Source organism: Antechinus flavipes, chromosome 2 (genome assembly GCF_016432865.1).
Source record: "Antechinus flavipes isolate AdamAnt ecotype Samford, QLD, Australia chromosome 2, AdamAnt_v2, whole genome shotgun sequence".
Lineage (NCBI taxonomy): Eukaryota > Metazoa > Chordata > Mammalia > Dasyuromorphia > Dasyuridae > Antechinus > Antechinus flavipes.
The window spans coordinates 485467973-485532949 of record NC_067399.1 but is presented as its reverse complement, the minus strand read 5'-3'; the positions used below and the strand labels follow the sequence as shown (position 1 = coordinate 485532949).

Genomic DNA, 64977 nt, shown 5'->3' with positions numbered 1-64977 from the left:
GGAGATTCAGATCAATTGTCTTCTGGCTCCCTTTTGATATGGGACTCCTGCCCTTGTTATTCTACTATAGGAGTAAAGTAGATAATGGACTAAAAATGAAAACTGTCCTTGTTATTCTGCTCCTGGGCTCAGAGCCACACAATTATTCTTGTGAAACATATTCTTTGTTCAATATACAGTGACCATGATCACTCCTTAGTACCCTCAATCTGTGACCCTGGGCAGTGGGTAACAAGGCTGCCAGATGACCTTTGTTTCTGAATTCAGAAATAGTTCCAACATCTCTTCTCTAGTGGTTTCTATCCTAATATTCTCAGCTCTCTTTTCTTGAGTGTTGGAATGCTCCCTGCCACCATTGCTTCCAAATACATTCCTGGGCAGTCCCCTCTTCCAATGTACAAAGATCTGTCTTTTTAAGCTTCCCTTGGCTTAAAAAATGACGAACTATGACTTGTTGAAAGCTTTCCCAATAAGGGATTTCCAATTTTCTGATACTGAGTCCCCTTACTGAGGTGCTCTACAATTTAGTGGCATGGGCCATCTTGCTGTTTCTTGCCTTTTCCCAAATTTCCTTCTATAACTGGAATTCTCTTCTCACTTCATCTTTGCCTTTTGGCTTCCTTGAAGTCTCAGCTAAAATCCCCTTTTCTGCATGAAGCTAGCACCTTCCATTATCTTCAATTTGTCCTTTTATAAAGGAAACTGTTTGTACACAAATTGTTGGCACATTTATCTCCCATTTGATTGTGAACTCCTAGAAGGTAGGATCTGTTTCCCCCTTTTTTTTGTATCCACAGAACTTAGTATATTTCCTGACTCAAAGTAAGTCCTTAATATATGTTGTCTTGAAAAGTAACCTTTTCTCTGACAGTGGCACTGCTAAAGTACAGATCTGATCATGTTGCTCCCCCAACTCAAAAACCAAAAAAACAAAACAAATAATGCCAGTGGCTCCTTATTGACTCCTAGATAAAATACAAAATCCTTTATTTGGCATTCAAAGATCTTTGTAAATTATCCCTGTTGCCCCCTTCTAGTCTTTTTAATATCTTGCTCCCCCTTGTGATGCAGTAATGCTGATCTCCTATATGCTCCGTAAAAAAGACATTTATTTTTGGCCATCCCCCAAATCTGTTATAATCTCTCTACTTAACTCTACCTACTAACTACTTTGGCTTTTGTTATAGCTCAGTTATTTAGTCATATCTATTTTTTCATGATAGCATGGACCATATTATACCAGGCCCTTCTTTTTCCATCTCCTGAAATCTGTCCAATCTCTTACTTGCTGATTCCATGATACTATCTATCTATCTCATTCTTTGCCATCCCCTTCTCCTTTTATCTTCAGTCTTTCCCAACATCAGGATCTTTTTCAATGATTGCTGTCTTTTCATTATATTACCAGAGTATTTAAGTTTCAGCTTCAATATTTGTCCTTCCAAAGAACAGCATTAATTTCTTTAAGTATTGACCAATTTGATCTCTGCTGTCCAAGGGAATCTTGCAAGTCCTCTCCAGCACCACAATTTGAAGGTATGGATTCTCTGGCACTCAGTTGTTTTTTTTAATAGTCCAACTTTCACAGCCTTGGAAAAACCAAAAAACCATAGTTTTGATTATATAGATCTTTGTCAGCAAAATGATGAATCTGCTTTTTAGTATGCTCTCCAGATTTTTCATATCTTCACTATCAAGTGTCTTTTAATTTCATGGATGCAGTAATCATCTGCAATGATTTTTGCATCCAAGAGTATGAAATCTGATACTGCTTCCATTTCTTCTCTAATGGGATCAGTTGCTAAGATCTTACTTTTTTTGATGTTAATCTTTAAGCCAGCTTTTACACTTTCCTCTTTCATACTCCTTAAGAAAGTTCTTAATTCCTCTTAACTTTCTACCCTCAAGGTGGTATGATGTATGTATCTAAGATTGTTGATATTTCTCTAGCAACCTTAATTCTAGCTTTTGATTTATCTAGTCTGGCATTTGACATGAAGTACTCTGCATAAAAGTTAAATAATTTAGGGATAAAAATATAGAGTTTTGTCATAGTCCTTTCTCAGTCTTAAACTAATCAATTGTTATATGTTCTGTTTTAACTGTTGCTTCTTGGCCCACATACAGGCCAAGTCAGGAGACACATAAAACATTTCATTGAGGACTTGCCACATTTGCCTGTGATTCACATAGTCAAAGGTCTATAGTCAATGAAACAGAATTTGTTGTTTTTCTGGAATTCCCTTGCTTTCAACCATACTCCAATAAATGTTGGAAATTTGGTTTCTTCTTCCTTACTCTTTGAAAACTAGGCTGCTTTCCTTGTAATTCTCAGTTCACTTATTGTTAAAGCCTAGCTTGAGAATCATAAGCATAACCTTTCTGGAATGTGAAATGAGCACAACTATTCAATAGTTTGAATATTTCTTTTTAGGACTGGGATATAAATGATCTTTTCCAATCTGGTGGCTACTGTTGTGTTTTGCAAATTTTCTGCCATATGAAGTACAGCACTTTAACTGCTGGAATTCTGTCATCTATACTAGTCTTAGCAAGGTTTTTAAGGCCCACTTGATTTAATTCTCTAAGATGTATGGTCCTAGATCAGTAACCATATTATTGATGATATTAATGTCTTTCTTGTATAGTTCTTCCGTATATTCTTGCCACCTCCTCTTAATCTTTTCTGCTTCTATTAAATCCCTACCATTTAAAATCCCAACTAAATCACATCTTTTATAGGAAGCCTTTCCCATTCCCGCTTTTTTTTTTTCTCTCTTTTTAAAAAATTTTTATTTAATAATTACTTTATATTGACAGAATCCATGCCAGGGTAATTTTTTTTACAACATTATCCCTTGCACTCGCTTCTGTTCCGATTTTTCCCCTCTCTCCCTCCACCCCCTCCCCTAGATGGCAAGCAGTCCTATATATGTTAGATATGTTGCAGTATATCCTAGATACAATATATGTTTGCAGAACCGAACAGTTCTCTTGTTGCGTAGGGAGAATTGGATTCAGAAGGTAAAAATAACCCGGGAAGAAAAACAAAAATGCAAATAGTTCACATTCGTTTCCCAGTGTTCTTTCTTTGGGTGTAACTGCTTCTGTCCGTCATTTATCAATTGAAACTCAGTTAGGTCTCTTTGTCAAAGAAATCCACTTCCATCAAAATATGTCCTCATACAATATCGTTGTCGAAGTGTATAATGATCTCCTGGTTCTGCTCATCTCACTTAGCATCAGTTCATGTAAGTCTCGCCAGTCCTCTCTGTATTCATCCTGCTGGTCATTTCTTACAGAACAATAATATTCCATAACATTCATATACCACAATTTACCCAGCCATTCTCCAACTGATGGGCATCCATTCATTTTCTAGTTTCTAGCCACTACAAACAGGGCTGCTACAAACATTTTGGCACATACAGGTCCCTTTCCCTTCTTTAGTATTTCTTTGGGATATAAGCCCAATAGAAACACTGCTGGATCAAAGGGTATGCACAATTTGATAACTTTTTGGGCATAATTCCAGATTGCTCTCCAGAATGGTTGGATTCGTTCACAACTTCACCAACAATGCATCAATGTCCCAGTTTTCCCGTATCCCCTCCAACATTCATCATTATTTTTTCCTGTCATCTTAGCCAATCTGACAGGTGTGTAGTGGCATCTCAGAGTTGTCTTAATTTGCATTTCTCTGATCAATAATGATTTGGAACACTCTTTCATGTGAGTGGTAATAGTTTCAATTTCATCATCTGAAAATTGTCTGTTCATATCCTTTGACCATTTATCAATTGGAGAATGGCTTGATTTCTTATAAATTTGAGTCAGTTCTCTATATATTTTGGAAATGAGGCCTTTATCAGAACCTTTAACTGTGAAGATCTTTTCCCAGTTTGTTGCTTCCCTTCTAATCTTGTTTGCATTCGTTCTGTTTGTACAAAGGCTTTTCAATTTGATATAATCAAAAAGTTCTATTTTGTGATCAGTAATGGTCTCTAGTTCATCTTTGGTCACAAATTTCTTTCTCCTCCACAAGTCTGAGAGATAAACTATCCTATGTTCCCCTAATTTATTTATAATCTCGTTCTTTATGCCTAGGTCATAGACCCATTTTGATCTTATCTTGATCCCATTCCCTCTTAATTCTAGTGCCTTCCTTCTATTAATTATTTCCTATTCTCGTGTATATTTGCATGTTGTGTCTCCTATTTAGACTGTGAGCTCTTTGAAGCTAGGGACTCTTGCTTCTTTTTGTATCTCCAGAGTTTAGCATGGTGCCTGTCACACAGGAGGCACTTAATTAATTCTTCTGTGAATTCCCTTCTTTGGATTCCAGTTTCTCATCTATAAAATGAGGGGGTTGGATTTCATATGTAATATATATGCAGAAACTATATATAATATATATTTATGCTCATATCTTATCATTGATTTCCTTTGTAAAATTATGCATTTTCTTTTATGCATTTGAAAACATTATTCTGTGGCTTCCAAAGGCCTCCTTCGATTGCCAAAGAGGTACTGGATAAGAAAAAGGTGAAGAATCCCTGGATTCCAGCTCTAATCCTTCATCCTTATGTTCCTCCTTTTTCCCTCCCCTCCTCTTCTCTTTCATCCCTTTTTCCTTTCTCCCCCATCCTGTCTCCTCTCCTTCCAATTTTATCTCCTGCTCCTTCTCTCTTACCTTCTCCCCCCCTCTTTAATGCTAACTCCGGTTCAGACTGCGCTGGGCCTCCTGTCTGGCAGAGGGCGCTCTCGTCCGCGTCCTGCTGTAAAGTGCCCGTCTCCAGGAGCGACGAAGCCGCAGCCAGGAGTACCGAACCGGAACAGGAACCGGAAGCTGGGCTGGAGCCGGAAGCGGAGCGAAGGTAGCAGCGGGGGGTGGGGGGACGGGTGCAGCGTTGGGGCCTGGACGCCGCTGCGGCCCCTGGGTGTGAGTGGAGGTCGGCGCAGTGGGAGACTTGGAGCTGGACGTCCGGCAGTGCCACTTTCCAGCTGCGGTAAGTGCAACCCCTTCCTCCCTCCTCCTTGGGATAAACCCTCTCCAGGACTCGGCCTCCCTCTCTAGCTCAGTCTCAGTTTGGAGCTTCGGCACTGGCCGACCTCGGGCCTCCCCTTCCCAACACCTCAAACCCGGGTCCTCCCCCTTTGCTTTTTAGCCCGGTCGGGCGCTCCAGCGACGGTGGCTGGAGCTCTTCCTCTCCCACCCTCAGTCCTCCAGCCCTCAGCTGCTCCTTCTGCTGTCTTTCCTCGCCTCAGTCCTTCCCTTCCTTTCCTTTCTGGCCTCTATCTTCTCCACCACCTTCTCGTGTTTTCACTTCTTTCCCCTCCTTTTCTCCATTCACTCCGTCTCGTGCCTGTTCCTCCTCTCCTTCCCCTTTTTGTCCTCCCATCTCTGCCTCTCCACCCTCCTTTTCCCCCTTCTTTCACCTTTAACCCTTCTCTTTCACGCTTTTCACCTTTTTTCCTTCCCCATTTTCTCGATTTTTCTCCTTCCTTCTTTCCCTTGTTTGCCCCTCTTTTTGTACTCAGCAACTTTCTCACCTTGCCCTTCTTTAATTCTTACTTTCCCTTCATTTTCTCTGCTTTTTGCTTCGTTGTCCTCAGTCGTTTCTTCTCTTCCCCTTCTCTCCTACTTCTCAGCTCTCAGGATCGTTGTGAGGAAAGCACAAAGCGATATAGGAACGTGAGTTTTAATAGTAACAATGATAAAACGGTGATCTCATCAGTGTGTAGACCGTCTCCACTATAATAGTTGACTTCCCTCCACATCTCATCTTGTGCGTTTCTTGTTTGTCTTTCTGTAAAAATGCTGGAGAGAATAACTCACATTAGTGATACTTTAATGTTCATTTCTATTTTAAACTTGAGGGTGTGGAAGCTCAGATAGGTGAAATGATTTTTTAACACAGTGAAAATCTTTTCTCTGCTGATTTTAACATTTTGCAAATAGCCATATATACTACTGCATCCAATGACCCCTTACCTTATTGAAATTAAAGGCTCATCTCTATCATAGGCATCCTTGGTGATTTTTATGTTTTTCCCCAAAGTAAATCATCAGTGATAACTCTCTACAATAGTTCTTATACCAACCTGTCTGTCATTACTTGGCTCTTTGCCACATTTGTTTTTCTTATGAAATTGTGATGTTCCATGAATTCCAGAAATAATAGCACTAAGAAGATGGGTGGTTTTTGAGGCAGAGACCAGCTTGCAATACCACTCTTTAAAAAATTGTTCATTTTCTCAAATTCAGACCTGCTCAATTTTATCTAATCCAGACTTCAATTGAATGAATGAAAAAGAGCTTGTTATGTATCAGGCTCTGTGCTAAGTGCTATTACTTGGCAAATTCTATGCTAAAGCTGGGGACACTAATGAAAAGCAAAGACAGTTTCTGACTTAGGGGAATTTGCATTCTAATGGGTGGAGACTCTTTTGAGGTGGGGGGTCGGTGTAGAGGGCTGTTAGAACCATTTTCCTCTTAGTTGAATTGGTAATGGTTACAAAATTGGAGGGGGTGGAGGAGAGGAAATTTTGTGCTAGACACACTTGAGAGGCTGTGGAGGACATAGTAAGGAGGGAAGTTAAGCATGTTTAGGGGCTTTCCTGAAGTAGTATGCCAAGAAAGAATCACCAATTGAGAAAGGAGGAGGAAGAGCAGAACTGAGAGGATCTGAGGAATTGGCAAGATAAAATTTAGTCAACAGGCATTAAGGGTTTATGTAATGCCTGTGTAACCAGATTCACAGAAAAAAATATAAGTTCCTGCCTTTAAGGAGAAAAGATGCACAAATCAGAACATGCAAGGTAAATACAGATTAGATGGAAGATACCTGAGAGGCTGGCACTAGCAACTTGGGGGTCTAGGAGGGATAACAGTTGGACTTGGAAATGCCTCCTGGAAGTAGGATTTTAGCTGAATCTTAAGGGAAGCCAGAGATTTTAAGAGTACAGGCCTGGGAAGAAAGTATACCAGTCAATTGAGAACAGCCATTGCAAAGGCATGAGAATGGGAAATAGCAGAGTAGCAAATAGATCAATATGCTGAATTATAAAGGGGTTGGAAAGGAGTAGAATGAAGAACATTGAAAAGATAGGAAGGTAAAGAGATTTAAATGGCAAAATGTTTTATATTTGTTCCTGGAAGGAATAGGAGGTCACTCGAGTTTGTTGAGTAAGAGGTTGACATAATTACAATAACATCTTTTTGGACAGCTCAGTGGAGTAGGGAATACATGAAGGGGCAGAGACATGAAGCTGGAAGACCAATTAGAAGGCTATTGCAATAAGTGAGAGGTTATTTGGACATGAACTAAAATAGTAATTATATAATTTGAAAGAAGAGCTCATAATCGAGAGATGTTTAAAAGAGAAATTACAGGAGTTGACAGTCAATTGTGTATGTGAGGTAAGTCAGAGAGAGATAACACTGAGATTTTAAACCTGAGTACTGGAAGGATGGCGGTGCTCTTGACATTCATAGGAAAGTTCTGAAGAGGGGAAAATGGAGGAGGGAGGTAATGAATCTTCTTTTAGAAGGGTGGAGTTTGAAATGCCAATGGAATATCCAGTTTGAGGTGTCCAACAGTCAATTGAGTATTACAAAACTGAAGCTTAGAGAAATTAGAGAGGTATATCTTCATTGCAGAATCGTGTGCAGAAAGATAGTAATTAAATCATAGAAATCAATAAGATCAAGTGAGATAGTTTAGAAAGAACAACATGTTTGGAGACACCTACAATTATGGGTATAACTTGGGTGAAAATCCAGTTAAAGAAGTAGAGGTTCACATAAGTTGGTCAGTCACTAAAAACCTAGAGAGGAAAGAGCATCTAAGCTTTCTTGTTGTGGAACCTTTTGACAGTCTGATGATACCTATGGATCCCTTTGCAAAATAATGTATTTATATGTCTAAAGGATACATAGGATTACCAAAGAAGCCAGTTATATACTTAAATACAGTTATCAAAATTTACCAAAAAAAAAAAAAAAGTTTGTAGAACCCCTGATGTAGGAGAAGGTGATCAGCATCAAATGCAGAGAAAACAAGAAGGTTGAGAATGAGGATCAAATAAGAGCATAGATAAGTTTGGAGGAATCAGTTTCGGTTAAATAATGAGGTTAGAAATCAGATTTCAGAGGTTTTAAAAATGATAGTTGAGGAAGTGAAAGTAACTATTGTAGATGACTATTTTTAGGGTTGAACTCTTCTGGTTTGTAATCTTTTATCTGCAAAGGGGATGTGAAGTTGGCTGGAGAAGAGGAAGTATCAAGGAGTTGAAAGGGGCCTCAAAAGGCCCTTGAATTAAATCCCTCTCCTCACTTTATGGATGAAAAAAATAGGCCTCAGCAAGAGATTGTAACTTGTTTATTATAGTCACACAGTGGCAAGATTTGAAATTTGAATAAGATCCTCAACTTCAAAGCCAAATGCTCTTTCCACTGTTTCATGCTAAGTCCGCTTTATCGTTCATCTGTTAGCATTTGTCCAATCTGTCTGTCTGTATACATTAAATTTTTTGGGAAATGTGTTCAACATCTACTTCATTTTTCTTCTGTGGTTGGGTGGGCTGAACCATTTTAAAAAGTTATTTATTTTATTGAAGAAGCTGTGTTTCTAGTTTGCATTACTTGAATTATGGAATTAAAATAATTATTATCCAAATTAACCTTCCCTCTCATTTTCTTCCATTCTTTCTCCTTTTTTCCCCTTCCTCCTTTTCATTTCTACATTTTCTTCCTCTCCCTTCTTGCCTCTTTGTGACATCTGGCCTCTTTGAGAGGTGCTGACAGTGCTTAACTTGGATTGCTATCATTTCATTCCTGTCTGCAGAGATGAGGAAAGGCTCTTGTACTTCTCTAGACTTAGCCCATGGTAGGCACTTAATAAATGTTTTGTTGATTGACTGACTTAGTTCTGACCTGCAATAGAAACTGCTTTGTGATATGAAAACAGAGGCCTTGGGAGATTGATCTGTCCTGTTTTAGATTCTTGTTGGGAGGCACAAATATAGTAGGAAGAATAAGACCATAGAATTTAAAGTTAAAATGGACCTCAAAGATCTAGAGATTCTCAGTTTGGGGGTTAAGCCTATTCTCCTACTTTGAATCCAATTGTGAATTCATAAGTAGGTAAACATAGCTTTTACAGCTGGGATAAATACCTTACAATATACAATTATTGTTTAAATTTTACTAATATAGAAAATTTAAATTATTGTATTCATTATGTTTGTTCAGTTATGTAATACTAATATTACAACTATTATCATGTCAGGTCCAGGACATTTTTTATGTTAGAAGATAGTGCAAAGCATGTTTCTAATCCCTACGATGGGTTAAATTGAGGCTGGTGGGTCTTTTGAGATTAGGAGTTCTGAGTTGCATTGGCTTAACGCTGATTCGGTGTCTGTATTGAATTTTTAGTTAAGCCCCCAATAGGGAGGTTGCCTGTGAAGTTGCCTAAGTGGGAATGAACCAGCCCATGTTGAAAACAGAACAGGTCAAAGCTTTTCAGCCTATCAGTAGTGACTTTAGACTGGTGAATGTCTGTTGTGTTTGTAGTCTGGATGAGATAGAAGTTCTCATGTCCAAGACAGGGAGGGGGAGGAACCCTAACATTCAGTATTTTGGGGATCATTTACTTTATAAATAAAGAAACTGAAAAAAAAAGAGATTGTGATTTGCCTGGGATCATATAGGAGGCAAATAACTGGTTCTGGACTAGAACCCAGGTCTCTGAGTGTAGTGATCTTTTCATTAGATTCAGAAAAACCTGTTTCCTAAGTTTTCTGAAAATTCTAGTTCTTGTTTTGTTACTTAACCATTCAAGTGACTGGGACAATCACCTAATTTATTTCCCTTAATCTTAATGTCCTCATCTATCCATAGAGATAATCCTTACTAAATTTGTAAGATTGTGTCAAGGAATACCTTGTAGAATAGGTTATGCTGGGCTTGTGTTATGAATTGTGGGGAGGAGGGAATTTTGAAAAGTTCAGAGAGTGTGAAATTGGAATGTGTTCAGGAAGGAATGTCATAAAATTGAGGTCAGTCTAATAATAGTAAAGATGGGGAGAAATTGATGTGGTGGCTCAACTCTCCTGGTAATTGGAGAAGCTTGAGACTGTCTAGGCACGCATACAGGGGATCACTATAGGAGCAGTCAGTGTAATCCTGTTTTCTTTGCTTTGGCTGGAGGATAATAAATAGGTAACTCAAGAGATATAAATAAATCTACCTTGGATCTTTGAAGACTCCACTGGAACATCTTTTAACACCTCTTGTCGCACCCTAGGGTTTGCTTGAAAGACAAGGGTGGAGGGAGACTTCTACCTGCTTTCTTACCAAAAGGGAGGAGAGAAATCCAGCAGCAGCATCTCCAGGAATAAAAGGTATAAAAGGTTTGAGCTAGGTTGATTTTTGCTAAAATAATAAAATTAAAATGTCAGTGAAAGGAAATGTTAGGAAGTATCAAGGCTTAGCTGAGTCTATTCCATTGAAGGTCAATATTCTTTTCAAACAAATCCTAGGAGACCTGTAACAGGCCCCTTTTCAATTTAATGTAATTTACAAAATATTTACTAAATACCTATGATATTCAAGGCACTGGGTATGGAAACAAAAAAAATTGTGTTATACTAGGGCATAGATTGGGCTGGAAATAGTAATAGACCTGTGATTCATTGGCAGAGGGAACTCCTGTGTAAGGAACCCCCCCTCTACCAACACAACTGGGTAGCTTCTCTGTAATTTAAAGTCTAAAGAGCTACCTAGAATCCAGAGAAATGAAGTGATTTGCCCAGGTTATGAAACCACTATGGTTCAGAGGTGGAAAATCTTCCATTTCAATGCCAATTGTCTATGTGGTATGCCCTGCTGCTTCTCCATACTTAAAATTAGTACTACTGGGTACTGCTATCTTGTGCTGCTCTTGATCAAATCCACTCTGTCATTGTTTCTAATGGGTGTATGTTTGTCTACTTCCCTACTGCTTAATTCACTTGTAACTTTCAGGATCAAAGTGCTTCTTCTTGAGCAACTTGTGTATGTTATCTCTTAAAAGAATAGAAGCTCCTTTATGTAAGGGAATCCAGATGAAAATGCTGATTAAACAACTTTGAAAGTTACATGTTGAATTTCTATGCTTAAAAGGAAAAGTAATCTGGACATATTAGAGATTTGTCCTCTTTTTCTGTTTTGCTTTATATATGAAAATGTTTATTTTCAACAAATAAAATAAGTTCAGAATTTTTAAAATAAAATTTAGGACATGACATAAAAAGAATGTAAGCTCCTTGAAGACCAGAACTGTCTTTGCATTTGTATCCCCAATGCTTAGCACCTAGTTGGCTTAATAAATGTTTGTTCATTCATTCATATGTACCTCAGTTCTTTCAGAGCTGCTGTCCTCCCATTTAAAATGACTTCATTTACCTTATAGCTTATAAATGAAGTTTTTATATTATTTGTGGATTTTAATTTTACTGTTTCCCTATTACAATGCTTATTAAAAATTGACTATCATTGGTGAGAAATCTGGCTTTATTGGGGAAATTTTCTCTTTTCAAATGGTGGTGTGAAATATTTAATCATTTTGATCCTGAAGGCAAATAACCTGAATTAATTGTTGTAGGATTTAAAAATGTCTTCGTGGGTCAAGGTTAACAGAGGACAAACTCAAAGATGTGCTGCAGATAAAAGGTGAGGTAAAATATCCCCTAAATATTTGTGCTAGCTGTATTCCATTAGAGTTTCAACAGGTTAGTCAAATTAGATGAAATTATCAACATTGTTTTCTAGAGTTGTTCGCTACTATTTAGTTGTGAAGGCTTTTCCTAGAGCAAGTTGAAAGAAAGACTTGGCATTCTTGTGGGTGTATGAGTCTTTGAATATGTTCATTTCTTTCAGTTTAAATAGTTATATTTAGCAACTTTAGCTCTCCAGAGTGTGGGCACTCTAGATGTCACAAACTTCTTTCACTAAAACTTAAGACATTTTCCTCCTATAACCCTTTTAACCCCTTAGAACCTATTTTTAGAGACAATTCTTACATATTTGTTTAACTAGTTTTCAAGTCCAGTATAGATTTATGTTTTGAAAGATCTGTTGATTTACCTTTCAAAAAAAACAAGATTATAGCTTCAGTTATATGGAAAGTTCAATTAACCATATTACCTTGTCCCTTCATGATGCAATATAAATGAACTATCTTCTATATGTGAATCTTATTTGTTAAACCTTTTCAACGGATGCATTTACTCTAGAAAACTTTGACAGGTTTCAATTTTATAAAATAGTTCTTATTTAAATTTTTTAGAATGACTCAATTGTGCTTTGGGTTTTTTATGGTTGTGGCTATGGTAGTATAACAGAATGGCATGGAATTACAGTAATATAATTTAGGCTAAAGACCCCATACCATTTCTTAAAATACTGCTTATTTTAAATTCTAGATAGAATTTAGGTTATTATTTGTAATCTTTGTCATTTTAACAAAGTAAATTGATTTCCTAATGATCTGTGAAACCATCAGTGTAAATTTAAAAGGAAGTTACTTTAAAATTAATTAATTACCTTAAAATTAGGTGCTGTGGATTTATACTCCTGGAATTAGACTTCATAAAAGTGGGATTTCCTTGCTATGGATACTCCCTCTACAAATTTGGCAGATCACAACTCCTCTATGCTTTAGATCAGTTTGCCTTTCCTGGGGAAAAAAATCATCCATTGACTTGGAGGCTAATATAATAATTGAGACTGATCCTCTGGGTTCTCCTAACCTTTCCTTCTTGAGAAGACCTATCAGAGCTCATGCTTTGTTTGCTTTGCTTTTTAGAACCCAGTGTTGTGTCCGTACCTGTAAACCTCAGGTTCTACAAAGTCACCAGAAGATCTAGGTTCTAATAGTGCAGTTGTTAACCAGCTATGTGACCTTGGGCAAGGTACTTACCATTTCTGACCTTAGTACCCTCATATATAAAAATAAAATGAGGTGTTCGGACTAAGTGACTATGATTAGTATTATTACATTTTTTTGAAATAGAGTCATAGGTTACCTAATAGTAGCTGAGAACATATGTTTTGGAGAAGTAGCACCTGCTGTCATGGTCTATAGCTTAGGATGCATTGTCAAAGAAGGAAAGGATGGCTCAAAACTCTAGTGAACAATGGAGTCCCTGAATTCTAGAACCTGTATTTGAAAAATGATACCTAAGAAATCAAGCGTCTTCTTTAATTTCATAAATTTTCAAAATATGTCTGATAAGAGAAATCTGGGGGAAATTTTTGTCAAATTTTTTTCTTCATTAATAGAACTTAAATACCATGGAATTTCTTTATTTTTAAGCAAAATCTGTTTATCTTGATATCAAGGTAACCTAGTAAATGGAGTGTCACCAAATAGCTGTCATTTAAATATATGATTCATAGACTCTTGTTCTCAGCTAAAAAATAATTTTATTCTTATGTAGTTGAAGCTTTTCATTAATACTCTTTGAATCTTGAGCTAGTATTCTGGAATTTGAAAAGATTGAGAGTGCCTGCATGTGCAAAGGTGGCATTTCCATTGTCCTTGTTTGATGCAGAAAAATAATTGTCTCATTACATTTTAGTGTTGTTTCTTTTTATCATTCTTCAGAAACAGTGACAATTGTTGCTTTGATTTTCTATAATTCTTTAAAAATGTGCTGTTTTTATTATTACTTTGGTTTTTTGCTGCTTCTAGGAGCTTTATATTTCCTGTGCCTTGGAGCAGTTTCCATTATTGTTCTTAGTATTTAGAGTTCACTGGTTTCCATCTAGAACATCTAGTATAGTTTCCCTTAATTTTTATTTTGATTTGGTTTGTAAATTTTGAGTATATTTTTGTGTGCTATTTTGAAAGGAAATTTTTGACAGGCCATCTTTAGACAAATAGGAGTTTAGATGATTGCCATTTAGGCCAATTTAGGTAAAAAGGTGTCAAAGCAGAGGGAGCCCTGAACTTGGAATGAGGAAGGACTGCATTGGAATTCTGCCTCAGCTAGTGTTACTTCATTTCCCCATATCCCTCCATTCCTTCAATTTGCTCATTTGTAAAATTGGGGAAATAATAGCCCTTATTTCCAGGGTGGTTATGAGAACCAAATGAGGGATGTGGAAAGCATTTTGCAAATCTTAAACTCTGTAAATGCTAGCTATTATTTACTTGCTACTTGTTCTTTATTTAAAACTTGAAATCTCCTTTGAACCTAATTTTTATAACTACCTTATGAGGTAGAGAATACATAGGATTCCAAGGTCATGAATGACCTAATTACTAAGAAAATTATTGAAAAATAGTTAAGGGATATGTGTAAAGACACTAGCTCTGGTTCTTCTATTAGCTGTGACATAGGATAGCAGTGTAGTTGAAACAGTTATTTATCTAAGTCAGTGACTTTTTGTTTAAAAATCTGGCTTTGCTGCTTATTATATGCAGGACATTGAGGAAGTTACTGCCTTTCTTTTGGCCTCATATTCCTCATCTGTAAAAAGTAAAGGGTTCAACAAGATATTTGATCATTAACTTTGAAATTCTATGATCTTATTATCTCTTTAGGCCTAAGTTTCCTTATTTATAAGAAGTATCATTAAGGTCCAGTCCAACCAAAACTTGATATTTAGGCTGCTGTAGTTGATAGTAAATTGTTGTATCTTTCAAAGATTACTTAAAAGTTAGACACTTCATTCTCTTATTTTAATTTCTGATGCTTTGGATTATTTTGAGGTGAGCTACTCAAATTTTGTCTTTTGAGTAACATTTCCTAGAATAACTTTTGCATTTTACTAGATTTGGACAATACAAGCTCTTTCCAGTTTTTGTTCACTGATTCATATTTCTTTAGAGAAGTATTAAAATTCAAATTGTTTTCAGTAAAACCAGAAACAGCAATGGCAGTTTTATGAGTGCATTTAAAAAAATCTCTTTATTTTAAAATTTCTCCCCGTGGGTCACTTGATGAGGGTTTAATAGACTATTTAATGAATTGGGGGTAATTGAAATATAATATAATAATAATAATAAAAAAATACTTTTTTGTGTTCTAAAGTCTTTGGGGTCACAAGTCTTAGAAACTGGTCTACATTTATTATTATGAGAATGGTATTTTGGTAGGCCTTTTTATAGATTTTTTTGCTTGAATTTATTACAGTGGCTATATAAAGACAAATAGGAAACTAAAATCCTTTCTAGAAAGTCACTTAAGTAAGTATATTTTCATATTAAGTAGCCTTTTATACTCTTTAACAGATTTAAAGAATCAGTAGCTTAGCTTCACTCTTCAAGTTGCTATAACAGTTTATTAATTGATTTCATTCTTACAATATGAATTTTAGTTTACCGTAATTAATGAGTCAGTTCTTAAGCTCTTGCCTATCACATTTCACATCCACAAATTGATGTTTTAAAATAAAATTTCTTTGTATTTCTTCCAGAATCCTAGGCAGTTGTCTGCTGACTGCTTTTCAGAGTCCCTGACCTTGAATATGGCATGCTTCCTTTTGACCCGTTCTGTCTGTTGTCCAGCTGGTTGGGGTGTATTAAGAGCCCAGAAGGAAGCTGTTTGTGCATTAGTGAATTATTTTTCTTCAGTGGCTTAGTCAGAGTATAACCATTGAATATGACTAGTTCTTAGCAGGTTTTCCATTACATGAGTTTATAGTTCTAGCATTGCTTAAAATAAATGGCTTGGGCAGGCCAAAAATGTCCCCTCTAGTTAAGGAGGTGTTTGAGGTGAAGCATTATGCTTATGGGTGACACTAGACCTTGTATTTTTTTGCCAGGTAATTGTATCTTGAGATTTCCTTTCTTTTGCTGGACTGTTGGGTTCCAGGTATCCTGCTGTTTTTCTCCTTGGAGCCGGCTGGCTTTCTTGGCATCAGTCAGGCTCATTTGCTAGGAAGCTCTGTAAGGCAAATGCAGTTTCCTTTTGACTTATGCACCTCGAACCATCTGCTAATGCCTTCTCTTGGTCTTCAGACTTGGCTCCTGTAATCAAGAGAAGAACTGAATCAAGCATCTGTGCTTTTCCTTTTTGTAGAAGAATATATTTCCTAGGCACTCTTTAACCCTGTCGATCCAGATTGCCAATAGGAATTCTCGTTTTGTCGTTTTTCCATTCAGATAACAGTTTGGAGTATACATTTTCTTGGTTTCACTTGTTTTCTTTGTGCAATTTAAGCTGTTTGTTACTTAATTGAAGTTAATTCAGCCGCCCCCCCCCCCCCCCCAAAGTCAAATGTACTATATGTTAAGCATCAAGATCCACAGATATTTATTAAATAGCTACTCTTTAAATTTTTTTAAACTTCATAACTTAAAACAAAAAAACAGCATTGCCATACCCATAGCAGAACACAAAAAAGGATTCTATATGAAACGGTGTCTTCTTTTTACATATATATATATATATATATATATATATATATATATATTTTTTTTAAGAATAAATTTTACACATTACTTTCAACTGTCCTGCTTATTTGTCTTTCCTTCTGAATTTTTTTTCTGTACTTTTCTATTTATTTAAAGAAATTTTTTAGCGACTCTCCATTTTTGAGCACTGCCATTGCTACCCCTTTGCTGTCCCATTCCTCATTTAAAATCTGAGAGAAAGGAAGGGAAGAAAAAAAACTCTTGTAGCAAATAAGCTTAGTTGATAAAAGTGAATCTGCACAACAGCCATGCCCAAAAATGTATACATATCTCTTTCTGCATCTTGGATCTGTCACCTCTCTGCCAAGAGGTGGGAATCATCAAGTAACAGCTTTGTACTAGGTACTGGGTATACTAAGACAAAAGTAGACTTTCCTTTTGTGAGCTTTTGATTTGTTAGGGTAAGCAATAAGTCCACATGTATGTAAACAGAAAGTGAATATAAAACAAATACAGATTAGTAGGTTGGGGTAAGGTATTGCCAGCTGAAACTATCAGAAAACCTCATGAGGCTGGGAATAGCCTTGGATATGAGCTTTGTAGGAAGGTAAAGATGTGGAGATAAAAAAGGGAGTCCATTCCAGGCATAGAGGACAGTTTGTGCAAAGGCATGGAGATGGGAGACTGAATGTCCTAGACAGGGTACAGCAAGTAGGCTCATTTGGAGTGCTTTCGGTGGAGAGTAAGATGTAATAGAGTTGGAATACTAGGTAGTATTCTAATATAATACTATATGTTATAGTATTGTAATATTATACTATAATATAGGTATATAGTCTAGATAGTGGTTAAATAAGTTTTTAAAAAGCGAGCAGAGAGATTTGTATTTTGTATTTTGTCCTACAAGGGAATAGACAGTAACTGGAGTTTGGGGAGTAGGAGAGTGAGAGGCCTGTGCTTTAGGAAGGTCACTTTGGCAGCTATGTAGAGGTTGATTCAGAGAAGGAAGGGACTTCAGGCATGGAAATAATTAGGAAGTCATTGAGCATTGTGCTAGTTGCTACTAGGGATTCAAAGAAAATGCTTTGTTGTATACAAAATAATGCATAATAAGTAAGTAGGAAGAAATTCAATCTTGTACAGTCAATAGAGTGCCAAATTTGGATGTTAGGAAGACGAGTTGACCATGGTCACCTCATCTTTCTGAGCTTCTGGTAGTTTTCTAAGATATACTTTCAAAATATAAACTGTATGATCAGTGGATACATTAGGTATATTAGAAAAATTGTGAAGTGCTATATGAAACCTAAGTGGCTGAAGGTTAATTACCAATTGAGTAGACTCATTGCAGTGTTGAATGTAGTTTGATTTTGCATTGGAGAAGCTGGCACTTGAGTTAAATTTCAAAAGAAATTCAGTAGAAGAAAAAAAAGGGGTTAGTTTAGGTATCTGAAAGAGTATGAAAATAGTTCCTAGAGAAGCCTAAGGAAAATTTGGTCTGAATCCCATAGATATGTGGTCAATCAGTGGAGGGTGACAAAATGGATTATATTCCTTCCTCCTTAAATAGCCAGTAGTTTATCTCCAACACAATCTTTCCCCCATACTCCCTCACTTGTTAATCTCATCACTCTTGTACAAGCTTCCAAATTTCTAGATATTCACAACATAAGGTTCAAAAGTACCATTAGGAAGCCTTATGGTGGGTTCCCTCAAACATACCTAACTCCTAGCCTTTAGACCAAAACTTACTAAACTATGGTTTGTAAACCCATATGAAGTCGCATAACAATGTGCAGATAGTCAAAAATAAGGCAACAGAAAGAGGTATCAAATATTCTGCCAAGATTTAATTCTTTATGTAAAATAAATAAGCACATCCATCTTATTAATGTGCAGATTTACTTTTATCTTTAATAAACAGTAAAATTATATGTATCCCAAAGAATTGTTTTAAAATAAATTTATTTATAACCCATTATTAGTAAATGTCTGATTTATATACATATTTTTAATACCTATATCCCCAGAGTTGTGTAAAAATTTCTCAGGCAAAAAAAAAAAAGGATCACAAGTGGAAAAAGTTTAAGAAGTCCTGTTCTGGATTATTAGCTCTTCTCTGGAGAGAGAGTACTTTTGGGCCATGATGGATAAATTAGAGACTCTTCTCCCTCTTTTTTCATCTTTTTCATTTTGACCAAAATATAAATAGTATTTGGTAGCAATAAACTTTTAATTCATGAATCTCTTATTTTCTAATCAGTCAGGTGTTTTTTCCAAGTAGAGAAAGTATTGTTAACTAATTAGTTTCAGGTGAACCTTTATTATATCATAGGAATAAATGAATGAAGCAGGAATGAATAAATTGTGATATTCATCTCAGCATTACAATATCTCTATCTTTCTCTCCTGAGTTCTCTTTTAGACTTAACATGGGAGGGAACCAACATTCTTTCATTCTCTCAGATTCATGTCCTCAAAAGTCATTATCATTCATCCCTTATATCTAGGCAGTCATTCCTATCTTCATAAAATCTCTTGTATTTACACTTTTGCCTTTATTCACAGTTTTTATTCAAGTTCTCATCAATTCACATAGACTCTTAAAATAGCTTCCTAATTGATCACGTGGCTTCAGGTTTCTTCCCTCTCATCTAAAGCTGCCAGAGTGAAATTTTTTCTAAAGCACAGGTTTGACCAAGTCAGCCCTCACCTCAAATCCAGTGGTTTTTTGTTGATTGTATTATTTCTTTTTATTCATTAATTGTTCATGATTATAATTATTCATTATAATCAAATATTTCATTCACTTCAAATTTCAACATTTTATATTTTATAATTTATGTGTATATGTAGTTTATAATCTATATAGTTTATAAAAATATAATGTACATTGGGATTCATGCTGATACTTTTTTTTAATTAATGAAAAAAGTTTAGAGAACATTGGTTTAAAGCAGAGGTGTCAAATTCACTGCTAAGCTGGGGGCCTTAACTAGATAAAAAATGTAATTAGGAAATGTTTAATAAAAAAAAAAAGAATAACTAACATTAATTTGTGGTTTTCTAAGTCAATATGCCGGAGGCAGGAATCTATGTTAGTTTGAATTTGACACCATTAATCTAGAATTTGGGGGTATGTGGAGAACTTGAATATCAAAGTAAAAACTGAACTTTATTGTTAGTAAAATATTCAAAATTTTGTGGTTTTTTGGTAGCCTTGTACTTTCATAGCAATATAGTATAAACACTATATGTAGTATGTTAAAATTTAAACTTTTAAAAACTTATCCTCAAGTTCCCTAGGCTGTACAACATACAAACAGTACTTAGGATTAATAAACTTTTCATTTATATTATGACAATTTTCATAACCAGAGTCAAATATTTTTTCCAAGTAGATAAAATAATATAAATTAATTTTGCTGAATTTTTACTAGTAGAAAATATTATCCAGATTTTCTTGGAAAAATTAGTATTGTACTTGATTATTTTTAGGTAGTTAGTTTGAGGAAATCATATTAGTCTGGAATTTCTAGTTTTGATTCTCAAAACAACTTTTTGGTGAGTTGCAAAGTTTCATAATATTTACCTAATACATCTTCTTTCTTATGATAAATTCGCTAAAGTACTTGTATGAATATAGTAGAACAAAAATAAAAAAGAATGGAAAAGGAAGAACTTGAATAATTTTTATTTTAATCTTCAGAGATAATTATTTTTGGAAAATTCAACTTGTAACTTTGAATCTGTGATTTCATCTGTATGCTTTAGATATGTGAAAATCAATATTTTGGGTAAACTGCCATTCTGTGTGTAACTTTGCATTTATTATATTTGTATATTTTTAGCATAAATCCTTATAAACCTCATCTGATCATTTCTTCTGGAGATGGTCACATAAAGGAAAGTGAAGACACTAAAAGGTAAAGTTTTTACTAAAATGGCTGGTTTTGCTAAAGATTTTAGAAATTACTTTTGTGTTTTAATGTCTACTCTTTGTTGGTTATAATTATTGGTAGTATAGTTGATTATTTGGTAAATAGTTTGAGTTAAATTCAAATATCATTTGAATGATAATGGAAGCAAAAGGAGAAAGTTTCAAATGAGCTGGAAAATGGAGAATGATAGGAGAAACTTGGGAAGGTCTTGGAGGAAAAGTTTGAGAAATTCCCAGAACAGTGCAGCCAGATGAGAAATGAAATTTTCTGAATTCAGCTCCCTCCTTAAATGGGAGTTTGTGAGTTTGTGACTCTATATTCCAATCAGAGGTACAGAAGGTGGTGTCCTAAGGCAGATGGGATCTAATGGAATGATGATGATGTCCCAATAATAAGAGGATCAGAGGAAATTATAGGAGAGGAGTGTGAGAGGATAGGACAAGTAGAGATTTTTTTTTTTAATAGAAGAGAAATTTGAGAAAATGTTTAGCTAGAAGGACAAGTAGCCAGTAGGGAGGGAAATATTGAATTTCAAAAGAGAAAGAAGAACTGATAGATGAGGTAATCATGGTTCAGTGGAAAGGCCTTGGGGTTTAGCAACAGAGGCTGCATTGGACTGCGAATTCTGCCAATTGTGTGACATCTTTCCTAATCTGTATAGTTGCTTTAGGTTTCCCTTTTCTAATATGTAAAATAGGGGTAAAATTTATAGTTTTGTTAGTAGATAGAACATTAATTAGATTTGGGAGTCAGGAGGTCCTGCCTGAGACATTTTAAACTCTGGGCAAATCACTCTCAGCTTCTTCCTCTTTAGAATGGAGGCAGGAGTAATAATAGTGCCTGTATCCCAGGATTCTTGTAAGGATCAAATAGGATAACATATGAAAAGCTCTTTGCAAATTTGACCTTAAAGTGCGATGTAATTTTAGCTATTATTAATTGTTATTATCATTGTCTACCTTGAAAGATTATTGTGAGAATCCAAGGAAGTTATCCATAACAAAAAGTAAATATGAACTATTTTTATAGAACAAAATTTATAATGTGAGAGAGGGATGGAATCAGGAGTATGGATGGAGGGAGAAGCTTTGCAAAAGAAAACTACTTTCTCAGAGAAGGAATGATTGAAGATACAGAGAAACTTTGAAGTAAATAGGAGAGGAAGTGAAGCAATCTAGTCCTTGTTCTCAATATACTAGGAAGTGAAATCATCTGTTGAGTGTAAGAGAAAGGGGAACAAACAGTGCTCAAAATAAGATTTGTGAACTATTAACAAGCATATGAGAGTCATTAAGGGAAATGCAAATCACAGCAGCTCTGAGATTTACTTAGGAAAGTGACTGACAGCAGAAAATGAAAATAAATGAATTAAGTGCTTACTATATGCCAGGCCTATGGTAAGTGCTGGGAATGCAAATGCAAAAGTAAGACAATCTTTCAGGAAAGTGGTAGGTAGGGGAGGAAGTTTTATCCTTTGGGGTCAGTTCATTTGAACCTCAGGGAAGTTGATTGACATATCCTTTCTAAAAGCAATGATAATATTGATTGTGGTAGTTTACATTTCCTGTTGTCCCTAAAATAATCTTGTATAAGTGGTTTTCAACTTGGCCCTTACATTGTCATCTTTCTGAGGCAAACAAGATGATAGAATTACATCTTTAGTGACATGTCAGCAGTGGTGATCAAGGAAATGATACCCTGTGGCATGAGCTTATCTGTGAGTCTGCACCTTGTTACCATGTTCAGAATAGAAGGTAGAATAGAAATAAAGTAATTACACAGTGGTAAGAAAAGATGGCTCACCTTGTCTGGGAAGTAAAGTATAATGCACTGTGGGATAGGCTGGATATGGACAAAAACTGGATGTATTAACTATCCCAGGTAATAGAGATGTAATTTCTGAAAATCCATTTCAAATAAGGAAAAGCAGAGCAGCAGAAGGGAAGTTTTTTTACATGGTCTGAATGATTGGCTGAATGAGAATAGTCAATATTAGAAAGATATGGAAAGAGAAGCATTATAATTTTACTTTTGGCCAAGATTTGAATTGATCCAACTATTCTAAAAAGTCATTTGGAATTACATGCATACATACAGGCGCATGCACGCACATATGCACACATACACACATGATTCAGTTATGTCCAACTCTTCATGACTCCATTTGAGTTTTCTTGGAAAAAAGAGTGGTTTACCATTTCCTTTTCCAGCTCATTTAATAGATGAGGAACTGAGGCAAACAGGGTAGCTTGACCACAACACACAGCTAGGAAGTGTCTGAGGACGGATTTGATCTGAGAGATGAATCTTCCTGACTCTTGATCTAGTACTCTCTCTCCACTGTGCCACCTAGCTGCATCTGCTCATTCTCACTTTTTCTGTCTCCCTCTCTTCCATGTGTGTATACACATACACACACACATTCACCCATACATATCCAGATTCATGAGACTAAACTAAAATGCCCATAGCCTCAAAGATAGGAAGAAAGGTCTTAGCCATATAGTCCAGAACAATCATAGTACTATCCTTTTTGTAATGGCAAAGAATTGGAAACAAACAAGATTGAGCAATGGTTAAGCAAATTGTGGTATGTGAATGTAATAGACTCTTACTGCGCCATAAAACATGATGAATATAGAGTTTAAAGATGCATGGGAAGACACTAATTGATACAAAGTGAAGAACTAAGAAAACATTGTATTATACGGTGACTGCAACAATGAAAATGAAAAGACCAAATAAAAATGGAAACTAAATGCTATGTTATTATCATGAACTAAGTTTGCAGAGATTGAGGACTGTTCTGTCTGACTTGGTTAATACTTTGGTTAGTTTTGCTAAACTGCTTACTGCTTTTTCTTTTATTATTTGTTACTAAATATGGTTCTTTGGGTGGGAGGGGGAGAAAGATATTTGTATAGAAGGGCAAAATAAAAATAAAGAATACCATTTAATTTAAAAAGTTAATAAAGAGGAAAGCTGGAAAAAGTGAAAAAATTCCCCACTAGTCGCTTTGGGATTGACTCAGTAAAATAAAGGAACGCAACAATGAAAGACATAAAAACTTCCATCAGTGCAGTAATCTGATGTCATTTCAGAGGCCTTGTGGTGAAGCTTCTTCCCTCTTGATGCTGGTAGAGGATTATAGTGTTTCTCTTTATTGAACTTAATACAAAGAAAATGGGAGAGAAAGATGAGTTATTGGGAAGTGATAGTAAAATTTAAAAAACAATAAAACACTGAAAGAATAATCATTTAGAGCTGTAGGATGAGAAGTCAACAAGAGATGAATCAGAATATTACTAAGTAGTAATGAGGGCCCTCAGTAATAAAGTTCTTATTTATCAATTAAGTGTACCAATATTTGGCAATTTTGTGAACCTTTTCCTGAGCCTATGTGTCATTTTTTAAAAACAAGTCTGAATAATGCTTTTACATTCAGATTCAGCAGATGTGCATATCTTGGCAAAAGCAAAAAAAATTAAGTCCCTTCTCTTATATGTCTAAATTTATATGGACTTCAACAAAGCTATTTGTCTCACCTACATTAAAGATGAAATTTGTGTCAGTTTAAATTAATAATTCAATTGTGTATGCTTTTCCTGACTGTGTAAATGTAAAGTGTAAAATTTAGTAGTTTTTATTGACAGAAGTTACTTTCAAGTAACATTTCAATAAGTCATATCTAGAGTGTCTATTGAATAATACTGAAATGTATTTATAAACTTATGTGGAGAGACTCTCCAGAATCAGTTAATAAATACCAGCTCGTTATCTAGTTTCTTGGACCTATCAGCTCATTCTGTTTACTTGGTTTTGGTGGGGTGTTTTCTTTAGTTTACTAAAGTAAAACTAAAGTTTTACTACTTCTTTAATTTTGCACCATCCAGTCCTGGGGAAAAAAGGCAAATTTGTAGGGACCTTAAATGGAATCCTTTTTCCTTCATAGGGTTATATATAAGAAAAGAAGTAAAAGTAGTATTTTAGCTTCTTACTAGTTTTCAAGCTCCTTGAGGACAAGGACTGTCTCATTTCATTCTTATATCCTCTCTGTGATTAAGTAGTGCATTGCCTATGGCAATTCATTCATGTGCTTATTGGATTTGTTGCATGTGAATACTTTGAGTGTTGGAAAGAATAAGCCAGTATTCTAAATGAATATATTATTGAACAATGCCATGATTTAATGAAAGTAGAAACTAGATGTGTGGGATTCTTATTTTCTTTCTTGTTGATTACTAACCTAAAAATCACAAGTTTAGAGCAGTGTTTCCTGCTCTAAATGCAAAGTATGTGGAAGATAAACAGTATATATAATCCAGTTCTTTATAATGTTCTCTGGAGCCACAGTAATAAAAAAAAGAGGAAAACCAGAAAGGAACTTGTTTATTTTTGGAGAAAATAATTAATTGCTGCTTTCTTGGTGTCTACACCTGGTTGGATATTCCTTATGGACTAAACTTATTGGTCCACATTATAGTTATTGGTGAGCAAATGCTGTCATATTGTTTTGATTACAGCTTGTATTTCTTTTGTGTCTTCTGTTAAGTCACAGGAAAGGGGACTCTGTGACCTGGATAATAAACAGATCCTTATGTATCTGAATACTCCTTTCACTTATACATTTAGAAAGAAAATTGATTACTAAAGTTTTAGCTGTTGTTTTCAGAGTGTTCTGTATTCATTCATTCAACAAATATTCACTAAATAGTGTAATATACAGGACTCTGCTCATGGGCCTAATTCTGGTTAAAGTGAAATTTTAAGTTTTTATGTTCCATTTCTTTCACATGAAGGTCTAATTAAAATCCTTCAGGTGTGGTTTTGCTTTACCTTTCCCAGGTTTTTACCTCATAACTTCAGAAAAATGATGTAAAAGTGGAATTTGTTTTGACTTTCTGTTTAAGGGCTTTGCAATTGAATTGCAATATAGCAAAGAATGACAGTGCTGAAGAGACATCAGACTCAAAATTTGACTAATGACAGTAAAGAGATGTAAATTTGTCTTATTTTTCTATCTTTCTAGCATAAATCACGTACTGAGGCTTAAGTAGTTATTGAATGAAATAACAGATTGAACTTTTTAGATATCTTAAAGCGAAGGGTTTTTTTAGTATTACGATATCCTGGAAATTGCTATCAAATGGAATGTGTAAATGTGTTTAGGAAAAATATATATGAGTAAAATAATTTATTTTCATTTGTACAGTAACTTTGAAGAATTATTGGGGAAAGAGTATGATTATTCTAAAGGAAGTGAAGATAACTATGAGAGATACCAGTATTCCCATAAAGGTAATGACAATCTTTGAAATTTCACTTATATTTTCTGGAGTTTGGAGAGATTATATAGATTTTTATTTTGTTTTGTAAAACTCAGAAGTTGGCTTTTGGCAATCTTTTTTTATTTTTTAATGTGGTTCATTATTTTCCAGATGATGATCACAGTAAGGACCATCGAAAAGAGAAGCTTTATCAACAATTTTACCAACAAATACAGAATGAATATGATAAAGAAAGACCTTCAGATTGCACTATTGTTTCCATCAATAAAGACCAAAGGTAGGTACATTTCCTTTTATTGCATCAATTACAAACTTTGAAGCAATATTGTGGGCTGGAAAGAATTTTGAATCTGAGATTCATTTTCCACTATACTGCTTTCTGTCTTTGGGACCTTGACCATTGATACTTGAACTTTCTGAATCTCATCACGAAAGTGAAGTGATGGTTAGATGAGTTCATGTTCCATATAGTACCAAAGGTAATTAATTGAGCCTTCACTTATGACTAGTTTACATAATCTGGAAATGAATTCAGTACTCCATCTCTTAGAGGTACAGTTGAATATTAAGGAAAAATGTTGGTGAAATTTAGGAATCTTCCAACAGTTCCAACACGAGTTGGAACTACCCAAGGGTTCATGAAACAAGAAAAGGTTAAGAACCCCTGAACTATAGAGAGGATATACATAAAGTACCCTTTAAATCCTAATAGGTTTATATAAATTACAAATGATAACCCATCTCTCAAGCTTGCCTTTTTATGTAAGTAGATTTATTACTTTTTGTGTTTCTTCAATTTGACCCCTGTAAAGAATTCACTTTCGTAATAAGATTTTTTTTTTTTTTGGGGGGGGGAAGGGCAGGAGATAGGGCTTTTTGAAAGGAAATTCCTAGCTCCATTTGACTATGAACTTAATTTGATTTGATTATTTTGCACTAAAGAACACTCAAAAGAGAATTGAAAGAGTATTGAGAGTAGGAGAGCACAATTTCCTGCACATTAGGAGATTATAGAATTTCATATTCCATCTAGAAAACTGAAGATGGCTTGAATTCATTCAATGATACATTCTTAATGTTGAACTCAGACCCAGAAGTAATGAAGAATCAGTGTATTTGATTGTTTGTGTTCCCCTAGAATTAAGTGTCTCCACTCTAAATCCATTTTCACATTAATAACCCAGACCAGATTCATTGTGTTATTCTTACAATAGATTAACTTCCTCAAAATTGATAAGTGTTTCAAAATTTGACTTAAAGCAACCTTCACAGCTTTTATAATTGAGACTCCAGCTGCTCCATCTGAGATAGCACTGGTATTTTTGCTTCTTTCATATCTAAAAAAAACAGATCTACTGGTATTTAATTCTAGTACTTTGTCAGGTATTGGAGAAGTATATTGGAGATTACTTTTCTTTTCCTTCTGTCTGGAGTGGCTTTTTAAAACAGCTCTTCAGATTTTATCTAAGCTTTGCCTGGTGTTTTGCAATGCTGGCATTTTGCCATGGATTAAGAGACTGTGGTAGATGAGCTCTTCAGAGTCAGCTTAGGAAGTCCTCTGCCATTCTGCAGTTGTGCTCCTGACTGGGAAATGATGCAATGTAAAATATTTTTCATTTGTGACAAAAGCATTTGAACCTATATAGAATAAATTGATCATTAAATACACTTCAATTTTCATAGTAAATGAGCACAAAATGAATTGTTTTCAAAGTAATTTTGTATAATTGGTAGGGACTATACACATGAATTTTTCTTCTGTCAAGTAGATTTTTATGAATTATCCACCCTTTAAAAATTATTTTTATTTAAGTTTCCTTTAAATTTTTTTTATTTTTCAGTTATCAAGCACTTCTTTTTTCTTTCTCTTTTTTCTTCCTACAACCTCCCTCATTCCTATATAAAAAGTAAAGTAAAAACAAGTCTTCTAAGAAACATGTATAGTCAGGCAAAACAAATTCCCCTATTGGCATGTCTAAAAATATGTTTCATTTTGCATATTTATCCATTGCCTTTCATAAGGAAACTAATCTACATTTTTATTTTCCAAAGTTGCATGGTTTCTTCATTGAGAAGTCAGCTTTTGTATCTCTTTTGTCTCTCAGAGTCAGAATATTAGATTCACCTATGCCCAAAGGGCAATCAAATTCTGTATATCCTTTGATCTAGCAGTATCACTAGGTCTGTATCCCAAAGAGATCACCCAAAAGGGAGAAGGACCTACATATACAAAAATATTTATAGCAGCTCTTTTTGTGATAGCAAAGAATTCAAAGTTGCAATAAGTGAATGCCTATTAATTGGGCAATGACTATGTGGCATATGAATATAATGGAATTCTGTTGTGCTATAAAAAATGATGAGTATGATTTCAGAACAACCTATAGAGACGTACATGAACTGATGCTGAGTGAAGTGAGTAGAATCAGAAGAGCATTGTACATAGTAATAGCAAGATTGTGATGGTCAACTACTTAACTCTAATCAACAATACATCAATTCAAGACAATTCCAAAAAACTCATGATGGAAAATGCTATCCACATTCAGGAAAAGAACTGTGGAGTCTGAATACAGATCATAGCATGCCATTTTCACTTTTTTGGGGTGGGGTGGTGGTTTTTCCCTTTTGTTTTGTTTTCTCTTTCACAACATGATATTTCTACTAATGTGGTAATATGTTTGACATGATTGCACATTTATAATCTATGTTAGATTACTTAACTGTCTTGGGGAAGGGAGAGAAGAAAGAGGGAGAGAGAAAAATTTGGAATTCAGGATCTTATAAAAAATGAATGTTGAAAATTATCTTTACTTATAATTGGAAAAAATATATAATACAATTTACAAAAAACCAAAAGAATATTGGGTTCAGAACTATGCTGTTAATTTTTCAAAAGTGAATTATCTACAGGGTACTAACTGCAGCAAGTATTGGAATATCTTAGAAATTAATCAGATAATTTTTTTTCCCTTTAATATAATTGTTGTGTTGATTTTTTTTTTTCAGCTTTTCATTTGTTTGGTAACTTTCTCAAATATTTATAGTTGTCTTAAAATTTCCATTTTGAAAGGGAATGATAATGCATAATTATGTTTATATGAATATGCTTGACCCACATGACCAAGTGACAATAATAATAGTCATATTCTTGTTACTTGCTTTTTTGTAGATAAAGTGTTCTTTACACATATTATCACACTTGAGTATTAATAGGGGGCAGAAAAACCCATGACTTTAGCAGGTACACTTTTCCCTTAAAATGTTAACTTAAAACTTGCAAATATTGGAGGATTCCAATACAAATCTTCTAATATTTGGTGTCTATAGGAAGGAAAAGGAATACAGTGTCTCTCTGCCATCTAAAATAATCTGAAGTTTAATGGCATGGGCTATGTAACTTTTGAGAAATCTCTTTTTATTTCATATTCCTATAACTGAGAACAACTAAAAGGCAAACACATCAACCACACAATGATTCTTTCTTGTGTTTGTTTTAAAGTAATTTTCCTTTTTTAAATTTTTCTTTAAGGGACTATGCAGTAAGCATAGGTCATCGTTTGCAGGACCATGGTCTTGTGGTTGAAATGATTTATCTGACATCAGAGGCAAGTCTCACCTGTGCACTCCAGGAAGTGAAAAATGATGGTTCTCCTTTTTGTATTCTTGTCGAACAGTCCAATGTAGCACTCTCCTCTTGCACTGTAATTTCACTTCACAAGTCTATCACAAGTAAGTATAGCTACTTTTAGAAATGTTGTTTAAAAGTGTCTCCATTTAAAAATACAATTCCATAATTTTCTTGTACTCTAAGTCATTTTATTGAATCCTTTTAAACTTTCCATTTATCACTTCCATAAAGAAGCCAGATGACATAATATGAACCAATATCAAAGCTTTTTATGTGGCTCTCAATGAATTTAAGTTCTGTAATCCACCTTTCTTCTTCATTAATTGTTCCAAATATCTAGTCCATAATTAGTTATCTTAAATAGTCCTTTCAGCTAAATTTTAGATCTTAGCATTCTGATCCAAATTCTAATCTAAAGTTAACCAGCTTATTAGAACAGTCACATTTGCTAATATTTTCACTTAGCCCTTATGGCCAACTTAAAAACCTTGCCCTCTCTACAATGCTGTTAATCAACTTAAATCTTAGTTCTTTCTGTCCATTGTTTTGTCAGTCTTTGCCCCTTCTCCATAATCCTTGAGTTAATTTAATCATCCCTAGTTGTAATGATTCATAAATAAAGATGGACTTTCTCCCTTTTACATACATATGAGTAGATACAACTATATGTGCACATATTTGTAAGTTGATGTTATCCTCCAGAAAAGCTTTTATTCTTGAGATATATATTTTGCTCTTTCTTAAATTACTTTTTTTTCCTGAAAACGACGATTCACTTCTCTGTGAATCTCATTTGTCATTTCTTCTTGTTTCTGTTAGCTGGAGTGAAAATGTGTGAATGTAAAATAAAGATTTACATCTGAACAGAAAATTAAAGTGTTGTGACATGACATTTACCACACAATAAAGAAATGATATAATATTTAATTTTGACAGTATACCTGTAGTTGAAACCCACATGACATTATAAACAGTTATTTCTACTATACACAAAATATAATATATTGCTTTAAATATGGGCTTTGTGTCTCTAAGTTTTTTTTTTTTGTTGTTGTTGTTTGTTTGATTTTTTTTTTTAAGACAAGAACAAGTAGGTTTATACTGGAAAATAATTTCCCTAAAATTCAACACTATCATTGTGAATAGCAGTGTAATAACTCTGAAGTAGAAATTGTGGGCTATCGTCTTGGTGGATAGTGGGAGAGGATGAGATGGAAGAAAGAGAACAAGCAAGGGAACTTGTAGAACGGTCACTGTACAATCCTGCTGCCCCAAACATAAAGTATGAAGAAAATGATTCTCTTTTGGTCAACTAATTCCTGTCTCTTCCTTACCTTTTCTGTTTTGAGGCCTCAAATTGAACAAAGCACTTTGTTCACAATAGGGAGGAAGATAGTAAATGCATTATTGTCTCATTTTATAGATGCGGAAATGGAGGCAGATAGTAGGCACTTAATAAATGTTGGTTGAATTGAGTTGACTTGTTAGGCTCACCGAAGGGAACTAACCTGTTCCTGATCATATGACTTTGAGGTGTCAAAGCCTGGGTTTGAATCTAGGCCTTATGCCTCTAACTCTAGGGCTCTCTCTAATACTTCATAAATATTTCATAATGTGACCAAAGTGTACAAAGATCAAACTGGGTTTCTTTTTTTTCCTCTAGTTCATCGCCATATGCCCCTGGAGGATGCATTAGCTCTAGTAGCTAAGGAATTTAGGACTATTTTGGCTGAGCGGGAACAGCAAGAAGGTGCTGGGATTTCACAAAAAGCAGCTGACCTGGTAGATGACTACTTAGAACGGGATCTCTGTGAAAGCTACTCTGTGCCTCTGGGCATCAAACATCTTCTCTTCCTGTTAAGTGAGGGAAAACATTTATATCAGGAGGAGTTGAACACCATCAGTAATTACTTGAAGACCAGAAAAGAAGAATTGGAAGGTATTCATGTATTCTGTCCCCAAACTAAAACAGTTTTCATCTTTTTAGAAAAAACTCTGTTTTGAACAGTATCATGTAAAAAAGCGTCATATCATCAGGTAGTTAAAAAAAAGAAGATATCTTTATGATTTAATAGCCCTCTTGGTTCAGACTATTAGACTTAAAACAAAGATTAAATTGAATAGGTATGTAGAGTAGAAATGGCTTTTGTATAATTATGTCTATAGTATCACTTTAAGTTTAAAATTTTATTTATAAAGATGAATTGACTCCTTATAAAATAGCTCATTTATATATGCTCTTTTTTTTTTTTTGGCTGATGCAATTGGGGTTAAGTGAGTTGCCCAGGGTCACATAGCTAGGAAGTGTTAAGTGTCTGAGACCAGATTTGAATTCAGAGCTGTTGCTCTATCCACTGCACCACCTAGCTGCCCCACATGCTGTGTTTTAAAAAAGTTCTTTGTTCACCACAACCTTGTGAGAGGTAGGTATGAGAATAATTATTTGGCTGATGAGCAAACTGAAACTTAAAAGTCTTAAGTACCTTGCCTACTAGGGTCAAAGAAAAGATCTAAGTCTTTTGACTCTTGCCAATGTTCATTTTCAGTTCTTATTTGAGCTCATATAATGAAACAGATCTTGAGTAGTTTGTTCTACTGTGATCTGTTTTTCTATTGTTGGATAAGTTTGTCAAAAGTTGCTGGTAAGCAGCTCTCAATCTTGATTCAGAATAGATTGAGTTTGACAGTACATTTTGAAGAGAATTATAATGATCACAATTCCTAAAAAAGAACACTTTAAGATACTTAATGATAGCCATAAACTGCAGATTGATGTTTAAAATAGTATTTTTAAATTTCATGTAGCATCTCTAGAGCCCTAGAAGTTCCATCATATTATTTTCTCTTCAGTTGCTTTGGCCTATATTCTAGATTCCTGCTGACTGATTTCTTTTCTCAGGTTTTGTTGAGACACCAGATACGTCAACTGCAGTTGTGAATGCTTTGATTGAAGCTAATTTGATGCCAAGATCTCATACTATGGGCAAACCACCTCCTCTTCTTCCAACCCCTGGTAGGAACTCCTTCCAGGGCCAGCCTCTCCTTCCTCCAGTTAAGCCTCCTTTATTAGGTGATAGGCCTGGAGGACTCCTTCCAACACCAGGTTAGTGCTGTCCTTTCCTCAACAGTATTGCCTTATGATCATTCTCCCTTTGTTCTTTAGTTTTACTAAATATGCAATTTTTGAATTTTGCTCTATCTATGAAAAATAAAAATAAACTTGCCTAAGTTGGCAATTTCTATTTCACGAAAAAATTCGCCTAGATGAGTTAAAGTAAAGAGAAAAAGTGAAACTCTTGAGCCATCTTAGCTGTCCTGTGAGTTCTCTCTTTAGAAAATGAAACAATTATGACATTTGTTTTATTCTCCATAATATTGTAAATAAATGTGAAATTGCCTGGAATCTTAGCCTTTAGATGGAGAAGATTCATACTTTTAATTAGGTTTCTGTGTTTTCCCAAGGTTTTTTGAATGAAGCTTATTATATAAACTCTGGCCCTTTTACGTCATATTTAAGTTACTCAAGTTTTCCTCCAGGGTTAAGACTGAAGTTGATGAAGCTTGGTAGGGACAGTGACACATACTCTCAGAATTACTTGACTTTTCTAGTATTCTTTTTTTGTTTGTTTTTTTCTTAGCCAATTGGGGTTAGGTGGCTTGCCCAAGGTCACACAGCTAGGACGTGTTAAGTGTCTGAAGCCAGATTTGAACTCAGGTACTCCTGACTTCAGAGCTGGTGTTCTATCCGCTGCACCGCCTAGCTGCTCCCTTAGTAAATTTGAAGAACAGTTTTTAGTGCTAAGCTGAGATGAATTGTGTGCTTATTTCATTCTCTTGTGTGAATTTATGAAATGGAGTTAATATTTCAAGAAGATGTTTGAGACTTTAAAAATAATTTAAAAACTAAAGAAAAGGCCAATGGCAGAATTTAAGTAGTCTGTAATTAATGAGGTTAAAGAAACACGATATGTATAAAAAGATAATTTATTACTTTGTATTTCATTGCTATCACTTACAAATTCATTTCTCTCTATGTGTTAAAACTACTCTCCTTTAAGTTCATAGTAGTAATTTTCAATCTTTTGCTTCAACTGTAACATTATTCAAGAAAGGCAGCTAAAAGAAGTTATTTCAGAATAAGTGCTCTGTACCATAAATTGGGTCTGTCATTGCATTAAATGTTAAGCAAACACTCTTAATTTTATTGAAGCTTTTCCTGTGAGTGCTACATTTATAGCTAATTCAGCATTCCAAAGAAATCCAAATAGAATAATTCATGCTACTTTACTCTTGAGTTGTATAGTCTTAATGACATGTTCACCTGTATTAATCACATTAGTCTTTATTTAGGGTGTTAGAGGCTGTTTTAGGTGTTAGAAGTTTCTTTATTGCACACTTAAATACTATTTAGAATATCTTTGAATGTAAAACATAGTTATTAAGTTTTGGTTTTCAGTTGCTCTTTAAGTAGAGAAATAGAATTGTGACTCAGGGTCAGTAGATGACATCATCAAACATGGTGACTTAGGAGGAGATAAATAAGTTGTTAAGACAGGAGCAATGATGTTAAACTTATAGCGTCACCGGACCATACATAAGTATTTATACAAGTACATGTTAACTAATTTGTTTTTGTTGTTGTTGTTTTTTAATTTCATATTAATGTAGGACATTCTGGGCCCAAGGGTAAACCTCCTCCCCTTCTAGCAGTACCCTCTAAAAGACCTGGTCTCCTGGGATATGCACCACACCAGCCTGCGAAGCGTCCAATGATGTGGGAGAAACCAGCCCTTTTGCCAACACCAGTAGGTGAGTTATGTTGCAAATACTATGATTTTATAGATGGCACAAAAATTATTGGTACCAAAATGCTTTAATAACCAGTTTCCAATAAGTATATTCTACAAGTCTTTCTGTGTCACAGTTTTATAACATAAGCCTTTCCTACCATTTCAAGATTAGTATAAAGTCTCCTTTTGAACCAAAAAAGATCCATTTCCTTTTAATATATAAGTAATTGTGATTTCACGATAAAAATAGTAGCATAAAACAGAACATATGATAATTATGCTCATTATCTCTCTCTGTGTGACCAAAATAATCTAGGATCATAGATTTAGAGCCACTGGAGAGGACCCTTAGGAAAACATTGAGTCCAGTCCTCTTGTTTTGCAGCTGACTGAGTTGAAGTGGAAACAGAGTTTTATGTGACTTGCCCAGGGTCACTCAGATACTAAGTGTATGAGGTAGGACTGGTTATTACACTTTTTGTGATATTTGTGCTTAGGGCTTTATTCGCTGTGCCACCTAACTGCCACAGACAAAACGTCATTTCACTGACTTGCACAATATAGCCATGTTTCTAATATGCAGGAAAAAACTGGACTTTTCCTGTTAAACATTGAGGGAAAAGATAGTTGAGAGCTGTAGTAGATCAAAGGAAATGGCCATAGAGGCAATCATCTGTCAGTTTTTGAGGACTACGGCATAGTATCTTCATGGAAGGGATGATAATATTCTGAGAATTGCTGGCATTGTTAGGCTTCTGTCTAGAAGAGTAATTGAAATAGTAGGTTTTTGTAATGTTGTTTATAGTCAGGTAATTATGTGTTTTTACCATATTCCTCAATAAAGTTAAATAATAATAGAATATTTTTTTAAAAAGCTTTTCCTTTCATTCAAAAACTGCTGAAAGGATTTTCACTCTGTCCTCCTATATCATAACTCTTACAATATCTACATTAGAATAACTAGCCTGCAAGCAAACTCTGACTCTTAGGGAGGTGAAAAGAAGAATTCAAGGCAATAAAAGGACTGTAGAAATTCAGAAGACAGTTTTTAAGAGTAGTTTGTAGGAGAAGGTTGTTCTTGAAGTAAAGGATTTGGATTGGAAAAGAGAATATGTAAGGATATCGATACAGATTTTTGAGTGGCTTGTTGATGGTACCGTTAGTTGGATCTAGAACTTGAGTAGCCTCTCTGAATACTTTTGTTCTCATGAAGCCATAGTGTTCCTCATTTTATGAGATTGCTTTAGACCCTTTAATGAAAAGGTCTAATTTTTAATGAAAAATACAAGTAAGTACATGTCTATTGTCATTCAGGCAGAAGAGCTTAAATAACACTTCAAACATTGCAGAATGGTTGATGCTTTTTAAAAATCACAAATACACCTGAATTATCTGTTTTTTGAAACATTGCTGAAATCTTTTGTGTTTACATTACCTTAATTTTTAAATATATCTCCCCCCTTATCAGTTGTAGGAAAGAATTTTTTAAAGAAGAAAAATCATTCCATCAAAATCAACCCCAAGTATCTACCATATCTAAGCATATGTATACACACACACACACACACACACACACACACAATATTAACATCTCCATAGTCCCTAACTTTGCAAAGAAGGGAGCAAAGTAAATTGTTTCAATTTTTCTCCAGAGCCAGGCTTTATCATTATACCTAATTGCATAGTGAATCTCTTATAACCTGCAAATGTTGTATGTCAACATGTGTAATGTCATCAATGGTGTGGGCTGGTGGGTATTGGAAGCTTACAAAATGGTGGGATAAGGTCTGGAAGTTAGAAAGGTTCAGACTGCATTAATTTTGTCTTTTTGCCTCCCAGCAGTTCAAACAGTGCAACCTCAACGAGCAGCTAAACCCAAACCTTTCTGAACTAAGGAAACCTCAACAGGGCCGGGAGGAAAATGGCAAGGCATTCCAAGCAGATGGTGTCCTCTCTTCTTCATCACTAATGTCTGTGTACCAGGCAAGAAACTTTATTGTAGCATACTTTCTGTTATAATCTACATTCCTACGGGGAATTTTTTTAATTTGCGGAGATTATCACAAGCTAGATGTTTGTGAAAAGTCAGTGTTGTAGATATTTTGGACCTTTAAGTTGTTCTATTACATATATTACACAATAAATTCCTTGTTTTACACAACCCCCCTTGCTCATTTTTAAACAGTGGTTAGATTTCATCTATTTGGGGAATGTATGGGGAAGGAAGAATTTTTTTGTTCAGTAGCAATTGAACAAGGTAGTCAACCTTTTTTTTTTTTTTTTTTTTTTTTTTTTGATTTACATGGGAGGGGTTGTATAAGGGTGGGGGTAGGGTCATAATGGGAATTTTTGTATTGGAATGAAAAGTCTAAGGGGGAAAATCAGCTCAGGGTAGCTGTCTTTTCTAAACTTGAATAAAAAGGAGTTGTTTTTCTTCTGTCTGGGAACTCTCTCTTTGAATAAACTGTAATACTAGTGTTTACTTGTCTATACCAGATGTCTATTCTTGTGTTGCAAGCACTTTTTACGTTAAATTTTTTGTCTTTTCCTTCATTAAAATATGAAATCTTATGTCTGGACTGAAAGCTCTTAGAATTGAATACAGATTCTGTTAATGTGACTTAGTCTTTTGTCGTCTTATGAAGTATAGCTGATGTTCTTGTTGGGACACCTCCCATAATAATATTCATGAGACATAAAGTGGTTAGCTATTAAAGAACTCATGTGGAGAAATCTCACGTTTCTTGCTACTCCACCTAATGTCAGTTGCTAATTTGCAGAAATTGTTAGTTATCAAAACATTTTTCCCAGGATCTTTTCATAGTGACAGTCATCTTCCAGAGGAGCTATTTCTTCAAAGTAATTTAGCCCTTCCACATAAATATACATCACCTTTTCATACTGACTTTTTTTCCATATTAAGTTGCTGACTGAATCATTAGCATCTTCTGGGAGAAAGATTCTCTCCTCTCCTCCCATATTCAGTTAAATAATTTAGTAAAATAACATTGCAGTAGTAACTTCTTTTCAGATTTTGAAAATAGAATGTATATTTGTTAAAAGTACATTTTTTGATCTGTTTTCATATCTAATTACAGTATTGTAAGTTTTTGATCCAATTCTAACTACTCACTTATTTAGTTCCAGCCAGTAAAAATGAAGAACGATTTCCATATTTCAGACACAGCTGAGAATGAAACTTTAAAAATCATAATAACATTGAAAACATTTACTGTGGCCAAAGGATCATTTCCACAAAGTCTTAAATGAACAAACAGAATTATTATTAGTTAATGAGTGAGGAAATGGTACATAGATTTTCTTCCCCATTACTTTTTAATAGGTAATTCAGAGTATTTAAAAATAGACTCCTATTTATCCAGCATAATTAGCAGGCCTTATTAATCAAAAGTATCTTATACATCATACATAGATTGACAGTTTTAATAAAATTTCAACAATAGAATATTGAATATCACTTAATTTTAGATGACTCAAGAGGTACATTTATCATGGAAGTTCATTTTGCACTATAAAATATCCCTTCTGTATTCCTGAATTGCAAATCTAATGAATACTGTTGATGAGATTTAATTCCTTTCTAGAATTGATAGCATTTCTTCCACAGAGGAGATTTGGATAGGAAGGAATTTTTTTTCTTTTAGTTTATCTTTACTTTCTCTTTGGTAATCTTTACTTTGTTTGTGATTCTTCCCAGTATTCCTACAAACAGCTTTGTTTTCATTACTATTTGTTATAGGATTTTTTTGAAGTCACGTCCACTTAAATTCCACTGTTCTTTTCCACAGAGTTAAATTTACTTGCATAACAGACCCAAGATTATATTAATTCTGTCTTATTAAGAATCTTTTGTTCACTATCTTGTGAAATAGGAAAGAGATCAAGTTTAAGGGGGTAGGGTGTCTTTTGATTAGGGAAGAGTTTCTTAACATGTAATCCAGGTATTCCTGCTGAATAGATTTCAAAGGGTCTATGAACTTGACTGGGAAAGAAATTAGACATATTTATTTTCACCAACGTCTAACTGAGAAGTAGCATTTCCTCTAATTATATATGTAACTAATAAACCTTAGTAGAATTAGCGACTGATAACTATCACCAAAAGAAGTCACAGATTTTTTCATATTACATTTGTTGCAGGTTATCTTGAGATATCTCATAATTTATGCTAATCATTTCAAAATTCTGTTGTCGTTAGGCCTGACACTAGATTGCATTTGATTTCAATTTTCTTATCTATAGACACTTATGTAACATAGCTGCCTAATGACTGGGCAGTTCTGTACTTAGTAGCCACCTTATGGTGAAGTGTTTAACATTGCCAACCCAGGCATCCTGTTGCTTTCCATCATTTCTGTTGTATAGTTATTGTTCATTGAAGTGGAAGATGAGTTGTTTTCTTATATAATAAATTTGGTTCAGATGTGAATTCTTAAACTCTCCATAAGATGGCATAGCATTTTGTAACACCAGGAGTTAACATCAGTGTTGTGAGTATAGACCAGCTAAGTTCTAACACATCTGAAAATTGAGAGAACTGTTGAAGTCTGTTATTTAAAGTATTAAAGATTGTGCACAATGTTGTAAGTTCTTTGAGTAGAGAGCTTCTTTCTTTTATTTGCTTTTTTTTCCCTAGAGTTAAAGAGTAAGATCATGCACAATGCAGTAGACTGTACAAGTGTTCTTGGGCTATTTTGTGAAAATACTGTGTATTTAGATAGTTATTTGGCAGGAAAACTTTGATGTTAGAAATGAGAACCATTATCATTTAGGAAGACATAGAAAACCATGGGGTAGATTCTTTAAGTGCAACAATACTGAATTCCAGGAAGGACTTGACTATAATTTGCTTATTGAAGGGTTAAAAGCTGGTAAGTATTAAAGCTTTGGATAAATTATAAAATCTGTCTTATTTTACTTGTCATACAAATTCTTGACTATCTTTCACTTATCATACAGATTATTGATTTCCATTCAGATTTATCAAACTATTTTAAAAACAAGCAAAGACATTGTTTAAAAAAATCAGTAGAAATAAACACAAGGAGTCATAAATACCCCAAGTTTTTGTGCAGGACTGAAATATAAAACAAGCCTAACCAAAAAGAGTACTTCAGTCTGTCTATCCTGAAAAGACATCTTTGGGGTCGTTATTGGTGAAAGCCATAATTTTGGGGTAAAATCCATTCTAATGGGGATGTGAGGGGGTGAGGGGAGTGAAAGCTGTTTTTGCCTAACAAATAACCTTATGTGTTATTTACTCAAATTGATCAGCTTGTGGAATCCTTATTGGGTTGAGAATCATAATGATATGATAATCAGATGCAAGCTAAAGCAAGACATAACAAGGACACAGCTACCAGAATATCATCTTCACTGTGTCTTCCACACAATCTTGGCTATCTAGGCACTCACCCAAGGGGCTACCTTGTCACCTGAGCTCTAGGATCCAGGCCCAAAATTAGAACTGTTTGCTAAGCATAATGCAAATCCTTAATGATGTATGTAATGATGCTTTTCAGCTCTTCACTTTGTTGTGGGGAGGGTTGTCTTTGTAAGGACATATTGAATAGTCTTGACCTGTGCCTCAGACTACATGCTGGGGATCTGAGATCTAGTGAATTGTCTAGCAGCTGCCCCCAGATAGCTATTATGTGAGTCATTATGATCATTAAACCACTCATAATCATAATGGAGCTCTCTCCCTCTTTCTTTGTTACAATTAGCTTGCCCCTTGATTGGGGATGGGGTGGAGGCGTGAAGTTCCCTTGCTTGGGAAATTCCAGACCATAAAATTTCTAAAGATACAGGTTCTTTTCATTCAAAGAAAATTCAGTTAAAAAGAGTTGAGACACACACACACACACACACATTTTTTTGTTAAATATCCTATAAAGTTGTTTAACTGGGAAGCCAAATAAAAGAAGCTCTTCCAGTCTCCCCCACCCTCCATCCTCCAATCAGCTCATTGGTGATGCTTTCTTCAAATCATACCCTAGAAATGGTTCAAGTAATTTGTGGAATTCTGGAAAGCCTTGTTCACCTATGGTTCCATGGTCAAAATGATGTAATTAATTTTTATCTAATTGATATTTCTTTTAACCTTTTGAAGTAAGGCATTGAAGAATTGGCGATTTGTACCTGGATGAAACTATAGACATCTCGATGTCCTTTCAACAACTCCTAAAGATTTGTCAACAATTGTAAAACTACCCACTTTATCAAAAGTAGGTATTGGAAACATTGCATTTTTAAAACATTTTATCAAAGATTAGAAGGGAAGCAGAAAATTGGGAAAACATTTCTTAATATCCAAAGGTTTTGATAAAGGCCTCATTTCTAAAATAGAGAATTTACTCAAATTTTTAAGAATACAAGTCATTCCTCATTTGATAAATGGTCAAAGAATATGAACAATTTGCAGATGAAGAAATTAAAACCATTTCTAGTCATATGAAAAAATGCTGTAAATCACTTGATCAGAGAAATGCATATCTCTCAGATTGGCTAAGATGACTAGAAAAGATAAAGAATATTCGAGGGAATGTGGGAAAACTGGGACACTAGTACATTGTTGCTAGAGTTGTGAATTGATCCAACCATTCTGGAGAGCAATATGGAACTGTTCAAAGGGTTATTAAAATGTGCATACCCTTTGATTCAGCAGTGTCTCTCTCTACTAGGTCTGTATCCCAAAGTGATAAAAGAGGGAAAAGGATCCACATGTGCGAACACATTTGTAGCAACCCTTTTTGTAGTGGCAAGGTACTGGAAATTGAATGGATGCTCATCAGTTGAAGAATGGCTAAATAAATTATGGTATATGAATGCTATGGAGTATTATTTTATAAGAAACGATCAGCAGGATGATTTCAGAAAGGCCTGGAGGGAGTAACATGAATTGATGCCAAGTAAAATGAGCAGAACCAAGAGAACAATGTACACAGCAACAACAAGATTATACAATGATCATTTCTGTTGGATGTGTCTCTTTTCAACAATTCAGGCCAAAAACAAAAAAACAATTCAGGCCAATTCCAGTGGTCTTGTGACGAAGAGAGACATCTGTACCCAGAGAGAGGACTGTGGGGCCTGAATGTGGATCACAATATAGCATTTTCACTCTTTTTTTATTGTTTACTTGTTTTTTGTTTTCTTATTTTCTCCCTCATTGATCTGCTTTTTCTTGTGCTGCATGATAATTGTGGAAATATTTGTAGAGGAACTGCACATGTTTAACATTGGATTATTTGCTGTCTAAGGGAGAAGGTGGAGGAAGGAAGGGAGAAAAAAATTTGGAGCACAGGGTTTTGCAAGGGTGAATGTTCAAAACTATCCATGTACTTCGAGAATAAAAAGCTAAAGAAAAAAGGAAAATATATCAGGAAAAATAGAACGACAATTTTCAATTAAAAAAATTTTTTGTCAAGAAACAGCAAAATGTGAAGTGGTTCTTTACCAAACAAAAAGTTTGATGACTTTCAAGAAGACCAATCTTAAATTGCTTATTTAAACCAAAGGCAGAAATTTTACTTTTTTCTTTTTTTCCCCCAATAATATTTTATTTTTCCAAATACATGTAAAGACAGTTTTCAGCATTCATTTTTATAAGACTTTGTATTCCAAATTTTTCTCCCTCCTTTACCTCATCTCTTTCCAAGATACTCTGATATAAGTTAAATGTGTGCAGTCCTTTTCTTAACATATTTCCATATTTGTCATGTTGTGCAAGAAACAATCAGACCAAAAGGGGAAAAAAAGCCACAAGAAAAAAAAAATGGTGAAAATACTATGCTTTGATCCACATTCAATCTTCATAGTTATCTCTCTCAATGTGGATGGCCTTTTCCATCCCAAGTCTATTGGAATTGCCTTGAATCACCTCATTATAAAGTACCAAGTTCATCACATAATCTTGTTACTGTGTAAAATGTTATCTTGGTTCTGCTCACTGCACTCAGCATCAGTTCATGTAAGTGAAGGTTTTTCTGAAATTAGCCAGCTTATCATTTCTTGAAGAACAAAAATATTCCATTACATTTATATACCATAATTTATTCAGCCACTGATGATCATCCACTCAATTTCCAAGTTCCTTGCCACTATAAAAAGCGCTGCTACATTTTTGGACATGTAAGTCATTTTCCTTTGTTATGATCTCTTTGACATTACAGATCCAGTAATGAAGTTGGGTCAAAGTGTGTGCACAGTTTTATAGCCCTTTGGGCACAATTCCAAATTGTTCTCCAGAATGGTTGCATCAGTTCACAACTCCAACAATGCATTAGTGTCCCAGTTTTCTCACATCTCCAATATTTATTATCTTTTCCTGTTATCTTAACCAATATGAGAGAAGTTAGGTGGTACCTCAAAGTTGTCCTAGTTTGCATTTTTCTAATCTATAGTGATTTAGAGCATTTTTTCATATGAGTAGAAATGGCTTTAGTTTTTTCATCTTAAAATTGTTCATATACTTTGACCATTTATCATTTGGAGAATGATTTATATTATAGATTTGATTTAGTTTTCTATATATTTTAGAAATGAGGCTTTATCAGAATACTGGCTGTAAAATTTTTCCCCTAGCTTTCTGCTTCCTTTCTAATCTTTACTGCATTGATTTTGTTTGTACAGAAGCTTTTAAATTTAATGTAATCAAGATTATCCAATTTGTATTTCATTTTGTTCTCTAGTTCATTTTTTTGGCCATAAATTTTTCCCTTCTCCATAGATCTGACAAATAGACTATCCCTTGCTCTACTAATTTGGTTATAGTATCAGCCTTTATGTCTAAATCACGAATCCATTTTGACAAATTCTGCCTCACCTGTAGGAATAGGAGAAGCAAAACTGTGGGGACAACAGACAATCTTGCCCAGATATCCCCAAGCCAGCTTGGGGGGATGGGGTGGGGGTCAGGCTTTATGGTCAGCATTCCCTAAGTTCTGCCCCTGAATCTATTTATCTCTCCATAACCTTCCATTATATTTCTAGATCATCATTGTTGACGTATTTAACAACATATGGGCACCATCTTTTCTTTCTAGATCTTTTTTTTTGTTCCCGAGTAAGATGGCTATTAGATGTTGGTTGATGTTTAGTTTCTGCCATACTTATTTCCAGTTTTCCTAGCAATTTTTGTTAAGTAGTGGTATACCAGAAGCTGAAATTTTATGGTTTATCGAACACTGGGTTACTTTAGTCATGGACTATTATGTATTGTGTACCAATCCACTACTCTATTTCTAAGTCAGTACCAAATTATTTTGATGACTGCTGCTTTATAATATAGTTTTAGGTCTAGGCCACCTTCCTTTGCATTTTTTTTTCCCATTAATTCCCTTCGACCATTTGTTCTATCAGTTTTACTTTACTATTTTTTTCTAGTTCTATAAAATAAATTTTTGGCAGTTTGATTGATATGGCACTGAATAATTAGATTAATTAGGTAGAATTGTCATTTTTATTATATTTGCTCAGCCTACCCATGAGCAATTGAGAAGAAATTTTACTTTTTCTAAAACAAAAACAAACTTACTCTTAGAACACATTGAAAAAATTATTTTGTTCAGTTGGCTGATTTCTCTGGGAAATTTTTTTAATTATAGGAATAAAGTAAGTTTTTCAATTGAAGGCTAACATTACAGGTGCTAATGAAGAATTGTAAGCTTTCTCAGCTAAATTGCTAAACCTGAAGAAAAGTAGAAGCTAACATTACAAACTTTCAAATACTAGACGAAATGCAAAATTCTCTTGTCATTTGCTTTTAAAAGATAAATTTGCAACCACCTGGGAAAACTTCAGAACTCTTTGTGAAGGTATTTTTATCTTGATGATAGAATGTTGGACTATGGATTTGCAATCTTTTTCTTTTCGATGTAAACTGTCAAAATTGTTGACCTAATCAAAGATGAACTGAACTAATTGATCTTAGGAATGAAAATTGACTATAATTAGATTTGTCAAAAGGCCTAGGAGAATTTTAGTGTTTCAAAGCATATGGAAGCTTTAATCCCTTCGGGGCAACAAATCTTTGTGAATTGAGATTTTCTACAATTGTAATCATTAAAACAGAGAATTAAAGTTGATTGGATATTCAATATGATACACATTTTGTTATGTCAAAGATTACTGCATTAATTTAATGATCTTTTGTTTCATCCAAGCAATAATAACCTTCAGATCATGTCCTTTTAAAAATTAAATTTAACTTGCTTATAATTAAAGTTTTTGCCATTATTTTATATATTCATAGAGAAGCAATATTTTGCCATATCACAAATATGTTTTTAAAAATATTTTTATGACTTTCAGCATGCTTAGTTAATTGGTAATCCTGTGTGCTTAATTTTATGCAGTCAGAAGCATTTTGGAAAAATATCCATAGGCTTCATCAGAGTACTGAAAGAGTATGACAAAAATAAGATATAGAATTCCCTGGATTGACTTCTTAAGGTTCTTTTTACTTTTTTCACCCCTGAATACACTAAGGGCTTTTTTTTCAGTCAGTTTTAACAGATTGATTACTTTGACTATGAAAGCTTTTTAACTTTGAAGGGAACATTTCTAATAATTTTCTTAATGTACTGATTGGAGTTTTAAGTTCTTATATTCCACTTCCACAAACTGGTTGCAACTCACTTCTTTGCTAGAGTTACACCTCACTTTAAAATGTGATCACATGTGAAGACAAAATACAAATTGCTTTTGAATGGGCTAAATTTACCTTTAGACATTTTAGAATTTAGATAATTATAGAAATGTAGTCTAAAAATAGACTAGGTGGATTTTGATTCCACCTCAACTCTGTATTTCATTATTCTGATACCTTTAGTCACTTCTTTGACTAGAGAAGCCAGGAAAAGGAATACTTTACTGCTTAGGAATACTTTACTGCTTTAAAGTAAAATCGTACATTTTACGATTCTGATAGCAGAAAATAAATAGATCTCTATCCTATTCCTCCCTCTTGTCCAAATTTTTGGATCTTTTTTTTCCTTCAAGCCTCAGATCCTTCACTTCCTTCAAAGATAACTCTTCTAAACTCAGAGCATTCCAAGTGCCTGCAGTGTTCCAGACACTATGGTAGATGATAGAAAGAAGAATGAAACATTGCTATTCTAGAGTCTTCATGCTAACACGGCAGATAAGTACATATGTAAGTATTTAAAGAATATAAGGAAAATCAATACGGATAGGGAGAATACTGGCAGTTGAGGAAATCAGAAAAGGGTTCATGTAGAAGATGCTTGAACTATGCAATAAAGAAAATGACAGATTGAAACATAAGAGGAAGGGAGTTCATTTCTGTGGTGGTGATCAGTTGTGACCTACATTTTGTTGCCCCATTTGGGTTTTTTTTGGCAAATATACTAGAGTAGTTTGCCATTTCTTTCCCAGCTCATTGATGAGGAAACAGGCAAATAGGGCTAAATAACTTGCCTGGTGTTACACAGCTAAGTCCCCTAGGTCACATTTGAACTCGGGTCTTCCTGACTTTAGGCCTAGCACTCCATCAGTGGATGTACTACCTAGCTGCTCCTAGGGGAATGTGTAATGTTGCATTTCAAAGATGCAGTGGCACAGAGATAGGAGCTGGAGTCCCATGTGTGAAGAACAAAGAGATCCTAATTTGGATGAATTTTAGAATTTGTGGTAAAAATTAAAACTGAAAGATGGAAGAGAGCCAGGTTGTGAGGGCCTTTAAAAGCTAAGTAGGAGTTTGTATTTTATCTGGGACAAAGGGGAGTCATTGAAGATAACCAAGTAGGGGAAATGAGGCAAGATCTAGGCTTAAGGAAAATCACTTTGGCAACTGTGTAGAAAATGGACTGGAATGGGAGAAATGCTTATCTAGGCAAGATAGATGAGACTAGATTGTTAATGTCTTCTGCAAAAATGGGGAGATTTGAAAAAGGAAGGTTGGAGGGAAAGATCTTACATTCTGTTTTGGGCATCTTGTGTTTGAGATAATTAAGCAGTTGGTAATGTGGAACTGAAACTCAGAAGAAAGATGGGGCTGGATATATAGAATTGAATCTCTGCACAGAGGTCTTAATTAAATCTATGAAAGTTATCAAAAGAGCTTAAAGATAAGAAGACAAAGAACGGGGTCTGGTGGAGTACTCAACAGTTATAGACATTATGTGGATGATGAGTGGTTTAGCCAGGAGTGAATAGTGTTATGAAAACCCAGAAAGGGGAGACCATTTAAGAGAAAATCTAAACAGCAGTCACATAATGAAGAGTTTAAAAAAAAAATTGATAAAAGAGCATTCATTTGTAATGGCACAATAATTGGATTATGTGATGAACTTGAAATAAGGTTTGAGAAGAAAATTAGAAAATGAATTAGAAAGTCTTAGTCTAGATAGTTTTTTCTAGTAATTTGGATGAGAAAGCAAAAAGAGCTTTAGCTTCATATCTCACAAAGGCTTTTGGTTTTGTGTTTTTAAGATGGGGCAGATGGATAAATACGAAGATAAGTTGTCATGCCTGCCTTTAATGGAGCATTATGCATTTCTTTACCCCAACTATTCTATAAGCTTCCTGTAGATATTAAGGAAGATCCTGACCCTATTTTTGGTATTAACCAACAAATATTTATTGAGTGCTACTATGTGCAAGGCAGCATATTGGATTACTCCTAATTTTCCACAGAACTTTGTGAAAGAGTAATTTTAGTGATTTCTTGTTCAGATAGGTAGACCTGCCAAAGTTGAGAGGGCCAAAAGTTAAAGACAAAGGGACTCACGGATATTAAAGATTAACTTGGAGTAAATTTATTCTTCCAGCATTTTGCACATAGTAGTACTCAATGAATATTTGTTGTTGGATATCAAAAGTAGGGTCAGGATTTTCCTTAATGTAGAAATGTTTTATCAACATCTATTCAAAAGTGTGAAAAATAAGCCTAAAGATTTGTAGCAATCATTTCATTTGTTCATTTTGCTTATTCTTCTATTTTTAAAACAACTGCTAGGCAAAAGTTTACACATGATTTATTTGTAGAATAAATTTGTTTGAAGTATTAACATTGCTGAACACTTTTTTAAAAGCATCTTCTGTGTTAGCTGATTTAACTGGTTATTTTAAAATGCCAGGGGATGGAGGCACCACTTAATTACTAGCAAAGTAGCACAAATTATATTAAAGAGACCATTTCCTCCTTTTAAAAAGACATGGTTCCCTAAATTTGGGGTGTGGGTTAAAAGGAAAATAATTTTAATCAGAGACTACCTACTTTATGCTCATTTGTATATGTTAAAATTTCCTGAACACATTTGAAACGTAAATACTTGATTTGTTTTCCTTCTCTTCCCTCCCCTACTTCTCTCTTATTTAATCTCCTTTTTGTACTTTGCTATTTAGTGGATTATAATCTAGTAGGACATGGCAAAACCTGATATTTTAATATATGGGAATTAAAATTGTCCCTCATGCAATAAGAAACTGAGACAAAGCTTTGAACTAATGGCACTTTATTAAAGGAGCTGTAGTTCCATCTAATGAAGTGGACCTCAAATTTACCTCACAATCTGAGAAGCCTCCTTCTAATGCCCTATTTTTATAGGGCTAAATATCTAGATATTAAAGAACACATAAATATAAAATAATTCTGTTGATGCATAAACTAAAATAAGCAAAATAATATATCCACAGAGTCATGAGTTGAGTGAAACACAAACTATCTCCACAGAAGAAGGATGAGTTTCTCCTTAAGTTAGGAGAGATGGTACAAACTATCACAGATTGGATGAAACATGGGAAACTGACTAAATGGTCATAAGATGGACACCTGTACATGTTGGACAAGAAAGAATGGTGCAGAGGTACAAAAATAAATTGGGGGCTTTGCATGTAATTGAATCACCACCACCTTGGACTTGGTCGCCATAACAAGGAAAAGCAAGGCTGGAGAACCTCTAGTTAACTTCCTATAATTTAGCAAATGAACATAGAATCTGCAGCCCACAGTTGAACCCCTACTCTATTCCAATGTTAATTGAAATAGAGTAGGGGTTCAAATGAATTATTTTTCACAAATACATTAGGTTCGCTACTAGTAGATAAATTATTAGTAGCTTGCAGAAAGCATTTGCTTAGTAGGGGTCAGGCCTGAAACTAGAAACAAGTAGAAAAAGTCCTCCAGTCCTGCCTTCAGGGAAGATCTATTTGTTCCTAAAGGAAGAGGTGACCATAAAAAAAAACCATGAAGAATTTTATTAGAAAAACTCTGGGCTCTCTTGGAGATCTGTCTAGTTCTTTATGAACCAATGAATCTTAGTCATAGTTAGAAGAATGATCTTGGATCACCTCATACCTAAGCAGGAATGTCATTTATACAAAAATCTTTGATATAATCTCTGAAGACCTTAAAGGAGTCCATTATCCCTGGGGGCAACCTATTCCTCTTTTGGACAGTACTAATTAATAGGGAGTTTTTCCATATTAAGCTGAAATTTGCTTTTGCAATTTGAATCCATTGCTCTTACTTCTGCCCTCTGGCAAAGCAGACCAAATCTAGGACAGCCTGTCAAATACTTGAAGACAGCCTACTGATCTCTTCCTTGGGCTAAACATCCCAAATCCTTTCAACCTATATATATATATATATATATAATGTCTGGACTCTTTACTATCCTGGTCACCACTTGTATATATTCCTAAGAAAGTGGTGTCCTGGACAGTCCTTGCTAACTTTGCTATATTATACACTAGCTTCCAAGGAGAACTTTTATTTTGGGCAGTCTTTCCCTAAGTTATACAGAACCCTGTTTGGGCACAGTGAAAAACTCTTGCTTATGAAATTTGCATATTCATGAATATGGAATGGAATGGAGTGATTGAAGTAATTCGTTGGATGATTTTCTGACTTATATTTTAGGCTTGTTTAAGGACCTACATTTTTACAGACAATTAACAGATGATGAAGTAAAGGCACTTGAGTTGGGAAATTAGGGCTTGGTTGACTGAAGGACCCCAGGAAATTCTTACTTAGCTCCTGTCCTGAGGAGAGTTATGATAGAGCTGAAAGGACCAAGAAATCATTGCCTACGGCATGATGGAGCACCATGGGTACTATATCCCAGGCTTTCACTTAAAAGAGAGGCAAAGAGACAGAAAGTCCCTTCTCTCTTCTGATTTACATGGATGGTTTGAGATTTTTTGAATAATACTTCAACCCCTACTGTCATCTTTTCCTCTAGAATGAGTTTGGTTGAATTAATACTTCATCTAAACATTACTTAGAAATAAATTTTGTCACTCATTTGAGAAATCATGCCAGGCTTCGTATGGGGGAAAAAGGGAGGAAGGGAAAGACATAAGCCATGCCTAAGACTCAAACCAGAGAAATCAGTAAAAGAGGGAAAATAAACATTGTTAGTTTCTAAGATTTACAAGCAGAAGGCAACTACTATTCAAAAAATGATTTGCTGAACAGTTCTCTTGGAAATACCTTCCACTTATTATCCTCTACAAATGTGTTCATTCTTACCCTTTTGCTTTTATATCTGCCTTTGCTGTAGGTTAGGAAGTTGTTTCCCTTTTCCTTCTCCCTCCTGTAAATCTATTTCCTTTAAAAGCCAACTCAAAGGTTACCTCCTAAGAAACTTTTGCTATTTAACTCCATTTTAATTTTTTTTTTTAATTCCATGTCCCCTCAATTCTTATTTGTGCAATTTGTTCTACATCATATACTCATTCATATAATCAAGTACTTAGCTGGAATTTTGGTTTCATTGATAGAGGGATGCAAATTATAACCTATCCATGCTTGTCCATTCTATGTAACTTGTACCTGTTTTTCCCAAAGTTGTCCACAGAGCATCTACCGAATATTCTGGGGATCTTCCTTGTTTTCTCTTGACAACAGAGTTGCCAGGGAAACATGGGCTATCCAAGTCTTGTTCTTACCATTTGAATATCCTCTTATTTTTCATTTGTATTTTTTGTCAGTGACACCCTTTTCTCTTCATATTTACTTGTTTGTAAGGTATTGCAACTCATTTACTTCTACCAAACATCCCTATATCACCATTTGGGTGGTTCCTCAGTTTCCAGTTTTTGAAAATTCTATGCTTTGTGATTCACAAATACAGTACTGATGGAATATTACAAAATACTGGGTCTTTGTTTCAGGGAAAAGCTTGGAATCATTAAAATAACAATTTTCCAAGGGCAATCCAACTATGTTCTCCTTCTCTTCCTCTTCCCCCTGTTCTGAGGCCAATTCATGGTCTATTTGCAGTGTTTATCTAAGATATATTTAGACAGATAGAAAAATAGATAGAAAGAAAGAAAGAAAACTTATTCAGTTGCTGGAAAAATAGGCATTCTTAAATCATTTGGCTTCTCTTCTATGACTCCTCATTTATGAGGACTTTTGTTTTTGTTTCTGTACTGTTTTGTCCTGTTCTGGAATTTGTTATAATTCACATATCTGACCAGACAAAAGTCATATCTGAACAGACAAAAGTATCTGGAAGAGCTCATCATCTATGGGAAATCTTTCTTAAACTTTTCTGGTTCTCCTCTAGTATAGTAGCAAAAACCTTTGATGAGCATACATTTTATTTTTTAACATCTTCTAATGTTAATGACCAGTAAGTTTTTGTTTTGTTTGTTTGTTTTTTATCTTTCACGGAAGTTTGTGTAAGTTGGAAATATTTATAGGAGACATCTTGTTGGAGGAAATTCTAAATTTGTGATTTGCTTTATCAAACCAAATGTTTATTTTTAAGCAAAAACAAACACAATGGAACCTTTTTTTTCAGTGGAATCTTATTCTTTACCTTTTTTTCAATGAATTTTCTGATGGTAAAGATGTCCACTAAGTAATAATGGTTTTGAAAGTTTTCCTGTACTCTTCAAAAGTATGTGTTTAAGTTATTCTCATACAAATTTTATATAAATGGGAAAATATCTTTATAGGTGGTTAATGGGCTTTTGGCCACCTATTTTTTTTTTTAATTGAAGCTTTTTATTTTCAAAGCATATGCAAGGATATTTTTTCACTGTTGACCCTTGCAAAACCTTGTGTTCCAATTCCTCTCCCCCATCTCCTCCCCTAGATGACAAGTAATCCAGTATATGTAAAACGTGGTAAAAAATATATGTAAATCGAATGTAGGCATACATATTTGTACAATTATCTTGTTGCATAAGAAAAATCTGATCAGAAAGGAAGAAAAATGAGAAAGAAAAAAAATCCCCGCAAACAACAACAAAAAGAGTGAGAATGCTATGTTGTGATCTACAGTCAGTTCCCATGGTCCTCTCTCTCTGAGTGTAGATGGATCTTATCACAAGATCATTGGAACTTTGGCCACCCTTTTTATATTTGATAGCAATAAGATAGAGGATTGTTTCCTACCCTTTGGTATTTCTCTTTAGATACTTGGAAAATTAGTCCCTAATTTTCTCAAAATTGTTTTGCCTTCACCATGCTTCTCCTCTTGGTATACTTGGCTTTATTCAGGTATTTTTCTCCTTTTGATCTTAAATGTAATTTCTGCTTCCACGTATATCTAATCAGGTACTGTAATGTTATTGTCCAAATGTAGTATCTTCATTGTCCTTGATGGATATATAATCATTGTTGATCTTTTTTCCATCTTTCAACTGTTTATTACCCTCTGGTTTCATGCTTAAGTACCTTCAAGAAAACTTGGCTTAATTGGAGCTCTTTGCTAACCTTTTTAAAAACTGTTTAAATTTCTTAATATTTTATAAGCTCTTCCATTCTTCTCTCCTAGGATCTTACAAATGAGTTTGTATTCTAAACCAACATTTCTCTTATAAGTCAAATATGTATTAGTTAAGAAAGTTTTTAGGCTTTTTTTTTTTTGAGGGGGGTGAGGAGTCTCATTGGAAATTAAGTAAATCAGATTTCTGTATGAAATTGTTGTTATTGGTGTTGATGTCCTTTCCTCATTCTAATTCGGATTTTTAAAGTTATTAACTTGTTTAATTAGGTCAGATTGAAATTGTTTTAACTGTATACTATATTATCTTCTTCTTAAAACTCTCTTAGTTTCCTGTATATTTGGATCTTTGTTTTAATAAGTGAGTCTCACTGTACACAGATTTTTTAAATTATTATTATAGCTGTTTATTTATAAGATATACACATAGGTAATTTTTCAGCATTGACAGTTGCAAATCCTTTTGTTCCAGCTTTTTCCCTCTTTCCTCCCACTCTCTCCCCCCCCCCTCCATGGCAGGTTGACCAATACATGTTAAATATGTTAAAGTATAAGTTAAATACAATATAGGTATACATGTCCAAACAGTTATTTTGCTGTACAAAAAAAAAGTCGGACTTTGAAATAGTGTACACTTAGCCTGTGAAGGAAATAAAAAATGCAGGCGGACAAAAATAGAGGGATTGGGAATTCTATGTAATGGTTCACACTCATTTCCCAGAGTTCTTTCGCTGGGTGTAGCTGGTTCAGTTCATTACTGCTCTATTGGGACTGATTTGGTTCATCTCATTGTCGAAGAAGGCCACGTCCATCACAATTGATCATCATATAGTATTGTTGAAGTATGTAATGATCTGGTCCTGCTCATTTCACTCAGCATCAGTTCATGTAAGTCTCTCCAGGCTTCTCTGACATCATCCTGCTGATCGTTTCTTACAGAATAATAATATTCCATAATATTCATATACCACAATTTATTCAGCCATTCTCCAATTGATGGGCATCTCCTCAGTTTCCAGTTTCCTGACATTACAAAAAAGGCTGCCACAAACATTTTTGCACATGTCGGTCCTTTTCCCTCCTTTAAGATCTCTCTGGGATATAGAACAGTAGAAACACTGCTGAGTTAAGGAGTATGCACAGTTTGACAGCCAGTTCCAAATTGCTCTCCAGAATGGTTGGACCAGTTCACAACTCCACCAACAATGTATTTGTGTCTCACTTTTCCCACATCCCCTCCAACATTCATTATTATCTTTTCCTGTCATCTTAGAGGTGTATAGTGGTACCTTAGAGTTGTCTTAATTTGCATTTCTCTAATCTCTAGTGAGAGCATTTTTTTATATGACTAGAAAAAGCTTTAATTTTTTCATCTAAACGTTGTCTGTTCATATCCTTTGACCATTTATCAATTGGAGAATTTGCTCCTACTCTTTTTCCCTACAAGCAGTACTGAAGTTTTTATTAAGTATGTCTTAGGCCCTTACCTAGTATTTCAGCTTTCTAAGATGGGCTAACCATAGAATCTTAGGTCAGTATCCTTAGAGCCAACCTGTTCAGGGTCCCTGAGTTTTCTTGGGACTCCATTTAATGTTTTTAGATGGGATTGGGGAATTGTTTTGGGACAACTTCATTAGTTTTGGGACTCATTGCTTCACCTAACATGTTTCTCCTCCTCCTCCCCCCCCCCCCCCAAATCATGAAGACCATTTCAGAGTTGAGGATAAAAGGAAGAGGCACCTAAAGTTTGGAGCCAATCTGGGGTGAATCCTTAGAAGGTAGTAGGAGAGGAGAAGCTTATTTTAGTCCTTAAAATTTAACTTAACTTTATCTTGGTTTTGCTTTATCATATCTTGATTTCTCATGAATTTATTAGGTTCCAATTTCTCAAATTTATTTTTTTAAGGAGTTATTTTCCTCAGTGAGTTTTTGTATCTCTTTTCCCAATTGGCCAATCTTGCTTTTTAAAGCATTCTCCTCATTGGCTATTTGTATTTCCTTTTGCATTACTCGCAATTCTTTTCCTAATTTTTCCCCTGTCTCTCTTACTTGACTTTCAAAATCCTTTTTGAGTTCTTCCGTGGCCTAATCCCAATTCTTATTTTTCTTGGAGGCTTTGGATATAGGAGCTTTGACATTGTTATCTTCTGAGTATATGTTTTGATCCTCCTTGTCACCATAATAACTTTCAGTGGTCAGAAACTTTTGTTGTTTTCTGCTCATTTTCCTAGTCTTATTATTCAGCATTTAACTTTTTGGTAAAGCAGGGCTCTGTTTCCAGGATGGAGAGGGCACTCTCCCAAGCTTCAGAAGTTTGTGCAGCTGTTCTCAGAGATACTTCTGGGACCACAAGCTCTCTTTTCTGCCCTAGAGCTGTTAGGTGTGTCCCCGCCCCACTGTAGCTGTGAAATCTAGTGTGCTAAAGCAACAGAGCTCTGCTTGTCTGATGCTGGAGCTGCTGGGGTTGAGACCAGGGCTGTGCTGACCTGGGCTGCAGTGGGACTGCATACCAGACTCCCACCCCGTTGCCACAGACTCTCTCCACTGACCTTCTGAGTCCTCTCTGGTGGCCAAGAAATCCAGAAGCCTTCCGCACTGCTGTTGACCCCAGAGGTCCTACCTCACTGACTCTGGCATCCAGGTCGGGGTTGGGCCTGCCCTGGGATTGCACGTTGGGTTCCCACCCTGGTTTCACAAACCTTTCATGCTGACCTCCCAAGTCCTCTGGTGTCTCTGGGCTGAGAGGTCTGGAAGCCACCAGGATTGCTGCTGATTCAGAGATCCGGCTGGGGCTGAGTCTGGGACTGCACACTGGACTCCCCCTTCTTGGTGTCCCAGAACTTCTGGTCTAAGTTGCCTTTGGTGGAAAATGATCTGCTCCATCTTTTGGGGTGTTCTGATGCTCTAAAATTTGCTTATTTATTTAAAGAATTTGGAGCTATTTGAGGAGAGGTTGGGCCAGTTTCTGCCTTTATTCCGCCATCTTGATTTACAACCTCTTGTCTTTATCTTGGAACCAATATTCTTTAATGTGTATGTTCTAAAATCCCCGTTTGCAAAAACACCCATCCCTCAGCTCCCTTCTTTCCATTTTGGATAACTGAGATTCCTCCCCTCTCACCCCAAACAGTGTCATCTAAAGAATCTAAAAGACTCATCCTTCTCCTCTTGGAGAATCCCTCTTGGGATTAAGGAAGAATATATATTTGAGTTTCTTAGGAGATAAGAGTTTCTGAAACTTGCCCTCTCTATTTTGTACTCCCTTCCCCAGATTAAAACAAGATAATCTGTTGCAGGACGGCTGTACCTGAGTAGTGAATCTTATATACTATAAAGTGCTCAAATACCCAATTAGTAACTACTTAAATCTTAGAATGATTGTTTTGAACAAACTAGATAGATACATGTGAAGAGAACTCTTAGATGAAACAAGATGGTAGCCATGTAGAAGGACAAAAGAGAGAGGAAGAAGATTTCCATGTGGGGAACAACTTTTATATATATATATATATATATATATATTTTTAAGATAAATTGTCTATAATATTTTCTTTTATTTATTTATTTTCATGATTATAACTTTTTATTGACAGAACCCATGCCTGGGTAATTTTTTGCAACATTATCCCTTGCACTCCTGTTCCAACTTTTCCTCTCCCTCCCTCCACCCCCTCCCCCAGTTGGCAAGCAATCCTATATATGTTAAATATGTCACAGTATATTCTAGATACAATATATGTGTGCAGAACCGAACCGTTTTCTTGTTGCACAGGAAGAATTGGATTCAGAAGGTAGAAATAACCTGGGAAAAAAAACCAAAAATGCAAACACTTTACATTCATTTCCCAGTGTTCTTTCTTTGGGTGGAGCTACTTCTGTCCATTACTGATCAATTGAAACTGAGTTAGACCTCTTTGTCAAAGAAATCCACTCCATCAGAATACATCCTCATACAGTATTGTTATTGAAGTATATAATGATCTCCTGATCCTGCTTATTTCACTCAGCATCAGTTCATGTAAGTCTCTCCAGGCCTTTCTGAAATCCTCCTGCTGGTCATTTCTTACAGAACAGTAATATTCCATAATATTTATATACACAATTTATTCAGCCATTCTCCAATTGATGGACATCCATTCATTTTCCAGTTTCTAGCCACTACAAACGGCTGCCACAAACATTTTGGCACATACAGGTCATGTGGGGAACAACTTGACAAGAATGGGAAAAGTCACAGAAGACAGATTAAAGTAGAGTGGGGCAGAATGGGTTTCCAATCTGAGCAAAGTTTCAGGGCTGACATGAAGAGTTTCAAAACTATTGACAAACCAATGAGTAAAAAGACATTTTATTTTCCATAGCAGGAGAAAACTCTGTGACCCACTTACTAGAAGGACTGCTTGGTCTTCACTGTTCTAGAAGGCATGCCAGCTTTAAAAATATAGATACAGTTCTTTCCTCAAGAAGCACAGTACACCACAAGCTGCCTTCCACCCACATGAAAAGATCCAGCTTGTGTTGATATTTTCCCCTCCCTGGGATGTGAGCTGTGTGTGCAGAAGTCCCAGGCAGAAGCTAGGGCCTGGGAACTGGGCCGGGACCTTTGAAAGTGACACATACATATGCCTGTCCATAGGTGCAGGAAAGAAAATTTGTAAATACCAGCTGGTTTTTGATTCCTTTTAACTCTGGGAAGGGACTCTACTATGTTGTTCTCTCCCCTCCACCTGGGTGTTTTTCATAGAAATAGTGCCAAAGAACTTCCTTGAGCACAAGCTGCTGAGTTTACAAACTGCCTTCTTGTACCTTCTTTCTGTTTGGAATAAAATAGCAGCTCTTAGGCAGGGGAGGAGCAAAAGAAAAAAAAATACCCCAAAACCCAACTTTCTGGAAAGTCCAAACTTTTCTCCCCAACTGTCTTCGGGATAAAGAAAATTCTAATCCCAATTACTGGAATTTCTCTAAGAACCATAGTCCCTGTTGATCCCATTGTCCCTATTCTTGTTATGCTCATTATGTCCAAGATTTTGTACCTCACTGAAGGTACAAAAATGAAAAACAAAGTTTTTCCTGCTCTCAAACAGCTTATATTCCATGGAAGGGTGGGGTGCTTAGGAGTGGAGAATACAGCTCCAAAAGATTATGCACATGATACAAGGTAGAATGGAATAGGGTAGCTGGTGGCTCAGAGATTATCTTCTTGTTTAAATCTGACCTCACTAGCTGTGTGATCCTAGGCAAGTCACTCAACAACTTTTGCCTCAATTTCCTCATCTATAAAATGAATTGGAGAAGAAAATAACAAACTACTCCAACATCTTTACCAAGAAAATCTCAGATGGGGTTATGAAGAGTCGGCCCTGACTGAAATGACTCACAACAACAAAGAACAGGATAAGGGAAAAAGTCTAGGCAAAGTTGTCTAAGAAATTTTGAAGTAAGTTTGTTCTCCGCACCTCTGCCATTTCAAGAGATATTCCTGACCCTGTTTTCGAGGATAAGCCCACAACCTCCCCCTTTTCCCAACCAGAACAGAAGGCCCAAGGGGAAGCATGCTGGTGTGTGGAAAGTTGGACATGGGTTTGTGGTGGTGATGGTGCAGGCCTGAGAGAGTCACCTCTGGATCTCTCATCTACTTGTGTGCAAGGATGTGGGGAGATCTTTTCAAGGGCCTATCAGTTTTATTGGTTTGTCTGCCAGTTCTGGGCTAGCCTTAGGGGTGAATTGGATCCTCTGAAGAATATTTAACCCCAAGGATAGCTCCAAGACTGAGCAGGGACCTCTAGTCTCAGAGAAACTTGGAACCAGCATAGGCTGATCCGTCATCCCTCTAGACCCATTCATTATGGACTTGTAGACTTGAGACAGTGCCAGACTGACTTGGGATAGATAATCTTGTAAAACCCTCATTTTACAGAAGGAGAAATTAAGGCTGGTAATTTGCCAGAGGTTATTAGTTGCTGATCTAAGACTTAAAACTACATTCTTTGGCTGCAAACCCTGCACTATTGTTGTTTTAATTAAAAAAATTTTTTTTCAAATAAGAATTCATTTTATTTTTTTACTATCTGTTCCACAGATTTCTTATACCCTCTCCTCCCCTCAAAAAAAAAAAAAAAAAAAAAAAAAAAAACAACCTGGAAAAGATAAAAGAAACAAAATTGTAACAAATATGCAGCAAAAATAAATCCTATAACGGCCACATCCAAAAATACATCTCATTCTGGATATTTATTCCATAACCTCTCTGTCAGGAGATGGGGAATGTTTTTAATTATTGGTCCTTTGGAATTGTTGTTTTCTGCATTATTTTCCACTGTTTTTGGAGTTCCAAGGGAAGCAAACCTTTGATGCTGACCAACTTTCTCTCTGTGGGTTGCAAATAAATTTATGCCTACTCAGACAAAGGAAAGTGAAGAACTGGAAAAGTTAGATCTTATAGGTAAGGCGGAACTTTCAGGAGGAAAAAAAAAGGTGATTTAGAAACCAAGCAAACCTGAATTTGCTTCACTATCTACATTTTAATTCACTGCCTATTTACCCAAGTGCCTACTTAAAGTGGCCTGGAGAGGCAGAGCTTGCAAGGGAAGGTACCTTGGAGGTGGGCAAATGTGCTGGGGGGTTTCTGGAAACCAAAGGAGTTAGGCTTATTCACAAGTTCTTTAGTTACTGAGTGCTCAAAGGAAAAGTCTGTTAGGCTTCCTGAGAATTCTCTATCTACCAGAAGGGGGCAGACAGTGACTTAAAAACCCCAAGGCAACAATAGATGCCCAAATTGTGATTGTGAGGGTAAAAAAGAAAATTCAGCTTTTAATTTAGAGCAATTATAGCATAGTGGAGGGCTTTGTGATTGCTGTTCCTGTTATCCCTTGGTTTAAGGAGAAGACAGAATTCAGGGACAAGAAAGAAAGAACATGGGTTATTAGAAGCTTCTTTGTATGGCCAAGCTAAGAGCTATGTCTCCCCACCCTTGATTTCTCAACAGCACAGGGTGTTTCCAGTTATCTCAAGGGGGGAGGAAGGGGACTGAAATTTAGAAGAAATAAATTCCACAGAGCATAGTTAATTTTATTTGCTGTTCCAAGGGAAAAAATAATGCATGTGCTGTAGTGAGAGATAATAGTGAAACAAAGATAATGAACTTTCCACCCCAAACCCCAAATGATTTGGGAGATCACTGACCTATTGCATTCAGTTAAAGGTGTAATGTATATTTAAATCTACAGTACACATACACACACACACACACACACGTGTATATGTATGTATTCATACGTACATATAGATTTATATGACTGTCTTTTGTTTTTCCATCACCTTAATTTCCAAATATCCCCCACCCCTCAACCCAGAGAATTATTTGTGGGTGACATTGAAAAGCAATGCTGACCCAAGTGGGGTTAGTGTGGTGGAGGTATCTTAAGTCCCTTTCTCCCATTCCATTCACATCCTGATCCTTAGAATTCTTATAGGCTAGGAGCACTGGAGCTGCTTTTCCCAGCCAAACTAGGCTCAGATGTATTGTCTTTGCTGGAAACTGCCTGGGGCTGAGCCTTTTAGCAGTTTTGTGGTGCATCTGCTTCTGAAAACCTGTCATAAGTTCTCTCTGGATCTTCTTGCCTTTCTCCCAATCTCAGATTTGTGCAACAAATCTTTTCTTTTGTGCATTAGAACAGCCAGTTTCCAGTTATTGGGAATCTCAGAAGGCTTGGATTGAGAGAATTTTTAAAAATAATAATATCCTCCTTTCCTCTTTCTGCTTTTCTTTTTGATCTCTATAATCTTTATTCATATGATTAAGGTGAGATGTATTTTACAATTAAAATGACATTTTATTTAATATTGGAAAGGACAAGTGAATATCTTTAACAAAAGAATTATTAAGAAAAAGAAATCAAATTCATGACCCTTCCTCCAGGAATTATATGTGTCTAATTATTCGTGCCTAATCAGCTAATTCTGTGAGGGTCAGCAACATGTATTGAAATGCTTACCATGTGCCAAAGCCCTGGACATACAAGGTGAAACAAACAAAAAAAATTAGTCCCTGCTTTCAAGGAGGTCATAGAGTAATGGAGTCAATATGCAATTACACACACACACACATAAACATATATATATATATATATTAAGCTCTATGTACAAATAAGATGCATGCAGGATAAATTGGAGATAATCAACAGAGAAAGCACTAGCATTAAGGGGAATCAGGAAAATTTTCTTCTTCAAGATGAGATTTTAGGTGGGACCTGAAGGAAGTCGAGGAAGGCAAGCAGTGATAATAAGGGAGAAAATTTCAAGTATGGGAGAGACAGCCCCTGAAAATGTACTGACTCTGGAGATGGAATGTCTTGTGTCAGGAACAGAAAGGGGGTTACTGTCACTAGACTGTAAGGTGGTGTGGAAGTAAGACTTAAGAAGATTGCAAAGGTAGAAGAGGGCCAGATTGTGAAATGCTTTGAATTCTATATTCATTCTGGAGATGATAGGAAACACTAGTTTTTATTAAATAACAAGCAGTAACACAGTTGTATCTTCAGACCAGTTGGATGGGCTGAATTGGGGACAGACTAGCTAGCAGGAAACTGTCAGACCATTGCAACAGTCTTAGTATGAGATAAGAGTTTTTGCTAGGATGATAACAGGGACAGAAGAGAGAAGGGAACATATATTGGAAATGCTGGGAATGTGGAATTGATAGCATATGGCAACAGAATGGATTTGGGGGTGAAGGAAGTGAAAGACATTGAAAAGTTGGGGATGGCATCTAGATTGCAAACCTGGGTGACTAGGCAAATGATGGTGACTGCCAAAAGTAACAAATTTGAAAGAAGGAAGGATTGGGGCAGGGGGAAGATGAATTTAGCTTTGGACATGTTGATTTAAGATGCCTGCAGGACATCCAGTTTAGGGTGTCCAGTAGACTTAAAGATGTGAGACTAGAGCTTAGGAGAGAAGTTAGGGCTGGATAAATAGATCTGAAAATCATCTGCAAAGAGATGATAATTGAATCTATTCAGTCTGGATGAGATCAAAAGTAATAGTGCAGAGCAAAAGTTCTTAAACTATGGGTCATGACCCCATGTGGGGTCCCATAACTGAATGTGGAGGTCACAGAATTACCATTCATTATCAGTAAATATCTGATTTGTATACCTATTTTACATACCTTATATCTCTGGAGTCATGTAAAAATTTCTCAGGTGAAAAGCTTATGAAGCTTTGGCCTAGAGGAAGAAGAAGAAGCCTGGTGGGGTGGGGGGGAACTACCATTAGTGGGAATAATGTTGATGAAGATGCTGCAAATAGAGTAGTAGCACAGAAACTTATAGAAGAAAGTATCAAGAAGAGGTTGATCAACAATGTCAAAGATTATAGACAGGTCAAGAAGATGAAGATTGAGAAAAGGCCATTGTCAAGAGACTATTAGTGATTTCAGAGAGAGGTTCAGTTAAATAAGGTCAGAGAATTTAAGTGGAAAGCAGAGGCATCAAATGTAAACAGCCAAAAATGGAAGGAAGAGTTGGGAAGATAACCAGTGAGAATGGAAGGGGCCAAAATTTTTTGAGGATAGAGGAAAAATGGACATATTTGTGGACACTAGGGAAGTAGCCAGTAGAAAAAGAGAAATTGAATATTAGTGATAGAGTGATGAGATGGAATGGGATCACTTGTGTGTGTCTGGAGTTTGCTTCGGCAAAGAAAATGACCACCTCTTCTCATGAGATGGGTACAGGAAGAGATTACGGGAGAAGACATCTGGGTGATGTGGGATCATGAAAAAGAGAGGTGACAGTGAAGAGCCTCAATTTTGAGTAAAATCTGAGACAAGATTCTCAACTGAGAGGATAAAGAGAGGGGAAGCCATGTGAGATTTGAGGAAGGGTGGGAATTGGGAAAAACTTGGGAAAAACTTGTGTTCAGTTTGACAGGGAATGGATTGGGGAGATGGAGAAGGAGTGCTTGAGATTATGTGACACATTTCCCCTGGTCCCAGTCAGAATGGTTTTGTGATTTTCTCTTATCTTCTTCCAGCAGTGTGTGAGATGGAACAAAGGCAGCAGTGAATGATGGAAGTGATCCAACACTGAGGCTAGGCAGGGCAAGATCAAAGATAGGATAAGGAGATAAGACAGTGTAGATAGAGTAGAACTGGCTCACCTGGGGTCAAGATGGGTAGGCAGGAAAATGTCACCCATGCAGGAGTGATAGCCTGGGAAAGAACCGACAGATCAAGGACCTGGGAGTTTGCAATAAAGATAAGAGTTTGGAGTAACAAAGCAGAAGGAAATCTGGAATGATGATAGATTTTGATCAGATAAGACAATTTCTGAGTTCCCAGAGGTATATGTGGCTCAGATGGGATGTGGAGGAGGACAAGGGAAACAAGTAAGTTAACAACATGGTTGATGAGGATGTTTGAGGGAACATTGGTGTGTTGAAGTCCTCCAGTATCATGGCAGAAATTGGAAGGAATAGAAAGACTTTGGGGTAGAAAAAGAAAGTGTTCCATGTTAAATGTGAGATAAGTAACAAAGGTTTTTTTGTTTGTTTTTTGCTGAGGCAATTGGGGCTAAGTGATTTGTCCAGGGTCACATAGCAAGTGACAAAGTTTTTTTTACCTAAACTGCAGGCTGTTGCCAGCCCTCCCTCTATTTCAGTCTTGCCAAAGAGCTGTTAATTCTTGTGATTGTGTCATTTTAGGTGGAGCAATCATTAATAGGAAATATGAAAATGAGTATGTCCTTGAGTAAACATTATTTATTGCAATCTTTCTTAGAATATGTATCCCAACATTGAGTTAGGCATAATTCTTCCCAGCTAAGCACATAGTAGGTGCTTAATAAATTATTTTTGATTGATAAGATCAAGTAAAAAAGAACTTCACTTCAAATTAGGATGATCTCTAGATTGGTATTCCTTTCCTTAGCTCTTGTTATGTTCCTGAGTGGATGTGGAGTATGGGGAAGATGAATCATTTCTTTTCTTTTCTTGGAAAAGGCTGAGGATTCCTAAGAAGACACTCCTATATGAAGTCCATTCATTTACCACTTAAATTGTGTTCATTTCTTTTTGTACCTTGGATGTTGGACAATGATCATAGAACTATACAGATCTGTTATGCTATAAATTCTGTTCAACACATTTATTGAGTGCCTTTGTTGTTCACAGCTCTGTACTTGCTTCTATACATGATATAAAATGGATTGAAATTGTTGCTCTCAGGAACTTAAAGGCCCAAAAGAGCGAAAAGATACATCCAAATTGCTAAAATAGTTGGGATGAGCCATAAAGGAAGTACTAATGATCCAATTTAATTCCACAAGCATTTATTGAGTGCCTAAACTCTATAGTATATATAGATATAGATATTCAGAAGAGGGGACAATATATTCCAATTGGAAAAATTGGACAAGATTTAATGGAGGAGATAACAGTTGAGCTGGGCCTTAAAAATTCACCAGTAAGGGAAGGGAGGAAAGAAAGAAGGAAAAAACTGGAAGGAGGAAGGAAAGAACGTAGCAAGGGGAGAGGAAGAAGGACAGAGGGAAGCCTGAAAACAAAACAGTTCTCAATAGAAGAATTGCAAACTATTAATAACTACATGAAGATTGTTCCAAATCACTCATTGTAATAGAAATACAAATGAAAGACATTAGTGATTCACCCCAATTTTAGCAAATTGGCAAAGATGGCAAAATAAAACATGTGGGAAAATAGAAACACTAATACACTATTGGTAAAGTCTTGTAAATTGGCCCAATGATTCTCTGATAAGCAATTTGGAATTTGGATATTAAAAGTGACTAAAATGTCCAAATTTTAAAAATACTTTTAACTCAGAAATCCCACTTCTCGGGATATACTTCAAGAAAGTCAAAAGAAGGAAGGAAGGTTTCATACACCAATAAATTAATAGCAGTATTTTACATGGTAACAAAAAACTAGAGAAAAATAGGTGCCCAGTGCTTAATGAAATGGTTAAACTAACTGTGGCATATGAATGTCATAGAATAGTACTGAACCATAAGTAATTATGAATTTGAAATATTCAGAAAAACAGAAAACTGATCTAGAATAAAGTAAGTAGAATCAGGAAAACTATGCACAATGACTTCAACATTATAAAGAGAAGAAAAAAATGAAATGGAATGCTGTATAACTATAATGATCAAATTTATGAGAAAAGATACCTCTTTCCCTTCTTTGCAGAGGTGGAAGAATATGATTGTGGAACACAGCACACATACTTTCAGACTCATTTGTTGTGTTGGTCAGTTTTGATAAATTACTTTTATTTTTCTTTTATTTCTCACAAGCAGGGGTGTGCTAGAACCAACTCCAACCAACTCCCTACTGTTAAAATTTCATTGTGAACATTTATGCTTTGAAAATCAGAAAGCTACAAATCAAAGTTTTATTTATTGTTTTGTTGATTAAATCTAGACTTAAGTGACGCAGAAAATATTAATAAAACAGATTAAACTGAAAAGTGTGTAATTTTGGTCCCTCAGAAAGCCAATTGTTAAACATTTACCAGCAGATCCTTTTTTACAAGGATTGTCTCTGTGTAATGAAGGGAATGAAAAAAACAAAAGATCCATAAAAATTTATAATAATTTTAGATGGAAAAAGAGATTTAGCTCTTCTCTGGTATCAAGAGATAATATGAGAATGAGACCAAGGTGGATCTGAGTAGTTCCTCTCTGAATCACTGCCAGCCAAAATATCTCAGGGAAGTAGTGAGCCAAAGTTATTACTCATTGATTTCTGGGAAGAATAAAATTGACATCTTTGGGTTTCACATAACTTCTCAGAAAAAAATCCCTTTTAGGAATTTGAAGAGGGAGAGGAAATGGGTGAAGGGAAAGGATTGATTAGCTTCATCCCCCTAGGGAGACCAATCCCTTAGATTTTCACTTTGAAGATCTTTTAGATCTATCATAGGTAACTCAACAGAAGAAAGAATATATTGTCTGTGGTATTGAGTGGGAGTATCCTTCCACTATCAGAGACATGGTGGCCCAGAAGATCAAATCCAAGGATGCTTAACATTACAGTACTATGCAATACTAATATTTATCACTCCAATTTTATTGACTGGGTTATTATATGGAAGAGGAATTAAGGTAGGAATAGAGGCTGGGTCCATAAATTTCATGGGTACACAGAGCACCCAGATGAG

At 35.4% G+C, this 64977-nt stretch overlaps 1 protein-coding gene across 1 annotated transcript; it reads left to right on the top strand.

Annotated features, from left to right (window-relative positions):
* Window positions 1-4881: 4881 nt before the first annotated feature.
* LOC127550691 (nuclear receptor coactivator 5-like) lies at window positions 4882-36223 on the top strand. The gene is made up of 9 exons (XM_051979810.1): window positions 4882-5009; window positions 20264-20338; window positions 25566-25651; window positions 25792-25918; window positions 29174-29373; window positions 30936-31211; window positions 32172-32375; window positions 33941-34081; window positions 35902-36223. Exons 5-9 carry the CDS (start codon window positions 29229-29231, stop codon window positions 35949-35951), a joined length of 816 nt encoding a protein of 271 aa, XP_051835770.1. The 5' UTR covers window positions 4882-5009; window positions 20264-20338; window positions 25566-25651; window positions 25792-25918; window positions 29174-29228; the 3' UTR covers window positions 35952-36223.
* The last annotated feature ends 28754 nt before the right edge of the window (window positions 36224-64977 follow it).

Bases quoted from the DNA above. Each gene is read 5' to 3' on its own strand.
- LOC127550691 (XM_051979810.1), top strand. From the start codon at position 29,229: ATGATTTATCTGACATCAGAGGCAAGTCTCACCTGTGCACTCCAGGAA. The intron at 31,212-32,171 runs GTATTCATGTAT...TTCTTTTCTCAG, and splicing joins CAGAAAAGAAGAATTGGAAG to GTTTTGTTGAGACACCAGAT. The intron at 32,376-33,940 runs GTTAGTGCTGTC...ATATTAATGTAG, and splicing joins AGGACTCCTTCCAACACCAG to GACATTCTGGGCCCAAGGGT.